Here is a 72,089-nt window from a genome sequence, read left to right as displayed (position 1 = left end):
TTATTCGTTGGGAGAAAGACCCTGGTTGCGGCTGGTCACATGACCACCCAGAATCTGGGTGGTAAAAAAATCTGTTGGAAGGAAGGGGTGGCAGAGTGTTTTGATTGTTGCTGTGACAAACTTTGTGGATTTCAAAAGCTCGAGCAGTCGCTAAAACATACTCGCTTTATGGGGGTTCGAAGTCGAATTTTGCCGATGAAGAATGCTACATTATTTCTGCCGTCTCCAAGATATAGTAGACTTTCGTTCATAGAAATTCGGCAGCCGAATGGAGCACAAACTTTTCGACGGTCTAAGCACAAGTAAACTGTCACGTCACGTGCCGAATCGAAGTGAAACCAGTGGATCTCCAGTCTCTTGAATTTTTTAATTCGGAGGCTATTTTTTTCTTGTTTATGCGGTATTTTAGATGTTAAAAAGTATTTCTGTCACACGGCCGATTAGTCGAGTATTCTGACTTGCACCTGATTTACAGTTTTGTTGACATAAGCCCACACTCATATTTCATCTGCATCAGGTTTCTGTAAGTTTGTATTTAGGCAGATGTTTAAACACGGTTCCTGGCATAGCCAAGAATTATATTTTGTTGCGTTCGTAGAACGCAGTCCTAATGCAGACTTGAGTCGAGTTTCATGGAACGGTGGACCTTCGTCCGAAGTTGCGACACCGATTTGGCCGCCCCGCAGCAGGGGCGAAACGAATGACATCATCGCCAAACCATCTGCTGTACATTTCTTTCGAGCGCGGGTCTTCGTTTCGTTCAAGTGCGGGTTTTTGTGGACATTTACACTGTAATTTGGAAACTGTAAGTAGTCAATTTTCTTTTGAAGTCTTTCTGACTGGATATCATGAGACTAAAAGATATCACTGTTAACATTTATCGATGCCTTAAGGAGGTATGTATGACTTCTGGTGCGAAAGTAGAGTTTGGCCCTGTTAGACGAAATCGCCCGTCGTCAGCAACAAACAACTGCGATGACGAAGCTCAGCTTCAGCTGTGTTACTTCGCTCAACTGCTTGAGCTTTGTAGTCAGAAATCTAACTTGCTGAGTCGTGTGGCTCGGAAAGCGGCCGTGATTTGTTTTCAGAAATTTAACTCACCGAGTGGTGTAGTTCGAAAATTGGCCATAATTTGTGGTCAGAAATCTAACTTGCCGAGTTGTGTAGCTCGGAAAGCGGCCATCATTTGTGGTCAGAAATTTAACTCACCAAGTGGTGTTGTTCCAAAACTGGCCATGATTTGTGGTCAGAAATTTAATTCACCGAGTGGTGTTGTTCCAAAACTGGCCATGATTTGTGGTCAGAAATTTAACTCACCGAGTGGTTTAGTTCGAAAATTGGCCATGATTTCTGGTCGCAAATCTAACCATCTGAGTTATGTAGCTCGGCATTTAGCTATGATTTCTGGTCGCAAATCTAACCATGCGAGTTATGTAGCTCGGAATTTAGCAACGATTTTTCGTCATGTGTCCGGAAAATTTGTTACTGCAAGTCATACACGACTTCCCGTTAAGGCCTCGGTGAATAGTTTTCTTTGCCTTGAATATGAAAGGAATTAACATTTTGTGGATGTAGTGCTAACTATAATGTTGAAGAAGGCCAAGAAATAGAAATAATTGAAAAGAGTAATTGTTTATCTGTAATTGCAGGGGATTTTACACAATGTAAGAAAATCCGGTCTGTTACAAGAGAAAATCAGAGGAGAACAAGGGATAGAGAACCTTCCCGGATTCCTGTTCGCAGGGTTCTTAAAGTTTTGACGAGAAAATTAGTCAGATAAAAAAATCGAATTATTCTGAAAAATAGTGTTCCACACAATTCATTCATTAGATTTCTGTGTTGCAATTACAAGTATTTGTGCAAGTGGCATGAACGTGAAACTTTCTTCAGTAAATATATTTTTTCTTTAAGAATTTGAAAAGATGTCGCGTACATGTCACTTCGTACAACTCTGACAAACACCGAGAAGAGTATGTCTCACTGCCAGCATTAAAATCACAGCTACATGTCAATTCGACAATTACGTCTACTTTAAAAGGTGTTTTTCCCGATGAGAATGTTAGAGGCAACTTGCCCTGGGATCATCTTTCTGATAAACTTAAACACATCAGTTTAATGCTACATGATGTTTGTGGCAGTGGTGATTGTTTTTTCAAATCAGTTTCCTATCAGCTTTATGGAACTGCTGATTTACACTTTCAAATTCGTTTGTCAGGAATAGGCAGGAATAGCACGCTGATGGTACAATTATTTATCCTGCATCAACTACATATCGTGAGAAAAAGCAAACAGTGATATTCATTGGATATATAAATGGGTTTCACTATGAGTCAACTGTGCCCCTCAGTAACTGTGACAGTGGTAGTTCACCAAAGTACTTGTTGCAAAGAAAGGAGACAAAGTTTGGAAGATTTTGTACTTTAATTTCAAGACCTATAATATCATTCCCACTAATTATAGTAGAGTAACTGACAATAACACTTTTCTATATCACAAAAGGTTTCTCTGCTACCTTTTTAACTAAACCTGACTTGTCAACAAGTCAATTTCCACCATACAAAATGAACATAATACATATTGTTTTGTTGAAGTTGTTGAGTTATAGTTCAATGTAAACTATACAAATACTCTTGGAATTCACCCTCTGTGATAACTACTCTACTGTTCATTATTTTGTTCAAGTTGTTCAGTTCAAGTGGAAATTCACAATTAAAAATACTCGTTAACTTCACTTTTAGACTGTGATAATTGTCTTAACTGCTCTTCTACAATTATCATTAATAACCAATTCTGTCCTTATAACAATCTTTCAGGTATGTACAACAATTTACCATATACCCTGACAAACTTACCACAAAACAAACTACACGTGGTACCGCATGAATGACGAACCAGAGCTGAGCTAATCAAACAGTACCCTTTTCTAAAGTAAACACTACGAGATTCATGAGGATCTGAAATCATGGACCCCTGCCGATGTTCTACGGTTGAACCGTAGAACATCGGCAGGGGTCCTAGTTTATTCGACATGTAGCTTAACAGTGGGAATGAAATTCCTTGACGCCTCTTCGAAAGAGACGTGCTAAGAAATCAATTTAATCAGACCGCGATCTGACAACAGAAACACGAACCCGTCAAGTTGATCGAATGAATACAGGGTCAGAAACAAGGGCACAAACAGACATTTTCATTTTTCTTATTTATCTGCAAAGACAAAACACAGAGATTATTCAGCGGATAAATTGAAAAACCTGCCGCTTCAGATGCCGGTAAATGTATTTGCTATTAGAGGACGCTTCTTCGCCGTAAACAAAACAACACGGTGTCCTTGGGCATCGCAGGAATTAAATTCGGTGTTCAATTAATGTTTGATTGGTCAGGAGTGAGTTTTTTTGCAATCGCTTCTTTCCATTCAAAACAACTCGCAAAATATGGCACACGAACCGCTCGAAATAAAGTAAGAACAAGAATTTCAACAGGTATTTTGACTAAGTATAACGGCGTACTATTCCATTCACAAATCTAAACAATAGCCTTTAAATCTGGCCGGAACTCTGGATAGACTGATCACTTAATGGACATTACAAACCTTTCTAAAGCGGTAAATACTGCTCCTACGGCTCAGTCCCCTTTTACCAGTTAAGATCTCTGGTGCGAAGATTTGTAGGGAGTTTCTTAGTTTCGACAGCAAGAGATTTTCGTTTGGAGAAGTGACGAAATCATAAGTTTGGCTCTACTTGTTCTTAGATCTACGTGACATGTCCCCTTTGTTAAAAGGAATCTAAAATAAGGAAGTCATTAGAGAAACATTTCGACACAAAGCAACCTGGAAATGATACACCAAGCAGAACTGAGTTTTCGTTACCAAATAAAACAGCTCCGAAAGTTCATCCTCGCCTTCTAAAAGAGCGTGATCTGCAGTATTTGGAACGGCTGACAGAAATAGCGGAGGGAATCGGCTTTACGCACAATGCCAATGCTCCCGGTAAGTACTTTTAAGTACTTAAATTGTGCCGCAAATTTTTAGAAAATTGCCGCACAATGAGTTGACACCATCACGTTCTAATTACCAGGGCCGAGAAATGTAGAACTTTTAAATTATCCTGGCAAAGAGACAGTCAACATGGTCAAGCGTGAGGTGAGCACAAAGCGCGACTTGCGTGTGATGATATAAGAAAAAAGAGAAACTGTCAGGCCTCGTATCCCCTTTAAGTCGCTTGCACTCGAACGAGAAAAGGGTCGTCTCCTCAACTGTGCGGTCGTGCTGCCCTGGAAGCTACAAAGAAAAAGAAAACTACAAAGCAAGCCTCTCTTCACTCTCTGAAATAATAATTGGTGAGAAGGGCAAGGTAGAGAAACTTGGGAGTGTTGCGAACTAATAAATTATGGTGTCCCGTGTTGGACACTTTCACTTATGGATACTAACTGTGGGACTCTATGTTGGAAAAGTACATCGTCAGACAGCATAAAAGATATTTAAGGGACTAATGGTACACTAATCTCTCAATTCCCTGGATTTTTCTTCTGCTCAGCTCAGATAAATCACATTTAATAATGATAACTGTATTTCATTATTCCAGGCAAACAATTAATATTAAATCCTCAAAATTATGCATGAAAGGATAATTTAATGAGCTTGACTGTTAGTTCCCAATGAAACACCCGGAGAATAAATTCTCACAGAACCACAGCCTAAAGAGGCTAAGCTGCTCTGCTGCTTCAGGGATTAAGCCAAACAATGTCATTTGGATGTCAATACAATTAAGATTTAAAACCTCAAAATTATGCATGAAAATATATTTAAATAAGCTTGCCTGTTAGTTCCCAAAGAAACACCTGGAGAATGAATTCTCACAGAACCACAGCCTGAAGAGGCTAAGCTGCTCTGCTGCTTCAGGGATTGAGCCAAACAATATCATTTGGGTGTCAATAAAATAATTTAAGATTTAAATCCTCAAAAGCATTAAAATATATTAAAATGAGCTTGACTGTTAGTTCCCAATGAAACACCCGGAGAATAAATTCTCACAGAACCACAGCCTAAAGAGGCTAAGCTGCTCTGCTGCTTCAGGGATTGAGCCAAACAATATCATTTGGGTGTCAGTACAATTACTGTAAGATTTAAATCCTCAACTTTATGCATGAAAGTATATTTAAATGAGCTTGACTCTTAGTTCCCAATGAAACACCCGGAGAATAAATTCTCACAGAACCACAGCCTAAAGAGGCTAAGCTGCTCTGCTGCTTCAGGAATTAAGGTTACAGTATACCTTCAGGGGTGTCTCGCGCGCAAGCGATGTAGCGCGTGCAGTTTAAGCTGTAGATAACTAAACCCCTATATCAAATTAAAGCTTATGGAGCTGGCTATCAAACTATACCAACAATTTTGAAAGAAAATGAATTGTCGAATTTTTCACGACCACTAAATGCGAGCGCCCGAATCACCTTTCGAAAGCTACAAGTCAAAGCGAATTTCGTTTTTCGCCAATTTAATTTTTTCCTCGGTTTCAGGGCCCAAAGCGCTTAAAAAACGTGTCTGCGTTTTGGCATATTCGATTGCAGTAAAAAGTTACAGAACATTTTCGAAATAGGATTAAAAAAATGTGGAGTGATCGTACAAAAATCGCTCTCGAAGAAAAAGTATTTCGAAATTAACAATTCCCAGACACGCTTTTGTAGTTTATATGTTAAACTAGCCACTGTCCAAATTTAAGAGCAATTGAACAAATTTCCTTTGAGTTATAACTCTTTAAAGTGTCTGCTTCAAGTGAAAAAATTTATTCGAGAAAACAGCGCTAAGAAAAATTTTCTGCTTTGCGAACAAACTCCGCCCACAAACGCCTTCAACTGGGTTCTCAGGTAACTAAGCCAATCAGTGCAGGGAAAGTTTACTACCGTTAACCTCCTGGTGAAATTTACGCACGAATCTCTAAAAAACTCTTGTGTTTCGCAATGCGCTCAAGGAACCGAAGGCAGAGAGATAATTTTTCTGTAGCTCGGTATTTCTTGAAGCTGGTCTGGCAAAATGGGGAAGACTAAAAAGGATACGAACGCTAGTGTGGCTGAGCGAAGGAAACAAACAAAAGACAGCGCGGAGAGCTACTGTGTGTGAGCAACTGTGCATGGATAATATTTCAAATGGTCTCAATGAGTCCGACGATTCGTCGATATCGGACTCATCAGAAGAGTCTCTGTCAGCATCCCTGTTATTGCTGTCAAGTTCCGAAATTTTTACAGAACCTTTCTTTTCTCTCACCACGAATATTTGCCCGCCTTATACGATAACTATAGCTTCATCCGCGTGGCGAACTTTCGCTTCTTCACTCATTGATGTATTTTCATTCGTTCTTCGCTGTTTTCGCTTTTTCGAACCGGTCCATGGTTTAAACGTGGTCTATGTTTACTTATAACTTAATAGAGACACGCCTAATATCAAAAATGCTGGGTAGTCAGAACAACAATGCTGATCAACTGAGTAGTCAATTCGTGACATCCATATAGGTAATTCCCGCGAAAATCGTCTCGGTTGATTGCATACGCGCCATAGGGCTGTCAATCAAGAGGTAAACTTTTACTTCCGGTGAAAACGTAAAACCGCCATTTCTCCGCCAATATTTAGCCTTTTTCAAAAAATTTTTTCAGAAATTAGAGATTATTCTTCGACCTCTATTTTGACCCAAAAATCCAAATTTGAAGAAAATTGCCGACCCGAAGGTATACTGTAACCTTAAGCTAAACAATATTGTTTTGGTATCGAAACAATTAAAATTTAAATCATTGATCAAAAATTATGTATTAATGTTTAATTTCAGTAAGCCTGACATTTTCTTCCCAATGAAACACCCGGAGAATGAATTCTCACAGAACCACAGCCTAAAGAGGCTAAGCTGCTCTGCTGCTTCAGGGATTAAGCCAAAACAATATCATTTAGGTGTCAACACAATTAAAATTTAAATCCTCAAAATTATGCATGAAAGTATATTTAAATAAGCTTGACGGTTAGTTCCATATGAAACACCCGGAGAATAAATTCTCACAGAACCACAGCCTAGAGAGGCTAAGCTGCTCTCTTGCTTCAGGGATGAGGCTTAACAATATTTGGTGCCAAATCAAAATTAAATTCTCAAGTTTAGTAATATTTTAATAATAAATTAGTAATCAATTAGTAATAAAATGAACATTTAAAATATTTTTAAGTGTATCTAGTGGTCAAAATTCAATAGATGTGCAACCTTGAATAGGCAGGGCAAAAAAAAAAGCTTAATGTAGCCATTACGTAGTGTTTGAAACTACACGCACTGTAACACTTGTGTTTTAGTGACAATGACAACAATAGACTTACTCGCTGTGATGCAATGAGGACTTACACTCACTTCATTTTTAGCCGAGGATCGTTCCTAGGACCATTTAGCATTTTTCGAACTCTTTCAAGGCTTCCAACGGTAGTTTAACCAGACTTGCTTCGACATTGCAGAGCTTGAACACGCTTTATATTTTCTGGTGAAGGTGGCGGCGTCTCGAGCAAGTAGGCGGAAAACTCACCAGTTCCCGCCATTTCATCGATTGGAAGGGAATTTATCAAAGTGTGATTGTTTTGAACTCTACTGAAACGATCATTCATCACCTTGTAGATTTTTACCGTCGAATTGGGTTAGCAAGAATGCCAGAACTAGTGGAAACCGACCGTACACCTTTTCCTTTCCGAGCCAAACCATCGAGGTCCATCGACCTTGGCGCCAAATGTGATCGATTTCGTAAGGTCGGTGCAAACTTCAACAATACCATGGATAAACTGTTCTTGCTACGGTAGTTATAGGATTCGGTCTGTAAGACAATTCACTCGAAATTACGTCCTGTTTGCGTAGTATTCGAACACTCGTGAATACGGATAATAGTTCACATACGACCATTCTCTCCAGCGCTCAATCGTAAATATTATTATCGCTGTCATAATAATTAACCATTCGCAATGCATGACTATTTCTTGTCTGGTCTTCTTCTTTTACTCTTGCGGTGAGATGCGTGACAGGTCGATTACCGCAAACTACACAGCGATGACAGAATTTTCGATCTCGCAACACAACCCACCGGAAATTAGAACCCATACCCTGCTGCGAATTTCAGAATCGCATGAATCTCGTCATGTATGCAAATGTGCTACACAACATATTTGTTCCTATGGCCTACCCAAATTCATTAGCTTTGCATGTACCTCTACATCTCTCCAATAGACCAGAATGTCAACCTTGCCTAAACACCTTTACACGAACGCACTCATAATCTATGATTACTTCTAGTAAAATAGTAAATAAAACACCGCTTTATATGACGAATAATGTGCCGTGAAACAGTTTTACTTCTTAGTAATTCGACCGGCTGGAATTGACATCAGAGTGATACTTCAATACGCTGGCATATATAAATATATTTTGTTTGACCTTTGTGAAGCTTAAAATAGGACTGGAGACTGAATGTCAAAGGTGTATTTGCCCGTGTGTGGTTTCCGGTAATTTAGCGATGACTAGCGATCACCTTTCTTTCGCTTCAGTTGAGATCGACAAAAATTATTCGTTGACTCTACCCTGGTGGAAACGTTTGTGTCACAGGTGGTCACGTGACCAGCCGCAACCAGGGTCTTTCTCCCAACGAACAAGGGAGGCAGAGGAGAGAGAACCTGGGAACGAGGTTGGGATCACACGATAAAGCAAGCCGTCGCATTCTCGTCCCCAGCTCCCACTCTCTACGCATGGAACGCCTGGGACCATGACCCCCGTTTTGTTGACCAAACGGCTTGCATTTCATGACTCGGATTTTTCTACGGAAGCCCGAGTAATAACTGTCGCTCAAGTTTACCAAGGCTCAACTGAAAGGAAATTATGGCCACGAATTCAAGTGAAAAATCAACCACGAGCGATCGAGACAGGCGACCTACATGAAAGGTGACCCGGACTACGAAGGAACTCGACAAGAAAATTCCCTTGAATTTTGCACAGCGAAGGCAACCACTACCAAGTAGATCAAAGAAGTTACGGAATACATTTCTTTTTCTCGAAAAAAAGAATTCTATGAGATAAATTTGCATGACACTTGTGTCATGTTTTGACGTTAACTCAGCATCAATTCAAAATGTAAACAAAAGAACAAGCTTAAATTTTGACCTGTAAGCAATTTTAAAGCTCCCACTCGATTTGTGTTCGTAAAAATCTTCTCGCTCGCCCAAAGGGAAATTCGCTTTGGTTTGCAAAATTTCATAATTCAGGCTCTGCGTCAATGCTAAGTTCTGTTCGTTATTTTTAATTTACTGTCAATGAACTCAGACCACAGGACACCCGAACAACATAATCATTGACATCCACATAAAATAAATAAAGAGTTATTCACTAGGCCGTTTAACTAGCTGAACATTCTTTCTAGGTGTTTTTGTTTACAGACCAACATTCTCTAGTTAAATGTGATTTCTGTTTTCATTTATTTAACCCGCTAACCAGGCGATTCAAATTCCAAAACCGAGCAACTTTCAGAAATCGCTGAGACTGAGGAAGCGCTTTCAATGACTTCGCTAACCAATTCTGGTTTGAAACCCTTTTGCACGGAAATTTCGTTCAAAAATGGAGGAAAGAGAACTTAAGGCTATCTAGGCGTACCTTCTAATATATTTACCGAGTGGCTAGCCGGATTTGGTTTACTTTTTTGCCATGAAAACAAGAAAACGCGACCAAATAAGATTGACGCAATCTTGACACCACGGGGTACGAGATACCATGCGACGGCAAGTGGACTTGCTATATCTGTCATCTCGACCTTGGTTACCGACCTAAACCATGCTTGATCACAGGGTAAATCGAACTTTTACCTTGGTTCACTTTCTTTCTTGCGGCGTTAACAATTTTCCTCGAAATGAACACATCACAACGTTTTACATTGCCTGTAAATCAGCTAAAAAACCCATGCAGTCAATGATAAATTCGGTCCAGCTTCGGGTGCATCGTTGCAGAGGTAAAGTTACTTGTCAAGTTATATATCAATAAAAAAAGCTTCGGATTGGCAGTTGAAGCATCCTGAAGTTTAACTAGACAGGGTTGACCTGTATTTTGTTGAAAACAGTGCTAAGTGCTTGTCATAAATTGGATGCTAAATTTAGGTTTGAGAAAGGTCAAACAAGAAACCACAGCACCTCAGATAACTTTATTTCACCGAACTCCGTAGCGTAAAAAACACAAAAATCGAGCACCGAAGGGTTTGAGATCACTGCAACACCGCAAGTTGGAATTTTATTCACCGCATCACCGCTTAATAAAAAAGAAGAACAAGCTTAAATTTTGGCCTGTAGGCAGGATTAAAGCTCCCATTCGATCTCCGTTCATGAAAATCTTCTCGCTCGCCCAAAGCACAGGGTACCCGAACACTTCTAACATAATCATTTACAAAATAAAAGGAACTGTTATTTACCTGTGTTCCTGGGTCTATTTGAGCCGTTTAGAAGAGATTTGACTAGAAGTAAAGGCGGTTTACATTTCAAATGTCATCCTGTTTGCCGCTTCGAAAATGCGACAATCCGATTTCGTCTCGACTATCTTCATTAACTATTAACTCTCATCGTGCGAGTTTTCACTATTTTCATTAACTACTCTTATCGGGGGAGAGATTCTCAGGTTTCAAAAATCCTCAAACCTTCAACAGGACCCAGTGACTATATGGGATTATGCGATAATATTGCATAATCTCACAGAAATCCTAAAATCCAAATTTTCCAGAATTCCTGGCGTTTTTGAGCTTACTTTGGATAAATTTCCAAAATTTATCACAAAAGGACTCATCTTTTGAAAAATTTGGTCGCGTGATTAACTCGCTGACTTCTAGAGCTTTTTGCCAAAGACGCATTTTTCGGACATTTTAAAACTCTTTAGCCTGAATATGGGCCTAATTAGCTCTAATCTACTCAAAAAGACATTTCCAACATGACAGGATGCCTTACATCGCGTTTTACGACAGTTTTGCCGGGGCATGCGCAGAAATCAAAATTAGAACGAGAAAGTGACCTACGTCTTTAGGCTTTTCGGTATTTTTTTTTCGCCTTTCTTTTTTCTCCTTTTCTTACCTTTTTGCTGCAATGATTGCCCTTCTACTGGGCTTGCTTCCAGTTCAAAAATTTTTGATAAAGCATCATCAAGACGGGCAATTTTTACCATGGAGCAGGAGTGCAGTGTAGTCGCAGGAAATTTTGCTGCGAGTTTTTCACTCAAATTCCTAAGCGTTTTCGTGCGTATTTCGGTCTCCATAGCATTGAGCCAATAACTCAGGTACAACCTAGGATGATTTACTTTATTTCGGTTGGCCAAACCAGCTATTTTCTGGTACAATGAAAATTTTACTTTGGGAGTAGTGTTTTTGTAGTATATTTGAGTCATACCGGAAAAGAACCGTTTCAGGAAATTCCGCAAATTAGCACAATGAATAAATGAACGCTGTATACATTTTGTCTTCAATAGCAGTGACAGTAATTTTAAAAACTTATGACATGAAAATATTTTAGAGAAAAACAGCCTCTTCCAGGCATTTATTTACTTGGGGCGCAGCCCGAAAAAAATAGGCGGAGCAAAAAAAGGAGAGAGGCTTGGTGCGAGGAACGATAGAACGCGTGTAATCGTAACTCTACCATTGCTTTATAGGGAAAAACGTGCTGCATGCTACGCAGCTTTCTGTGCATCCCTAACCCTACTTAAAGGCTCATACAATAATGTAAGCTGCAATGGCGGAGAGAACGTCGGACTGCAGTAAGTTACACAGGGATGTTGCCTGGTTGATTTATTTCTACTTGGACAAGCATGAATTTTTTTTCGGCATTTCACTGTTAAGAAAACAAGGCTTCTCGTGCCTGATGCGAGGCTCTTTTATTTATATATTAAGTGGTGTGCTTATATGGATGCAATGTTTAAAGAGGGGTTTTGGACAAAAAAAACGCGTCTTCGCACCGAAATTTCATGTACACCGCAGGTAAATAAAGGGTTCGGAAACCTTCTTAATGTTAATTTTGCCCGGAAAAAAATTCCCACGAGAACATTACACCAGTTTTCCATTAGTGACGAGAAAATGTTGCTTCTCACGGTAATGTAATTAAGTAAGTTACTAAGTAATGCAGTAATGTGTAGTAAACGATGTTTCTGTAAAGTAGAGTGAAGTAGTTTGTAATGTAGTCAAGTTACTAAGTAATGTTAATAGTGTGTAGTGGTTTAGTATACAACATAGTTAAAAAGCAGAGTCAAGCTGTATGTAATGCAAGAATGTAAATTTATGTATGTAAAGGTTTCTCCTTTTAAATGAAATAAAATGAGTGTAATGTAATGACTGGGACTGGAAAACTTCCCCTTCAATGATACATTCGGGAAAACTTCAACTGAAATTCTTTTCTTTTTCCTCCAACGGGAAATTTCCAAAAATAATTTTGGGGGTAAATGATAAACAACCACAGACTTTGCAGCTTCCCGTCCTAATTTATCACCTCGTGAAAGCGACCTCTCTACCAAAATATCGTAATTTTCCCTCTCAAATTCCTACAGTGTGACACTCGCTGCGCGATTTACCGCACTCGACGTATAAGCCACAGCGGAGTTTCAAGAATTAGTGCATTGGGCACGCGTTTTTATCCCTAATATATGTAAATTAGGGTTAAAAACGCGTGCCCAATGCACTAATTCTTGAAACTCCGATTGGTTCATTGCTGTTATTTTCTTGCGACCATCAGGGACATCATGTGTTCTTTGGAAACTGAAAGACATTTATCTCTTTCATGAATGTTTTGCATTGTCCCTTCCTTACTGCCTAGACGTATTATATGTTACGTCATCCATATGTCTACTCATTCTTCAATTGACTCGATTTCTGCAACTACAAGCCAAACGACCATTGCTCTCAAGCGAAGTTGAAGGATTCCAACGCATGTGTCTTTGAAATTTTATTTGAAATTCTACTCCCTTGGTTAGAACTGGAACTAGGGCTGTTTGCTAATGGAAATAATCCAAGGTTAGGGTTTTAAACACAGAACAGTTCTGATGAACTCGTTATAAAGCGTTCATGCATCATTCGGACGACTCACTGATGACCCTTACTGTGCCAACCAGAGTGCGTGACCATGAAAGCCCCTCTAAAGAAAACTGACTCAGACCATGTAGGGTTTTTGGGTTAGGGTTAGGGTAAGGACTAAAATGCATGCGTACCTTAAAGATGACGCACTTTCCTCATTCACTTAAAGACGCCTCAAAACCAATCGTACCTGTGCAGTACTCTGTTCCATTCTCATCTCATTCTTGTTCTCAGATTGACACGATCCTTTTGGCTGAGAACACTGGGCGAAATGGTATGTGAGCCAGCATCAACCACTCTAATCTCTCTAAACATATTCAGAAATCATTATCGAACTTCGACTCATGCGCCCACATGCGCACGATCAAAATTGGGTCCGATTGGATTTCGTAGGGTGTTCGGTCATCCGCTGGTGGTAAACGCGCGGGTTTTGCGAAGGCAGATTTCTCTCATCACTTAAGGTCATTCCACCGAAATAGAACCTGCACTGAGATTTTTGTCAAACTTTGCCTATTGACTGTTTATATTGTAGGAACTTAAATTTGGAAATAAAAATGAGGGGTCCCCATGTTCGTTTAGGAGCAATAGCACCTTGTTTATACCATATAAATCCTTACAATAGCAGCATGATTATAGTCACGATTGCTTGCTAAATTCACGTTTCCGACGATTGTTTCTTGCTCAACACTGAGAATTGGCCCATATTTATTTTACATAGAGAAATTTATTACTCAATTCAACACAACAGAAAAAAATGATAGGTCACCATACTCGTTTCCGAGAAAATGACGATTTACCTCTATGGCGAGGTCCAGCCGCAAAGAAAAAGCCGCCATTTTTAATGCGCGCGCGCTAATCACGCGTGAAATTATGCGCAGTAGGGATGCGCAATGCAATACTGGGGAATGACCTTAAGGCGCATACGCAGTTAGGAAGTGCTCAACGTCCTTTAAAACTGCTACCACAAAATTGCTGCCACACGGGACAGCTACACAGGACACGATAAGACGATAAGTGCATCAATTCAAAACCAACCTCTTAACCTTCAAAGCCGTTGTTTGCTCTGTGAACGCGATTCAGTCACAATTAAAAGTACATCACAGTTGACCGAAGCAAACGTTTTCTCAAACAAAAGCCGATTACAGCACCTACAGATCTCAATCGATTTTTATAAAGTGGATTTACGTCGGAAGCAAACTTATGACTGGAAGTGGCATTCGTGTTTCGTTATGGAGGAGTTCACTTAACCTTCCGTAAGGTCTGTAGGAATTGCGGTCAAACAATTTTAGGTAGAGATTCCAGGAATTTGTTTGAAATCATTTCGTGCATACATGAAATCAAGCAATTCAAGAATCATCTTTTCTATTTTTATATTGCACACAGTGTCTTGATTGCGCAAATATAAAAAAATCTTACTTCCCAACTCAGCAATGCTTCATTTCTCTTTTTAGTTTACTGTAATTCTAAAGCAAGCAAATTGTGAAGTAACCTTAAGCTGTTGGACGAATACATGTGCTCACTAAGGAATTGTTCAAGACTCCTTTGTTGTAACTTTTGGGTTTTTGGTACAACAAAAACCCGCGTATAAGAACCTGAATTTTTCCAAGTTAGCCTGAACAGGTTCTTATATAAATGTATGACGGGTTCTTAAGTAAAAGGGGATCTAAATAGGAAATCATAAAATAACAAGTTGTTAAAATCCAGCAGGGGCGTAGCCAGCCTTTTTGCATAGAGGGGTTCCTAATGTATATTGCTTGCCCGATTGACAATCGAACGCTGGAGGCGCTCTTTGCTAGGGGCGTCGGGGGGCATGTTCCCCCGAAAATTTTTGAATTTTGGGTGTTCAGAAATGGTGTTTCCTTGATTCTGAGCACAAATTTCAAATAATTTCAGCGCCAAACGTAGCTAGCATTTCTAAGTGGGGATTGTAAATCTCACTTCCTGAAGAGATGGACCATAATAATATTAAAAATGGATAATATAATAGTTGTTTAACATATTACATACTTCATCAAATGCTGTAGACTTGTGATTTACCGTTCACTCAGCTAGAATATCAGAAAGAAGGAGGCGCCGTAGATGCTTCCGTGCAAAAATGCCCATTGTTGCACCAATGTCAATTTGCCTATTATAATGGATGTACATTAGCGCAAGTCCAGACTCTCGCTCACTGGTCATGGTCGCCCCCAGATAAGTTTTCAGTCGCCGCAATGTGCTAAACGATCGCTCACGTTCTGCAGACTAATTTGCAACGTACATAAGATACGCAGCAACTTATATACGTTTGGAAAGAATTCATGGTTGCATTCTTCTGATGCCTGAACTGCACTGCTGGGTAGGTCTTGATCCACGTTTAGCGACTTGCCCCGCCAACGGAAAAGTTCCACATGAAAAACCTGGGGTAATGGTAGGCCATCTGCATAGTACTGCAAAGCGGCTTGTACAGGGTTTCCTAAGCGAGAAACTAGCTAGGCTGGAAGTAGGCGTGGGGGGCTCGTATGATCCGTCCAATTTAAGTACCCTTATAATATTGTAACCTGCGATATAGCATGTCATGCCTTTTTAAATTGATTTTCTTTTGTCCTTCTTCAAAAACGAAAATCTCGTCTCGCGGAATTTCGAAAGGGGGGTTCCGATACTTTTTTCTCTTGAAATAATATCCATTTTCATAACCCAAAAGGGGGGTTCCAGAACCCCTGGAACCCTCCCCTGGCTACGCCCCTGTGCAGTTCTCTACGCGTACCCTCGAACTACGTTTTTGTACGCGAAATCATGACACTAATAATTATAATTTAATTTATGAACGTAAGCAGGATTACTATGGGAAATCATATTTTATTACGACTGCTGAACTGTGGAACTCGTTGCCATCCAATACTAAAGGAATTAATTTTTTCACTACGTCTAAGACCAGCTTGATCTATATTTATTTATCAATGCAAGGAACTTATAGTCCTCCAGCCTAGAAGCTAATAGGGTTAGTTACTTATGCAATAACTTACATATTAATCACATTTCTTTAAGTATATCTTTGGTGTATATATTAAGTGTATGTTGAGTGTAGTAGGGGGTTAGATGGCAATTGGGACGCCAGTTCTGTTTCTTTCCCCCGTCAGGTACATCCCGTACTATTTTGAATTTATTTGCCTATTTGAAGTTACTTGTTTGTCTTTTTTAGTTTATTTGTTCTTGTATTTTGGTAACGAACTCCTTAAACTAAACTAAACTTAACTATCACTGCATAAAAACACTAAGATTAACAAAAGCTGGATTATTATAGTAAAGGGAAAATAAGGTCTCAGCTACGGTATCTCTCGTCCAGTGACTTATGTCTAAAAATGGATACATGTTATATAGCTATCATCTAAAGATATCATGCATCTAAGGCAGATGTTTCATAAAAAGCCTTTGTGATGAGTTCTTTAATTATCCAATGGGTGAAATGTACAATGGGAAGAGAATAACAATAATGTACAAAAAGCAATTTTAATGATCCCATCTCACGAAGGTTGTAGCAAATTAAGTATTTCAAAAACGCGGTTGTTCATTACATATAACAACTAGTTTTATTTGCATGACCATAAATACATACAGTGTTGCAAAACGTTGTTTGATCTTAGCGTTAGTTACTGAGTACGTCAGATCTAAAAAAGGCAGATTGTAAAATTCAGACACACTTATTACTTAGAATCGAAACTATTTTTACCAGCGTGATGAAGATCTTCTGACATGGAAAAGATTTGTTTGACAATAGAACCATTGTCCTTCTAGGGAGTGATTGATTATTTTCTGATTGATTACTATAATAAGAGGAAACCTACCAAGTTCAGCTCTGCTTGCTACATGCATTGGATGCCTTATTGCTTACATCTGAATAACTTTTACAGAATTGTAGATGTGTTTTTTCGATCTGGGAACTGTCCCAAGACTTAAGATCAGATTTTAAATATACACCCCAGACTTCACTGTTATATGTCAAAAAGGGAGAGATAATTGCATCGAAAATTTTATTCCCTAGGAATGGGGGTAATTTGCTGAGATTTGTGTGTTTCCTAAGACTGAAAAGGGCGTAAACGGCCTTTTCTTTCAACTTGCTCGTTTTGTTTGTCCAAGTCATTCGGTTTGGAGAAATGCTTGTGGGTGAATTTATTAAAGGTCTAATATTGTTTCGAGTAAATGATTAATACTTTAGGGAATATCAAAATAACACAATACAAACATAACGTAAGCTACTTTTATTTAAATTATTTTCTACAAGTAGCATTTAGAGCAATTTTCGAAGCATTCTTCATACATTGCCTAATAAACGGCTTAAATCTTAACGCAATCGCCAAAAGCATAATGTGGCGTTGTTGATCTAGTTTCAAAAAAATTATGTCCACGGGGTCAGAGCCACCTCACATTTTTGGGCAGAAAGCCTCGGGTCATGTAAGAATTTTAATATATTGAACTTGAGCTATTTGAGACATTATGTAATTTTCTGTTATTCGCTACTGTGCGAGGCATCTCGTTGAAGGCGCAGTTTTTAACTGCAATTCTTAACTAAGGTAAGCACGAAATATAACTGTAGAACTTGCATAAAACTCTCTACGTGGGATTTGTCGATAAAAACGAACAGTAAAACAACCAAACTCAATGAAACAATGCAAGCTGTAACGTTTCTCGTTGGTCCTCTGATGGTGTCATGTGAGTTTTTTTGGTCATAAAAAAATTCTGATTTTGAGGCCGGAGCCACCTTACATTTTTGGGCAGAAAGCCTTGGGGTCATGTAAGAATTTTGATATATTGAACTTGGGCTGTTTGAGACGTTATATAATTTTCTGTTATTCGCAATTGTGCGAGGTATCTCGTTAAAGGCGCAGATCATTTTCAACTGCAATTCTCAACTACATTAAGCACGAAATATAACAGTAGAACTTGTATAAAACTCTACGTACGATTTGCCGATAAAAACGAACAGTAAAACAACCTAATTCAATGAAACAACGTAAGCTGCAACGTTTCTCGTCGGTCCTCTGATGTTGTCATGTATTTTTTCTGTGATTTTGGGGTCGGCTATTTTGCCAATTGAAACAATTATCTATTGTACCTCAGTACAGGTGATAACTGCTTAATATTCACCTCCACTTCGATAAATAATTGTTAATTACCGAGGCAAATCTGCTGCTAAAATATGACGTCAAACTCTCATTGTTGCTCGGGTCCTCAACAGCTTATTAACGGTCTTCACTCCTATATAACGAGGTCGTCAACATTTGAGTACAAACTGGTATCGTATTCTTTCATGTTGACATACGTGTGCTGAAAAAGACAAGTGAAAATTAAGTTAATCAGTACTTATGAAAAACAACTCCTTCACACTTTTTCCGAATTAAGCTGAACGTTAAGCTAAAAGGAAAGATAATATGAAGTAATGGATGAAACATACATTACTATTTTGCGTCAGTTTAGTGACGGTGTCTTTAAGCATGGAGAATGTCGGTCGGTCGTCTGGATTCTCTTGCAAGCACTGCAGCATAATCTGGTAACTAAACAGAATTGGCCAACATCAACAGCGTTATGTTTCGGAATTATTTCACTATATGATGTCAGGAGTCCGTTACAGGTAATGGACCCTGATGGCATAAATATAACTTGGATAACGTTTTGCGGATGGCATCGTTCTGAGGGTATCTTCGGGAACAAAGTTGAGACAGCAAAGAATCAAGATAAGATGGTAAAAATCCTTGAACATTAACTATACCTCGACTCTATGTCTGGAATAGAAGTTAGGTTAAAATTGCGCTGACGAACCAGAAATATTGAGTCTGTGGCACAAAAGGTATTGGCACCATAACTGAAACTGGTAAAATCCGATACCGCTAATTTGTCAACTGATGCGATTGAAATTGCGATAAGCATGCGACCAGCAAGTTTTGAACAAACACAAGGGCCCCTCAGTTGTGGATGATTGTTTCAGAGATATGAAAAAAGGAAAGTTTGACGTTTGAGGTAGATACCAGCAACAACACTCACAGCTGATGATCAACGTGTTGAGGTTTTGGCATCCGGTACCCCTGCTGGAGCTTGTTTGCAATTTCCCGACCGTTAATCCCCGGATACGGAGAGCCACCTATGAACAAAGTAAATAAACAGGAAATTGTTCGTGACTATGTAGATAAGGGGCCTAATTGATAAAAGTATTCTATTTTAATGGCAGAAAAATCATACCCACGGTAAATATTTCGTACAGAACTACACCGAAACTCCACCTGAAAATTGACAGAAACGATTAATGAATCGTTCATAGCGTTCGGATTAGGTTAACATAAAAGTAGTTTAATGGCAAAAACCTTTGCAGTCTTACAAATGCTGCGGTTGCCTTAATGAACAAATTCGTTCATAAAAATAAAAACAACAACAACCTGATCGCTAAGAAGTGGTTGGGTTTCTGTGACATTCATGCGCTTTCACTTATACAATAGGCAACTCCTAGAAGCACGCTATACTCACATTGCTGGCAAATCCTGGCGCATGGGAAAGGAGGGAGCATGGAGGCTTACAAACAGTCAAACGCATGGAATCTTTCCACATGCGTAGCTTACAATGCCGCTGGCCGCTGTGTTGTAAACTCCATTAAATTGCACTTAAGTACATTATATCTTATGCTGTAATTAAAACGACAAGTTAAAAACAGTTTTTGCAAGATACTTTTACTAAGATGATGCAGATTAAATCTGTATCCTTACGCGAAGAGTTTGTACCATGGTTGGTACTGCATAATAAAAGTAACTTACACGTCACTTTGTGTGCTGTATGTCCCGTAAAGTAAACCTTCATAAGCAGTCCACTTCACTGGCAGACGACCCTGTTTTACACAAACATACGAGTTACTACGAGTTACGAGTTTCTTGTGGCAAGAAAATGGAACAAATGCCAAAATTGAAAATCATGTTGTCATAAAAGTAAGGACGGAACGAAAGCTCGAGAAAGAACTACCCAAACTCCTGATTTTGTGTCTTTTAGGCCTCACAAAACGAGATAAGCAACCCACACAGGAGAAACTGAAATATGAAGAAAAGAAATAATAGCGGGGCCTGCGCCGAGGGCGCGCGAGCGGAATCCCATACCTTAGAAAATTTGTTAACTCATCGATCTAAAAAAAGTTTTGGTTGTCCGTCCGTGCGTCCGCACACTAAACCATACCTTTGAAAATAAGAGACTAGCAACATTACCATAGGTACATCTTTGATATTGGACATCCATGTAATAGTTGATTGACAGCAGTCAAAAAAGGTATCTATTGAGCAGTATGTCGTGACCATACTTCAGGCTCAAATTTCGAGCTCATCGAGGTCGCGTGTTTTTTTGAAGTTGACTGCTGTCCAGGTACTAGTCACGTCAGGTTACTGCCCTGGGGGAGAAGTAGGGAGTACGTTCTAGGGAAAAATTTTGGTGCGAACTAACCCCTGGCGCGTTGTTTACTTTTCTTGCGACATATTCCTTGCACAGTCGTCTCTTGGAAATTCCCTGATATATTGGGGACGTAATTTCTACAATCTTGGAAAAATTGAGTACCCTTATTGGGTATTGTTTGCCCAAATTAACTGGATAAAATAATAGTGAAACCACACGCCGAACAATTACGTGCTCACAAGTGATCATCTTTGAGTTTCTAATGGAAGAAAAACAATCTTTTTTTTTTTTTAAGGTTAACTTATTGGAATCAAGAGTTCCGCTTTTTGGCTTGGCTAAATCTATATATTGTGGTTCTTTGTCTCTCTCAAGATCAGTATGTACTGAACTGTTGAATAAAACTGAATCAAAATATCTTTGGCAAAAGGTTTAACTTCTCACTCGACTTTGTCTGGTGTAAATGTCATCTCGGTGAACATTCCTCGCCATCCCAAAATCTGTCACCTTACATTTCTGTCCTTCACCAACAAGAACATTTCTGGCCGCCAAGTCACGATGGATTATCTGAAGGAAACAATTGTACGATGCTGGTGTATATCTGGTATCCTACTACGTTGAATATATATTGTCTCACTTTACTCCGCTATAGACCCTTTGCATAAATGGCGGCGATATTCAAATAACAATACTTATACATCCTAAGCCTCACAATCATGTGAAAAATCCTTTGTCTGGAAACATAAAAACGAGGATGTATAAAGTATTGTTATTCAAATTTGGGCGCCATTTATGCAAAGGGTCCATTGACTAAAACAAGTTAAATCAAAAAAGCAAACCTTAGAAAGGATAAAGGGTAAGATAGTTAATGTTCCATATAATCGTTATTTCCAAGGTAACGCCTCTCAAGTTATTGTTAGGGAAGTCAGACAAGTCCTGATGGTTCCATGGATTTCTTCATCGGACTACTACAAGGCAAATATGTAAACCAGTTTATACAAAACATACGTTTTCTATACTATACCGATAATCTTCCGCCGGGTTTACAAATATAGTTTGTTCGTTTGTTCTTTCACTCGATTTCAATGTATGTTTTGGCGTTCAAAACACTTTAAAAAAGAGAAATGAAACTTTCCTCTCTCACCTTAATGGAACTAAGGTAACTCATTCCATCAGCGATCTGCCAAGCAAATTGCATCAGCTGCTGTGACGTCAAATTTGTCCAGGGTTTAACATCCGGGTCCTTAAAGTAGGTGTCATTAAGACCACGGCTCTTTCTCAAGTAACCCAGCAGATCACCATAAGGTATGTACTCGATAAGAACAAGTAACGGTTCTGCAAAGAGGAATGCGATTATTGCAGGTTATCCCTTGCATTTTTTTTTCTCAATAGAAGAAGCTATAAAAGCAACAATTATTCAATTTTACCAGTCTCAGTAATGCATCCCATTAGCTTGATGACATGCGGATGCGGCTTCAGTTTCTTCATCAAATCTAGCTCCGAAAGCAAATCCTTTCTATCAGAGTTTGGTGCATTTTCTATCAGAAATAGAGAAAAGATGACTTCTAAGTGGATTTTAATTTTTCCTTTCTGAGTACGAATGTCAAATTAAAACTAAAATACTAATTTCACTTTTACGAGGATAGATAATAGTTCTATGCCACTCTCGTGGCTCTTACCCAAGTGATTTGAAATGTCGAAGGCCAGCGGCCAAATTCAGACTATAACAGAAAACGCCAGTCAGGAGGGGAATAGATTTCTAGCTAATGTTTGTTATATGGAGACTTCTGCTATTAACCATGTCAATCAATAAAGTTCAGCTATTTTGCTTTAGTTATAGCGAACCTAATCCTTCAATGGAGCAACTTTGTTTTTGGTGGAAGCCGTTCTTAAAGTGATGAGAGGAGTGGAATATGTCCAGGTGAACCGAAAATTCCCTAAAGCACAAAAAATTTAAAAGATCTGATCGAAAAGATTGCGGTTTTAGTATAAGCACATGAATGCCTTCCAACAAGCAAGAAATGAACGAAATCTATTTTTCAAGCCAGATCGACCGCTCCGCTCTTACATAGACTGCCTCTTAAATTTGGCTCTCGGTGAGCTATCTCACAAACCTTTAAATTACGACAATGGTCGCCTTGAAACTCTTCTATTTCACCCTGTTGAGGACCTCGAGTTATGTAATCCGCTCTCTAGTTATCGTGATCCCGACTCCAGCTTTGTTATTCGGCTGCCCACTGGTAAATACGTTGTTAAGAAAGAAGTCAATTATCAATTTGATCTAAACAACAAAGTCAGTTTTTCTACAATGCAAGTAAATGCACGAAGCTTGCTCATGAATTTTGATAAATTTAAGATAATGTGGAGAAATATGCAAAAATTATTTTCTGTAATCGGTGTGTCGAAACCCTGGGTTAGGGTAAATATCACTGGATACAATTTGGTCCAACTATCGTACGTCAAAAGTCTGCGGCGGAGTTGGAATCTATTTACAAAATGAAGATGATGGTAGTGATGATGACTTTGACACAAGATCTCGCCAATTTGAATTGAAATTGCAAGTCGCAGCGCACAAGTTGCAAAGGTTGAAGAAAATTAATCGTTCACTATAGAGACCTCCCTGGGCTATACATGCCCTTGTTCTACACACCCACTGATGTAATGCACATACCTTTGAGCATTTTAACAGCCACAGTTGTCAGTCCCTTTATTCCATTGATATTCCAAGCCAATCCTTTAGCAACCTGAGAGAAAGTCCCTGTTCCAATCACTTTAGAGATCTGAACATATTCCCGGCTGATTTCCCAGTTCCGTAACTTGGTTGCCGGATTAAGTGGCATATATTCCTGGTCCGAGTTAACTTGATTCGACTGATTTTCTCCACTAGACAAGTCTTCTGGTCGGCGCGACTGTAAAGTGGCAGACGCTTCATCTCTTATTATCAAATTGGGCGATGTGTTTGTGTATGCTGCAGTAACGTGATCCTGTAAAAAGGTACAGCAGTAGCGGTTATGACAAAAAATTTCGCTGTTAATATATTATGACATTCTCTGTACAGAGACAGTACGTAGTTAGTAATATATGTACAGTGTACAAAAAAACGGTCAAACCAGGACTATCCACGCTAAAATTCTGGTCTGTTTCCTTTTTATAGGAGTTGCTGTCTTGAAATATATCTTGCAGCATTCCATTTATCGAATGTTAGATTTCTTAACAATTTAACTCTAAAACACTGCAACAATATGGAAAAACTTAAAACCATTTTGGTTTAAAAACAACGACGACGTTTCCACGTTCGCTTAACGTCATTATCAAGTCAACTGAATGTTTATTTAAAAATGACTGACTGTTTATTTTAAAATTTGTACCCATAAAAAGGGTACAAATTTTAAAATAAACTAAGAATTCCTAAGAGACACTGATGCAAAGAAATCAATGGTAAACAATTGATAAAAAATTCTCAAAAGTGCTAAATATAACCAATATAAAATATTTGCACGCAAAGAGTCACGTAAAATGTTTGGCACGAATTGAGTCTTTCTGTGTATTTAACACAGGGCTCAATTCCTTAATGAAGAGCATTTAAAAACTAAACAATCAAACAAATGACGTAAAGCGAACGTGGAAACGTCGTCGTTTTTAAACCAAAATGCTTTTAAATTTTTCTATATCGTTGCAGTGTTTTATAGTTAAATTGTTACGTTTCTAGTATAAAAAAAATATTCGGCACGAGTACGCTACATAATCTTAACATTAATTTTGTATTCTGAGCATTTTTACCAGGCTTTCAGTTCAACGAAATAATTAAGCGATAAATCAGACATTTAGTTAACTGTTATCTCTTATTTTCAAAGTTGCATCATTGATTAACCGTTGTAAGTTATTGAAGCAAGTTTAAAAAAGTGCGCAAAACGTTCAGTCTTGTGCAAATTCATATGATAAGATTGCCGCTATCAAAATCACTCACACACGTAGTGGTAACATCACAACGCATGGTTAGCAGTTGGTGAAGCGTTGGTAATACGAGGTAAAGCCTTTGCAAAGCATACTTACTGCAACGTGAACTTGGGTTGGAATGTAAATTGGTCACAACCTAGAGCGCATTTTTAAGGATATAGACTGTAATGATCAACTGATGTGCATTGCATAAGTCATTTTCAGGTGATATAACTTAAAAATATAACATAGAAAATATAGGCCAATCAGGTACAAAACCTTTTTTATCATCATGATTTGACAAACCAGCTGGAAATAATCGTGAAAAGCGAAATGCTATCAAAACTGAACTGAGAACTATGCGACAGTCTTAGCACAACGTACACAAATATGAGTGAAAACCTACTTTACTTCAAATTTGTAAATTAAAGACAATCGTGATGCTGCAAGGATGGAGTGAATCACTACTATACAACTGGTGCATGTTAGTAAGCACTTACGGTTATTTGACTATTCTGGTTGTATTTCCTTTGGTAACCAAACCTGTAAGAGAAGAACACAAAATAAACAATGTATAAACTCGTCATGTCAAATGTGCATGAAGGATGGCAGACATCCAGCAGAAGGACAGCCAGTGTTACAAACAACTCAAGACAGGAAAATGAAATGACTTCTGCTTTACCATCAAGACTACCAATTTGGCCGTTTTCAAGTAGTGTGCAGAGAATGTCGACTCACTGTTAGCAATCACTGATAATTCCTTAAATCACTCTCAATCGTTAAGTGTGTTTAGGAAAACTTAAATCAAAACCCTCGTAAAACTCAGTTGAAATATGCAGCTTGAAATTATGGCCACCTGTTAAATACTACTACTAAAACCTCGTCAACAGCCATTTCCCCTCTCAAGGTTTCATTGCTACAAAATCTGGCCGTTGTTTTCAGATGGAATAACAGTTGAAACATAGCCTACTACATTCGCTTTCAAAATGATACAAGAAACAGAGATTTTGTTGTATAATCCAGCCGTTGTATACCTGGTGTACACAAGCAAACGAAATGCGTCCAGAAAAAGAACTTTCTGCCCAGATATTCCTAAAAAGACGTATAGTTTTTTAAAAATTTTCACGTCATGTCTTAGAAATGCTGCTGATGCTGGCTCCAGGTTAGTTTCGACCAGTGAGTGTCTGTTTTATTACGTAAGGATAGCAGATACACGTCGTATGCACGTTGTTCTACCCCATGTGAGAAAAACCGATTGATTTTTCCATTTTACTCATATATTGCTAAGCTTAGCTACAGACATGATTCGCAGTCATTACAATCAGAAGTTTACAATGCTAGAAGTCTACATTTTCAGTTTTAAAGAACACGCGCGATCACACTCGTGAGTAGGCTATTTATAGAGTTGATTTGGAGCTCATTCCATAAAACACTTTTTTTTTTCAACGCTAATAAAATCCTGGCACCGAAGTTTCAGCCTCTAAAGTGCAGCTTTTCCTTATAAAATTCCTCTTCAAAGAAGCACAAAATTCGACATCGTTGCCGCCATTTTGACCAGTACTAAGCAGCCAGGCCTCGATTTGTGACGTCATTCCGTCTAAGGGTTTTTGTCCATGGCTTCCGAAAAGCCTTTTAACTACCACTCTAGGTTATGGCTGCCATATTATTTTGAGCCAAACGGGCTCCAAACCACGAAAATGATAGCGGTGAAGATATTGAAGTGGATAGTTACTTGGAAAAGATACATTGTGCTGACACTGTGAAAGATGCCATATCAACTGCAGGTTTTTCTGCTTCCCACCAATTTTGAGTTGGACGAAATGACATCACATAAAAACGGCCTCGCTACCAAGTACAGTTTCAAAATGGCCACGTCCAAAGTCGAATTTTCGGCTTCATTCAAGACGAATTTCTTCAGGATAGCAGGTACTTTAGAGGCTGAAACTGCGGTCAGTGGAAAAACCCAATGTTTACTTGTCATGGGTGGAAACAAAAAAGTAACCTTTTTGGAGTGACCTTGTCCTTTAAACTTCGTGGGAAATAATATTTTCTGCTGTTTTCATTGGTCAAAGGGAGGACACGCGTGCCAGAGAAAGATCACTCTCACAAATAACGAAGAGACAACAAGTCCAGTGTTAGTGAGATTGACCAACTGGTCTTGATAAATGATCAAAGTGGCTATGAGCCACTCAACTTGGAAAATGGATCGTCTGTAAACAGTGACAGTTTTGATGCCACTGACTTGAGGTTTTAAAAAGTAGGTTAAGTTAAAGTTAAAGTCCAATGGCATTGTTAAGAAATAGTGCAAAACTCAACGGTAAGAGAATACACGAGGAGATGTATCACTGTTGAAAACATTCATGAAGTTATCGGTCCGAGAGACCGAGACAGTTAGAAAGAAAGTACCGCTCCTTGTCCGATCACCAAAGCAATAATAATTCTCATTTTCATTCCTTTCATTTTTTTGGTCTTTATTTTCCCAGCCAGTATCAGTGATTTTTTCTCTCTTTGTTACCTTTTCTCATCTTAGAAATTTAAAAAAAAATGCCTTCAGTGTAGAGTCACTATACCACAAGGGTAGCACCACGTCTCGTCCGCTCAACAAAGTTAAGCCCTGTTCGGCGGGGTTCGTACTTGGATGGGTGACCAAATACGAATACCCCGTGTTGTAATAACTTTTTCTTCTTTTTTCCTTCCCTTTCCAAGGCGATATTTAAGACTGCAGAACTCACAGCCTTGTGTAATGTCGTTTCTTCTATTTATCAACTTTTTGTTCCTTATTTCGTCATGTCCGTATTTATGTGTATCTATTTAATATATGGTATAAATAAAAACAGCGGAACACTTCGTTCGAATTCTGCTCAATTCTCTTGACTGTTGATCGTCCAACACATTTAATCACGGCTTGAATCATTCGAAAATTCATACAGCTTGTCAATTTTGTGACTTTCCATGTCTTCTTTTTCGACAATCGAGTATGGCTAAACCTGTATGAGCGGGCACCTTCGGGAAATAAGCTATTTATATAATTACTGGTAGCTTCTATTTACAAAAACGTTCGAGCGAAAGTTTATTCAATGCAGAGCATTTCTGCGGTAAGATATTGAGCACTTACGTCAGAAATTCAAATAATAACTAACTTGACACGGTGCAAGCGACTGTGAAACGACCTTAAAATGGAGGATGTTCGAAACTAGAGGGGGAACTCCTATACGAAAAGGTCGGGCACGGGTACAAATCAAGGATTCTGGTCTCACTTAGGGTGTTGACAACGAAACGTCAACATTTTTAGCTATCAAAGTATCCTTTAGGGTGCACTCGAAGAAATAATAATTAAAAGAAACACTCTCATTTAATTTCTGTTTTAAGGCTTGATTTGCGCTGATCTCTCGAGTACGCGAGTCGGGTCTACAAGTGCGCGCGGGATCCTTTCTTAAACAGTGGCTAGTAATCGAACCTATCCCGTTTTAAGTGGTATCTTTAAGGGGTTTAATGAAGCTCAAGAACTCCCATATTAGTCTCCTTTAGGAGTTAAATTCAAATTTTCCGACGTTCATCCCTGACCTTTTCATATGGGAGTTCCCCCGGGTTTCCAAATGTCTAACAGGAAGTGAAGGAGTGAAGGAGTGAAGGAGTGAAGGAGTGAAGGAGTGAAGGAGTGAAGGAGTGAAGGAGTGAAGGAGTGAAGGAGTGAAGGAGTGAAGGAGTGAAGGAGTGAAGGAGTGAAGGAGTGAAGGAGTGAAGGAGTGAAGGAGTGAAGGAGCGAAGGATTGAAGGAGCGAAGGACTGAAGCAGTGAAGCAGTGAAGGGGCGAAAGGGCGAAGGGGCGAAGGGGCGAAGGGGCGAAGGGGCGAAGGGGCGAAGGGGCGAAGGGGCGAAGGGGCGAAGGGGCGAAGGGGCGAAGGGGCGAAGGGGCGAAGGGGCGAAGGGGCGAAGGGGCGAAGGGGCGAAGGGGCGAAGGGGCGAAGGGGCGAAGGGGCGAAGGGGCGAAGGGGCGAAGGGGCGAAGGGGCGAAGGGGCGAAGGGGCGAAGGGGCGAAGGGGCGAAGGGGCGAAGGGGCGAAGGGGCGAAGGGGCGAAGGGGCGAAGGAGCGAAGGAGTGATGGAGTGCCACCACTACAACTTGGAAAATAATATTTTCCAAATTAAAAATGACAACGACATATGTTACCTACCCTGTGGTACTACCAGGCCCTATAAACAGAAAAGAGTATGGTTAACTGCAGCATAGAATAAACCTCTCACAAGGCCCGTTATGTATTAGTGGGAGTACACCGATGAAAGCCACCCGCAACGAACAAACTGGGAGCATTTATAACGTTTCATAACATGTGACACACGAGTAATTAGGTATAGGAAGAGCAATTACCAGAAAGAAATGTAACTCGCTTAAGGACGGTCTTTTGTTAGTGTGCACACATTCTGTCCATCATGCAAGGTTTGGTTTGAGTGCACCACGCGGACGTTACCAAGTACACGACTAAAATGAAAGCAAAATTTTCCTACTGTGACCAAATCAAGTTTAATGAACTTGTACTTAAACCAGGAACACCAGAATAGCAGCATATCGCTAACCACTAACTGTTAACGTACTAGCTATTATCTGTCGAAAATTATACTGAAATCCAATGTAAACATGTGCCTGCAGACGGCGTAGTGCGCACGCAAAACAAGTGCGAGATACGCAAGTGTCTTACTTACCGGGGAGGTGACAGGAAAAAATGTAACGGGCGCCGTAAAAGTATTCAAAAAAGATCAATAACTTTAAAAAACGCGTGGTCACTCCTACATTTTATGTTATGAAATGGAAGTGGCAAGCGTATTCAACATGTGATTAGTTTCTGGTTGTGAGCAAAAGGTATTTAGACTGTATTTTAGCTTGAACCAGAGGAAGGCTGTCAGAGACGCTAAAAGCGCTGTTGCAAAGATTTTGTCATTAAAAACAAACCAAAAATGGTTTTCATGTTACCTTTTACCATGCAGTTTTAAGATCTTTATCAATGTGTTTGCTTTTCTGTACGTAAGGGCAAATTGTAAGGAAATCTGAGACGAAATAACCTTTCCTCCTTTTTTCAGAAAAATGCTGATGTCAGCATGTTTGTTGAGATTCAAGGCTTATTATCTCTTGTGGATTCTAATAGCCCTTCCAAGGATCTACTATTTCCGCATGATCCTAATTTGGCGCAAAAACCTTTGTATTTAGTAGGCACCATCCTTAAACGAGAAAGATGTTCATCACTCAGTGTGGCACAAGATACTTGATCGATACTGGAGAAGAAATCTGAATCCTCCTAACAGGCCGATCAAACCTGTTACGTTTCAAGAAAGTCATAGATAACATTCCAGCTTGGAGTAGTTGTATTCACTGACTACTGAAAAATATCTTTCTAAAAAGTTATAATTATTTGAACTCCTGCAGTGAAACTCCTTCGTGAGAAAGCTATGGAGGCCCAATCTTGGTACATGTATTTCTATTTCGAATTGAACGCGTTTACTACACATTCAGCTGTAGCTAATTTATATCACTTTTTCAAGACGTTGTCTCCGGCCTTCATCATTGTGACTGTTGCTTTATTATCACGCGATAATCCCCAGTTCAAAGAAACGACTGAAGTCTTTGTGTTCTGACTACAACGCCAGGCTACAACGAGAATTCAAAAGTTTTCGTCGCATGATTGAGTTACAGCAGTCAGGAGTAGAGTTTGACCGTGTTTTTCTGTCTGATAGAGATATACATAAGATGTTGACTTTAGAACGGTACTTCATATCGGTTTTAGTGCTTCAAACTCTGATCAGTACAAATTTTGCAAGCCTTAAATTAAACTGATATCTTTTTTTGACTTGCATTCTTTTTATTTTCTTTCATTAATTCTAAACAACTAACATTTTGAGGGAGTCTTGAAACTTTATGTATTTTTGTTCGGCTTTAGAGTTCCAAACTCAGTACGAAATTTTGCAAGCGTTTGACTATAATAATTTTATTTATCATACTTTCTTTATATTTTGTGTCATGAAATTCAATAACATGTGATAAACATTTTGGAAGAGTTTAAAAACGTTGAGATCATAGGCAATACTAAGGAAGCCAGTTCAAAGCCACTTAAAAGTCTCAACGTATGTCGCGTTGATTGCGTTGGGCACTGTATTTTCTATGGCATGGTATAAAATTCGAGTATGTATACAAGTGGGATATTTCATGGTATACTACGAGAAAGCGTGCATAACTAGCATGTATTTATTTTTACCTTCGTTTTATTTGTATTCGTGTACTGTAGAAATTCTCAGTTTATATTTATATTCTTGTACATACAATACAAGACCCCATAGCAAGAATCCCAGTTACTCTGATCTAATCCTACACCAGGTATGATTCCAAGCAAAACCTACAGAGACTAGTTTCCTGAACAAATTATGGCTTAACAAGATCTCAGGTACTGGCCTCAATCAAAAATTTAGGAAGTGATTCCAGCTAACATCAAATGCATGCCCTTCAATCAATTCAGTAGCCAGATATGAATAACAAAAATATTTTCATTAGTTTCTGTTATATTACACTATAGACCCTTTTCATAAATGGCTGCCAATTATAAATTCTTTTGTAAGTATTAAAATCAGCCTGACTAACCTCGTTTTTGAGTTGCTAATTCAAAAGAATTTTTACTCCCAAACGAGTTTAGTGAGGCTAATTTAAATGCATACAAAAGAATTTTAAATTGGCAGCCATTTATGAAAAGGGTCTATATCTGTACTCTTTTTTAAGTTAAGTTAAGGTAAGTTTAGTTAATATATTATACTGGCAAGTCCTCAATAATTTTACTGCGGTAGTAGCTAACTCGAAATTGAATTGAGCTGAATTGAATTCGTTCTCATGTCTAATCAATTTAAGTTGATAATGGCGTTAGGCAACGTTGAAATGTCGTCCTTCCTTTTGAACAAAAAGGTTTATATTCTTTCGCAATGTTTCATAGTGTAATCGATGAAAGACCTTAGAATACCACCTTTGTTATAGCGTCCTCTCCACAGCAGAATAACCAGACCAATGACAACCACCACAAGGAGACAAATGACAGTTGAATAAATGGCGTGAAGAATTTGTCTTTGTTTCCTCCAGTTGGCATCTTAAAAACAGAAAAAGCGTTAGGCTACGTATTTGAACTTAACCTTTGAGTTTGAAGAATCAGTCAACCGGAATTATACCCAAAGTAATTGCCTCTGCAGGGTTTTGGGTCAAAACCAGAGTCCAAAAGCCGATGAGGCGTTCGTACTATACTCCCCACGTACAAAGAACTGATGAAATATTGATAGTACATGGGTAGAATGCGAATCGATCCCGATTTGAACAAACTAGGGGTGTACGGTGGTCTCGGTTAATTTTCCAGTGAGATCACAAGGAGATTTTGAGCTACGATACTTCAATATGGTCTACATAACAATTTTTGCACGTTCAAGACTCATACACCGAATGCAAATATGGCGGACCACTCGGTCGGCGCCCGGGACGAGTAGCATGAAGACGACACTAGTAAGGCTCTGATGTTTTGTTTTGACAATGCTTCCCCAGAAAAGTCTTGCTTTGAGACAGAGGATGTCTTTCAAGAGAAGGTTTTCTTTACCTTGGGGAAGGCACTGGCCACGCAAATCGTGTTGGAACTCCATCAGACACCACATAAGCTCGTCATTTAAACGATTTTTCTAAGACCTTCTATCCTGAAATGTACCGAACAATCTTTAGTTCCCGCGGCGATCATGAACTCCGTTTCTTCGTCTCAACGAATTCCATTGATCCACTATTATCCCTTGGAGGTGAACAGTGGAATATTTCTATCCCTTCTCATGGCATTCAGAAACACAGCAACTCCTACGCACAGCGAAATAAAACAGACCAGATTGACGACGAGGCAAGACTTTTCTAGGAAAGCATTGTCACAACAAAAGTTCAAAGCCTGGGCGCCGACCAAGTGGTCCGCCATATTTGCATTCGGTGTATAGGTTGCCTCGTTTTTGCCAAAACCCTGTCAAGGAATAAACCGCTTTGGAAGACAGCGACCTCCAGGTTAAAATTAAATCTGAAAGCAGAAATGATTGAGCAGGAAAGATGGTGTCCAAATGCCATGACATCTGAATTTTGTGTTCGCGTTGACCTTTGCATCCGGTTGATGAGAGTACAAAAAAATGTCGCCTGGCCCAAATGGAGCCCTGGTTTTAAATAAGCGTCCCCCTCCTCCCTCTCCCTTCCCCCCTCTGCATTGAAAAACTCTACATCGGTACTTGCCTGATTGCGGTCGTGTTCCTGCTGCTGTTAGAGAATACACTGTAAAAAGAAATCATACGAAACAGATTAACCCTAACCCTAAGAGACATCAATCTTGAAACATTCTGGAGAGAAGGACAAGTTGGAAAGAAAAGTAACCGATTTGATAAAATGTGATCAGACTACATCAAACAGGGAACAGTTGGTATTGATTTTACATCATCTGATAAGTATGCAGTACACCTCCAACATAGATTCAGAGGACTTCTCCTCCAAAGTTTCTCTTTGTAATGCAGGGAATACACGGACATCCTGCCCTATTAACTACTCCTTTAGTTGGTTTGACCAGTCAGCGAGTTTATAACACATTTTTAGACACACTTTAAACGAAAAATAAACTTGGAATATGTACCTCTGGTTTTCCAGTTTCAACTACTTGCAAATTTTATATGAGAAAGGTGCCTATGCAAGAATAAATTTTTGAAAATTTAAGGTGGCTCTGAACCCCATGTACAGAATCTTTTTAAACTTTGCCAAAAGTTGTCTTATCATACGTATCAAAAGTTGATAATATAAAAAAAATTTCATCGTGCCGTTTTTGAATTATAAGCCCCTAAAGCTGTAATTAAGGGTGTTTTTAGGAGGTCATACTGTTGCTATGGTAACCTATTGTGTCACGAAAATGATACCAACATGTTCACCAATAATTGGGCAGTTTTTTGATGCCATGATTGTATCATAAAGTGATAAAGAGTCGTTATAACGACCCATCCAAATCTAAGTGTTGGAAACTGTTTTGAGCCACTTCAAGTGCAGGTAGGCATTTTTGCATCAGAACTAGTCAATGGAAATCATGCTATCTTGAAAACGTTTGTTTATCACACGTTCTTGACATGAATATTCTTTTGGTCATTTGCAGGGTAACAGGGATCAATATAATATATTATTTTTGTGTGAAACTTTTGTTCGATGGTTGAACTTTAAGAAAAGTCCGGCGGACCCAGGCGGGCCCCACCCATTTAACGGTCAAAATCCGACTTAAAGTTGGGGCTTTTTCCTTTATTTGTCAGATGTTCGCGGCATTTCGCGGGAGTTGATGGTGTGATTTCTACCCTTGTTTTATCAAGATAAGTGCATAATTTTGTGGTTCGGCTGTTTCCCCTTATATCTCAATGTTTTCTTGTTAATTTGTTTTTGTAGTGCGAATGTCATCCAGTTGTTTGGTCGATGTTCAAGATTTTTGGATCCCGCTTTGGATGCTAGTCCATTAAAGATATCATCTCATTTACAGTGATTTTCATTATCATGAGCACTGCCTGTCTGTTCAATTGTTATCTCAGCTAAAAATGAAATTTGCTACTCTTGGATGTTATCGTGCAGTCATCTATGATTGATCATCTTTGATCTCCCACTTCTTTATACTTGTTTTCCTCTGAATGTTGGCAGTAGTGGTAGACTGTACGCAAGTTTAATCAATAGATAATAAGTGTTTTATGTGTATTTACACATAACTGTCAACCCACCTGGAGGCAGACAAAGGGAAACTTTGTATTGTCATGCATGCAAAGGTAAATTATACCAGAACCAGCCAATATGTTTGAAGCAAATGCAAAATTACCCATTGGTATTTTGAAAGACTATGGGCTTAGAGTCACCTTCGCTAATTTCCGAAGAACTAACTTTATCAACCTACAGTGTAGTTATCAAACAAGGAAAGCTACAGCATGCTGCTGTTTACGATATCATATTTAGAATGGAATAGACCAAAACAGAATACTTATGATGCAACTGACCACTTATAAAGCTGCATGGCAATCCCAAATTTTGAGAGCTACCGCAAGTGTTCAATAGAGTGCATCTGCTTTTATTTCAAAATTGTGTCATAATTTAGTTATCTCAGTCAAAACATTCCAGTATAAATGATCTGGGATATAACTATTGTTCTGAATTCAGTTGGTTACAGTCATAACGAGTCGACACGAGGACGTTTCGCGGAGACTGTTTTTGGCAAAATATAGGAAATCTTAAAATCATTACATGATCACTGTGTTGTTGACTACAAGACTTGCAGTCAGTAATAAATGTTAAACTGACAGATAATTCATAGCACTGTTCTGGGTAAAGAGCTCCCTCGTTTACATAAGTTACATTGAGCTTCAGCAGAGACGTAATATGAGGACATGCAGTGAAGGCATGAGCTATTCATTGATTGCTAATTCATATATCATAGCCATTCTTCCAGTTTAAGAAATATAAATCACAACTATTAAAATATAATTTAAAAGTGAACTTTATGCGGGCCACTGCCTCCTGAATGTTTTTTTGTGCTGTTATGCTGTGTGTTTTTTTGTACATGTGCTTGTCAGTACTTTGCAAATATTCAGTTTTAAAAACTTTATTTTCTAGTAGATGTAAGTTAGTTTTTTTTTCACATCTATCTGCAATTTTTAAGTTGCAACCACTATAAATAGTATGAGGTATGTTATTTGTCCAAAACATTCATGTCATGTAACTCAACCAGGCCTTCTTTCCATTGCGCCCGATTTCCCTTTTACATGGCCTCACATTTACTTGGAACCCAGCAATAGACAGTCAGAGCAAATACAAGTTATATCCAACATCTAAGCACAAGGTGAAGAGAAATCTCTAACTCTCGTCAGTTTAAACATAATTTGATATTGCCAGTGGCAATGTCTGAGGCAAATTCATTAGTGACATTAGTGGGCTTTTTACTTAAAACACATTCAAGGAAATTGAGCATGACCAAAATCGTGTTTATCACTTTCTCTACAAAATTAGATCCATACAGTACACTAATCCTGGATTTGTAAGTTGAAAAAGAATTTGCTAAAAGTGTGACCTGGCACAGAGGACCAATACAACGTTTTTTTCCACTTACACTGATTGCCCTCACCTTAGGGGTTATTGAAGCAAACCATACCCTACTTCAACAATTGTCAATTGCCATTTTTACTTCATTTCGTGCAATTTATTTTCGTTTTGTTGAAAGAGCCATCGCCTATTAGCAAGCTGTTGATGATTCCCTTTGATTAATAAGGCAATACAGCTGGCGAAACTCGATTAATCAAGCTTTACACAAGTTTTCAAGGACAAAACATTGCTTTGTTTTCGAATAATGCAACCCTTTTCTTCGTGGGATTTACTTCTCAGCTCTCTTGGCGTCGAACGAAAAATTGATATCTGTCAAGCAGGTCAAGAACCATTTTGTTTGGCCAGCGATACACCGATGTAATTCATACATAAGTCGAGATATCTAAGAAAGAAAGTACCTAAGTTATGTTCAATTCCAGCAAGTTAGGATCGAATTTGAAGAAGTCAAAAATGGAAATAATTTTCCGTTCAACCGTAGAGATTCAACCTACCGCGAAGCTTCGATTCCTTAAAATCAGATGTTCAGCACTGAAAATGGCGGCTTTGTAAATCGAACAGAAGACATTTACAGCTGTTATCTGGCCTGCGAAAGATTCAATATGGATGTCATTCGAGATTTCTTTCAGCATCAGAAGCGAGCGAACGAACCTCCTAAAAGTCATATTTCCATATCACCTTTGGCGAAGGGAGATGTTTGCCGTTCGGCGATCAGATGAAAATGAACTCCAGAGAAAATTTTTCCTGTCACGCTTCTCCAGTCGTGTCCAACAGCGCCTGACTGTTTTCTATTGATTCGAGATATTACACTTTAAATTTCACCGCGCGGTTTTAAGCTTCCTAATAAGCTTCTTGTTAGTTTTTGGAAGCGGCTCGAGTGTTAAGAACGTGCCTCGATAAGGTTAAAGTTATTACCAAAACATGCAGACGTATAACATCTAAACATTTAGATGAACGAACAGTTGAGCAGCTTTACTCTTCCTCAAAAAAACAGCACATCCTGCCTTAGAGAAGCCAATGTAAAAATGTCGCGAACTGTTAGAGTCGTCCTGACCTGTCACTCCATTTACTCTGACAAAATTATCATCGGTAAAGGTCAATTTTGGAGGAAATTAAAAACAATGAATGAAAACTATAGCTCGTGAAATACCAGTGATTGTTACAGTGGTATGCCACAACTATTGCTCACATCAAGCCTTTAAGTCAAAAGATTTTTTTTGCATATTTAAAAGCTGTAAAAAAATGTTATGGCGTGTGCTTTTTAAAAGAGTTTTCGTTAAATTGCCCAATGGGATGTCATTAGCATATGTTTTTTTGAAGCAAAGACAAACCACCACATGAAATGGCACACTTAAAAAGCTCACACAAGGATTCTAACAGATTTTTTAAGAGACTGTCATCTCTCATATTTGTTCCACACGCCGAAATGCACAACTCTGTATTTCTTACTGCTACTTAAAGTGACATTATCAAGAACGGGTTTGCTGCATTTTTTTTTTTGATAAAACGGCTTTAGATTGTGATGGAGCACCTAGATTCGTACATGAAATATTTTTGGAACAGAAACTGAAGAGAAAACTCGGATCGCTGATTTAAACCGGAATGAGAACTATTCAAGATTCACTAGTTGCCATTCTTATTTAAATCTGCGAACTGTTTTGATCTGGTCCGAGTTTCCTTCCTGCCCTTTTTTGCTGCCATCACACGAGGAAGAAACAATATTCATTTCACAATCATAGTTGACTGTCAGTGATGATTCCAGAAATGTGTAATGAAAGACGACGAGTGGTTTGCAATCAGTTGAATGTTTCCTCGTAGCACCGAGTTAACCTGCACGTGGGTTATACAAGCGGGCTTCCCAACTTCGCGAAGCCCTCTTGCGGAAAGACCGGGGGCTTTGTTGCTTTTAGGAACTCGTCTTGCTAAGCCAGGAAAACAAGCACTACTCGAATATAATTATACTGGATTTGCTATCGCGAGTTTATCCCTTATAAGCTCTTGCGAAATTTGTCTTGCGACCTATGCGTGTTCGCCTCCTGCCAGCATAAATTGAATTTACTTTTGTTTTATTTGGCAGCAGTCGACTCATTCTTATAAAAATCTTCTCATTTCACTAGTCAGATTCAATCTGCACTCAGCTTGTTTGCGTAACATGGCTGAGGTGCAACGTGCTCGTCATTTGGCAAAACCCTGAGGCAAACTTAGGAAATGTTCCACTCAGGTGTAACTTTTCTTTAAATATTATCACAAATATATTAACATTGATCAACGAGCTTGACATACTTACACTTTGTTGTTGTTGATGGTGAGAGTGTAGTAGGTTCAATAGTTGGATTCACATCAAGTTGACGGTCAACCGTATATGAACCAAGTTTTCCATCGTTCATTTCATCCCTCAGTGGCTTCAAAGGGTCATTGACTGATGGTCCAAATGCAAGTTCAACAATAGCATATACACTTCCATCCCTATAATGTAAAAACAATAACCAGGAGCCATAATCGGGGACGGAGACCGTAAGTCTTGGGATCCGCGCGCACCTATGATATGGGACAATTTTTCTATTTTTATAACAAATTGCGCCATCCTGACGTCATATATCCGCGCGTGGATGTTGTCACGTTGCGTGATCAAATGGTGAGAGTTGAGAAATTCTCTTGCGTATTTTTCACAGCGATGGCAGGGAATAAGGCAGGGAATACGAACCAGGGCGCTTATATGTAGTTTTATGCTCTGAGCTAACGGAAAAGGTGGGTTTTTCAGGGTAGAAAACAAGACTTCAATCTCGCGCTGGAAATGAATAATAAGATCTGCTCACGCTAGTTGTAAGCTTACGCGTATGTTTTTGCGTTTGTTCTGACTTAAGAATATAGCAAGAAAACTCTCTTCTCTGGTATCGAGTTAATTTGTGAGTTTCTCAGACAATGGTTAATCATAACCAAAACCTGTTTTGATGGTTTCTTATTGTTTCTGCTTGTTTGGTGAGTTTGCAAAAGTTCAGTGAAAGGAAAGTCTGACGCGTACAATTAGCTCATTTGCATAGTGCAGCTAGTGCACTTTCAAGTCCGAGTCGGTGTTTTCAATTGTCAACAAATCTTGACAGATTTCTTTCGTTATCTTTTGTGCTGAGATGCTGCAACAAATTTCACGAACGCAAAAAAGGCTACTAACATCACGTGTGTTTCTTCAACATAAGCATAGTGAAGTTTTACACTGCAAAAATGAAAATAGACAAGGAGTTTTGATAACTCGATCAACAATATCGAAATCATTATTCCAAGTTGATTAAAGAAAGCGTCATCGTAACTTTGGCGATTATTTCTGCTTTATTCACATATTTTCAGCTAAGCTTAATATGTTCTCAAACATTTATCAATCTTAAACACATTTAAAAACTATAGAACTATTGTTTGAGTTCGATGTACGCTTTCACACGAAAGTGCGGTGGAACTTCGGTGCAATTTGTCATGTTTACTGGCTGCACAAAACACGCATCGGCGGGCGCTCTCAGTTATCGACAACAGAGAATTTACTGGATTTTTGCACGAATAAAACTGAGCAGTATCTACGGACGTAAAGTTATTGGGCCTTGATGAAACATCAAGCGCTGCTTACAATTCAAGCGAAACTCAAATTAGCAATTATTTTGTTTTACTTTTCGGTCGCGATAGACTGACAAATTCCTTGCAAGCGTGTGGCAAGAGGAGCTAGGAAACTATGAAGTCCTGAAGCTCTGTTATATCTAAATATATCCAGCTAGTCTTTTGCTGTGTAATGGAAAAGCTGTTAATCTTCAACATATGTGAAATTTAAAGTGGAGTAATGTACAGCTCATGTAAAAGAAGCATCCGTCGGAACACAATTTGGTCTGCGATATATATATGCTTACAGCGGAACATACCTAAATTCGACACTGTCTTACTTCACTCAAACTGGAGCAGCTTACGACGAAAATACTTAAGCAAAATTCCAACAGACGTAAACGCGTTGAGTTGTGGGCCAAAAACATGAAAAATTTCGGGAATTTCGGACGCCATTTCCCCCGCGCGACATCCGCAAAAATCCTCGCAGCATGTACGCGCGTGTGCCGCAGGTGATGGCGCAATTTGTTCTAAAAATAGAATTATTGTCCCATATCATGGGGACAACCCCAATACTAGAAATGGCGCGCGCTTACGGTCTCCGTCCCCGATTATGGCTCCTGCAATAACTTAATATCAATTAATCACAGGTTCACATATATGTACATACGCTCATGAACCTAAGGAATCATCTGCTGGACATGTACAATAACAGCATGCTTACATGTACATGTATAACTTGGTACAGCTAAGTCGAAATTCTCAATAAACCAATTAGCCCGGACTGGTTGTCACAAAGGTTTTCAGTACAGTGTACGCACCGTTATTACTGGAGGTGGCAACCATCATTTTCTTAAGAACCAGACAAATAGTCAAGTACATGTGGAGTGGTTGCAGGCCAGGATCATGAAGTACAGAGCTAGATGGTGATTTTTGCCAGAAGCTGAAGCTGACTACACTTTAAAGCTCAGAAAAGCTAATAATAAAATGCAATTTTGCATTTTGTTAAAAAGTCGTTTACACACCTTCTTACACAATTTTTCTGTTAGTCAGTGCAATTACCTGAATTCTTCAACATCAACTCTGTGTAGTTGTTTTCCAGGATTGTCAGCATAAGCACCCCAAATCTAAGGACAACAAACACAAGGGAAAACTTTTGACACAATAAAATTCAAGGACAAAATTGATGCTTCCCTTATCAAGGACTTCACGTAGCCTAATTTGCAAAAAAAAAGTCTGCAATCAGATATTCCTTTGTTTAAAGAGACATACACAAGACAAAAAAGACCAAAACAACGTAGAATTGACCCTTGCACCTTGTTTCTATACATGTAAAGACTGCTGATAACTGCCATAGCAGCTCTATAAATTGTAATTATGGAACAAGTTTTCGTAGTGAGATCTTGGCCGTACATGTACACGTATGTACAGAAAAGAAACTCAGCAGATTAGACCTCTTCATTCCACTGAGTCTAACATACAATACTCTTCTCATATGAAAAAGCCTTAGGACTTGTAATTGCCACTAAAAAAATCTTGGTCTTAATGTACTTTTCAGGCTTCCTGTGATTTGTCCTTTGGAAAAAAACAGGTGCAGTAAACATGGATAAACAAATGTTTGTGAATCTTAAGGCTGCCTTTCACTGGGGCATTCATAAGCATATTTAAGCACATGAGGACACCTGAACGTAAGCATAATGACATAGAGCTGTATGCAAGAGCAGAATAAACAGGATTCTCAATACCAGCTGGTTCTCATGAAATAAACTGAAGTTTGCAGAAGTCCAGGTCAAAGAAAGTCACTGAATGCTTGGTTGACCACTGTGTGCTTATGCTAACATTACAGTATACTGTTACTGGTGGCTAGATGTATGCCTTGTATGTAGATTCTATCCTCACAAACACAACTGAAATTCTACAATTTTTTGTACCAGTTACAAATTTACCAATTTTCTGATGTTTCTTTTCACACTTCAAGATTTACACCATTTGCTGCCTCAAAAAAATTTACATTCTTTCCATTTCTTTATGATCTATGTTAAGTCCACCATATGGCTGGCTTGTGGATTTTACAAAATTTGCTATTTTTTGCTAACTTGATGATTTTGCAGCACATCATTTGTATTTTTCACAACTGGGTCCAATCCTGGACATTACTCCAATTACTTATGGCAATGCTAACACTTGTGCTTATGTGCTATTCTCCTGCGTTTAATTTCCAGGTGGCCTGATCAGTATCTTTGGATGATTATAACTCTAATAGATCTCAGAGAAACTAAATATCCCCAGTAACTTCACAACAAAAAGGAATTTGGGGTTTCTTTTTTCTGCCACTGAAAAAGGCCTAACCATGTTATTTACTTTTATCCCTAAATATCTCCATTTTAGTTTAGTTTGACTCACAAATCTAGTCTGTACACCAGAACCTTCAAGGCTTATATATTTGGTCCCAATCATTAAATGCATGTTTAAAATAACTTACTGCTGACAACAATGATGATTCTAAATCCTTGAACTCCTTTGATACTTCATTTGCAAAGGGATCCTTGTAGGTCAAATCTCTTATTCTAATTCCAACTCTCTCAGTTTTGCAATCAGTGCCTTTTACATAGTAAACAAACATACATCAGCATGTCGAATACAAGAAAGTGATGCACATGTGCTGTAAACCAGGGCTGTGATTAGGGATCAGGAATGCATCAACTATAGCTGTATGAGTTTGAACCCTGCGTAATTTGATAAAAAAAAAACCAAAACAAATTGGACTGCGAAAAGTACAATAACAAAAACCAAATATAAAAAACCAAGAAATATATTATTACATTTTAAATACAAATAATTCCAACTTCCATTTAAGGCTGTGGTCAACGCAAAATTACATGGAGCCAAAAGATTCCTACCATGAAATCCTGGGTGCCCAAGACTTAAAAGCTCATATGAAAAAAGTAAGTTTTTCCAGTCGCCCAAAGGCAAAAGTTCAGGTAGTCCAACTTAGGCCTACGCGGCCTTGGACTACCTGAACATTAAACATCAATCCATTAGTCAGAATGATAAGCAACATCTTTGAATCAATGTTTTCTCAGATGAATTAGGTTTTCTGTTTTCAAAGTGAAATCAATTCATGAGATTTATTGCAAAGCTTCTTCCATGTCAGCTACACATAACATTAATTGATTTAAACTAAAACCAACACTCAGTTAACTAGTCAGGAGCTTGCCCTGGTATAACAGCAACTGCACATGGTATGATTACCTCATAAAACAAAGTGATAAATTTATTCACAAACTGAAAAGTACCAACATTGGCTGTGGAGTTACTAGTGAGGGGCAGTCTATGTTTTATATTGACAAATTAAGAATTTGTATAGACTGGCTATTAAAAACAAAGAAGAAATATCAGTTGACAATGTCTGGTAGTTTATGCTGTTCTTCCTACTCTGTCATTATGCTCAGTCTGTTAGTTTTATGTAATAAGAATACTTTCCAACCATGTGAAAAGGATTAACTCAAAACAGTAATCTTTGAAAGTACATGTACATGTAAATGATACTATTTACATGTCTGCCTCAAGCACTGAAACTAATGTTATAATACTTACATCTTATGTTAACAATACCAATGGCAGTAACATTATCACCAAAACCATTACTCGCTGTACATATGTATGATCCTGCATCCTTCTCCTGCACATTAACAAGATGAAGTAGGTAACCAGAGGCATTGAACTGGCTTGCTGGGATGCCAGCTTTTGTCCAGGTGATCTTTGGATGTGGATCACCAGATGCATTACAGCTCAGTGTATGGTTCTGTACAGAGCTTGAACTAAGACTAAGTTGAACCTCACGGGTGGGGGCAGTAGTTATTTTTGGAGGCACTAGGAAATAAACACATACATGTATGCATGTTAGGAAGAAGAAAAGTTATAAATTATAAATTGGAAATTAGAAAACACCTTACCAGAATCTACACACTCAAAGCTGTATTTCTACAACTCTATACTTGCAAACACAGATCATGATTCAGGAAAGCTATGAAAACAAATATCAAGGCTTTGGTTTCCAGAGAATTTCTCTTGTTCCTATAACTACAGATACCATAATAGAAAGAAATGTGAAAATTGTTCACAAAAATAACACCTGTTTTCCAATTATATGACTAAGAAAATTATGTCATATGAAGTGATTGGCTGAAAACAAGGGAAATAGGGACTTTTAATTTCAAGGACTGTGTAATAAATGAACAATCATATGAAAGCTTGTGATACTACTCCTACAGTTACATGTACATATTTGAAAATTCTTTCAGAGTTTTTAAATACGAACCAACTCTGCTTTTGGCTCAGTAATACTCATCGTTGGGAAAAATTCAAGGACTTTTCAAGGATTTACAATTTTGAATAACAATGACCAGAAAGTTATGAAAAGTTAGGGACTGTTCATTTTTTATGAGGGAGGGGGGGCTGGTGGGATTTGGGAAGCACCATTTAAAAATCGCATGACCCCCCCTCAGCTTACCAATTTTTTCACATGGCCCCCCCTTATAGCGGTCATTTTTTGGGATGACCCCCCCCCAAAAAAAAAAATTGAACAAACAATATTTAGATTTCAACTTTTTTAATATTTCTCTATTATCCCCCTACTTCACGTTATTGTGCTCACTATGAAGACAATATTTACAATCTCTATACGACAGAGAGCTGTTGTTTAAAAAACAAATCAAAAGAAAGAGAAGTCAATTTCGGATCTCCTAGTTATGGCTCGCCCTGAGCGTGTGGCATTTGGCCTCTCATTGGCATCTTCCTCATCTGAATTGATGAATGCAAGAATGACGTCACTTGAGTCATCTCCTCCCCCAGAGTCAATGGCATCACTGTCATACTCATCATTGTCACTTTCATCCGTTTCACTGCTGTCAGCACTTGCCCTGTTGTCATTTTGTGTCAATGTCCTGGCATTTCTCAGTGTTGGTTGGCCAGCTCTGAGAGGACTCTTCTGCTGCAAGCATGAATGTCTTACAATTGCCTTTACTTTCTCACTCTTGCTGCTTTTCAAATGCTGCTTCAGCCCGTGGTGGTTTGAGTACTTGTTTAGTTCTGGAACACGTAGCTTTTTAAGCTTGGTTAGACCTTCGCACAACTCAGTCCAAGGATAATCCCCCTCCCTACTTAACTTTGCCTTTTCTTCTGCTCTCTTTTTCCTTTTAAATTCCAGCACTTCAAGGTGCTGAAGATAATCCACCACAAACTTCGATTTGAGAATAAACTTATCTGCAAATAGAGCAACGCTCTCTGGGTCAGATAAAACCAGCCTGCCACTTCCATGTTCTTTCTTCTTTATATTGTTAATCCAATCGGGGAAAGAGCGCATTACTACATGAGCATCATGAAAGAGGCTCATTCCAAAATGCGCAATAATGGCGAAAGCGACGAGTCGTTTAAGAAAAGGTTTACAGCTGAACGATCCAGGCAGTTTGACATCTTACAAGCAAAAGAAGCAATTTTTCTAGGTGCGGATGGCTGTTCAGAAAGGGCGAGTGAGTTTTCCATGCAAGGGTACCAGTTGAAGTCCAGTGATGGAAGAAAACTGAACTTCTCCATCAAAGAGCACAGAGCAATGGTGGAAAAGCTGAATGTCATATTGAAAGATGTAAAGGAACACGATTCCACACTCTTTCAGTCCAATGGGCTTGCTTTAAAGCAGGGCGAAGAATTTGCCCACAGTTTTAATGTAAAACAGATCAAATGTACAGAAGCTAAGTTGATGAACGTCACGCAGGACATGGAAGCACTAGAATATAAGAAGAGCAATTATAACAGCATATTCAAAGACATACTCAAACAGCACATCAACAAAAGGAGAAGGAAAAAAGAAAACCGCAGAAAGTCAAATGAAAGAAAGAGGAAGCGGACTGAAAACAACGTCCAACGAGTTTATGGAATCTGTGTTGGAAACCCGCTAGGAAATGATCTTCCACAATGCCTTGTGTGCCCTCCTAGAACGGCCATCCCGGAAGAGTGTCTTAAAGTTGAGGATGTTGCCACGTCGATATTTAGAAGAGATGGGCCATACATCGCCCAGCTCTTGGAAGGGAATTATTTCACCAATGCTGCAAGAAGCAGAATCACCACCAACCTTGAGCGGGAAGTCAGAGATTATGTTTACACCTTCATGTACCCTGAAGAGTACACTCTGACGGAAAGCATTGCTGCTTCTTGCAGCATTGGTGAAAGAGACTCCCATAGCAGCAAAAGCGGCGACGAAGAACTCGACGAGAGCGGAGATGAAGATGAGTGCCGGTGAAAGTTGCATTCGAAAATAACAGTGTTAAATACTTCTTTTCAGTAGCTACAAATGCTTCTTGTCACCAAACGTTTTTTTAAAGCAGAAGGAAAGTTTGTAATAAATTTGTATCCTGCCTTCTATGTTTATTCTATAGCAATTTTTTTTGATATTCAAACATTATGCCATTTTAAAGTTTTACTAAAATATTTCACGTGACCCTCCCCCCCTTTTCCCCTTATTTTTTTGGGATGGCCCCGCCTCGAAAGCCATTTTTTTCGCATGGCCCCCCCCCCCCAAATCCCACCAGCCCCCCCTACCTTATAAAAAATGAACGGTCCCTTAAGCAAAGGCTTGTTCTACATTGTTTTGACAGGGAAGTGGCTGGTAGTAACACTAAACACTCAAAAATTTATAGGTTTTTTTTGTCTTCTCTGGAATCACCTCGACTAGTAAATTATCTAAATCCTCTTCATATACTCTTCGAATATGCAAAGAAGCGGCAGACATTTCTTAACAACTGCTAGGCTACTCACTATCTTCAGCAGAATAGGTAGTCATTATAGTGTAGCCAATAAGAGAACAGCCTTCGTGGCAGAACAGTAGTAGATTCATACTAGATAGAAATGTAAAAAATGTTCAAAAAAAATGTTATTTATTTTCTTATTAGCATATGACTGAGAAAATTACTTAATAAAGATTGGCTGAGAGCAGTTCAATTGATCGTCAATTTTTAATTTGCACTATGGTGCTACCATAACTTTTAAAAGACAGATGAACTGTTTATTTTCTCAGTCTTATAGTAATTAAACGTTCATATGAAAGCTTGCAATCCTACCCCTAATATTTTTTTTTTAATTCTTACACAATGTACCCATCCAGAGCTCTGGCAGTATCGAGTTAGTCTTAGAGAATTCTCAAACATCACTCAAGGAATATATCCTTATTTTGTACTCACATTCATATGATTACCTGCGTGAACAGGTGCAGATATATTTTTAAGGTGTCTATCTTCACATTCTGAACAATGTTGTGTTGATGTTTTGGATATTTTTGCATATTCTAAGCTAAATTTTCATTCAGTTGTTTTTGTTAGAAGCTTTTTTAGTTCAATGTTTCATACCAAACTCTGTGAATTAACTGAAAAATGTTTTGCGGCCTGTCGATTACTCATTCACGTCACTGATTATTCACGTCATTGATTACTCATCGACTAACTATTGATTACCAATCGGTTACTCATTGATTGCATATATATACATAATTATTCTACATATCTATTATTATATCCTGCCATTTTTCTTTATTTCAACTGATTTTCCTGTTATAAATTTTACGTGACCGTCGCATTCAAATCTATATATGCCCTTGTACCTAAATATCTTTGTGATCTAGTGCATGTCAAGGAAAAATCCGGTTACAACACGCAATCAAACAACTGTATGAAAAGAAAAAGTCTAGGAGATTGGGCATTTGTGGTACCAGCGCCGAGGACATGGAATAGACTGGAATTAAAAGTTAGGAATGAGGCAAATGAAGATCATTTTAAGCAGCTGTTAAAGACATATTATTCAGAGTTCGCTTTCTATTAATGTTAGATAGCTTTTTATTGAATTTCATTTATAAATTATTTTACCATAATTTTAAATTCTCAGTAGTCATTGAAAATTTATGACTGTTAGGATTAGTTTTATGATTTATTTCATGGTGTAAAGCACACTTGATCATTTTATGCAAGGTTGCGCTATATAATTTTTTAATATTAATAGTATAATAATATTATTAAAGTGAACAGTTCACGACAATAATAACAGGCAAAAGGAAATCGTATGTGCGAGGTAAGACGGAGAAAATTACTTAATTTAATAGGATACCAAGACTTGTCTCTCTGCTATTACAGTGTATTGGCCATCTATGAGAACAGCGAAATTGCGAAAAAGAATTACTTGTTTATATTTCTAGATTTTTGATTTGGAATGGTTTGGGTAACCATGAGATTATGTTGATGACTAACCAATGTTCTCAATGACTAAATACATAAAATAATATAAATAATGCTCGTGGAATCAACTGTTTGAGTGACGAACCGAGCACGTTCCATGTGGTGCAATCTTCTGTTCTGCAATTTGCCTTGCGGGAGGACACGGCACCGCGATTTACAAAATGGTGAAATCGGAAACTGCCATGCGTAACCATTGCATATATAGCAGTCGATCATTACACAAAAAACTTTTCCCTTCGTTGGCAGAGGAAGCTGTCTTGAATCAGCAGTCTAAACAGGCTTTGGGAAGAACTCCAGCAAGAAAACGACCTTCTGGATGACTGCCTCAGGACATATGACGCGAGAGGAGGCAAATGAGCCGTTCGACCTTGTTGTTTTGCCGCATCAATAACAGTGCGCATAACAGGGAAGTATCTTCCAAGTATATTCCGTCCAGGGTTTTCTTCAGAATTTTCTTCACTTTTGAACAAAGCCTACCGAGTACAGCACGCCACCGACAGAAAGTGCTTTTACACTGAATAATGGTGCTTTTGTAGCCAGACATGACTATGGGTGTAACCAATAGAAAGCTGTCATGATGCAGATCATATTGTGATCAGACTAGACAATCTTTCATAACACTTGACACAATAAAGCATTCAAGGATCTCACTCGATCTCTGTGGGCGCCAAACATAATTTGACAGCGTTCTAACATAGTTAAATACCGTAATTAACTGTTTCCGAGGTTTGCACGTCTCGCTCCATTAACTGCGTTTTACTGCTTGCGCCGTAAAGCTTTCATAATGCAATTAATGACTAATCGATGACTGAACATTCTTTTTCCTATCGACGACAGATTATCAAGGTGAGTGCCTTGACAATCTCTTGCAATAGATTATTCATTGAATACTAATTGATCATCGGCAATAATCAATAACTAATCAACTGATTACCCATCATGGATTAGTTACTTCTGATATAGCATATGAACACGGAACACAATTAATGTACATCAATAATAAATTAACCAAAAGGAAAAGTGAAAAGCTCATGGTAATGTTGATACAAATGAGGTCACAACTAAGGATAAAGTCAAGGGATATCGATCTGTCAATACGTACCGCAATGGAAATACAAGGCCGAGGACGATCGGTACGGATCAAGCTTAGTGACCTTAATTAAAACTATTTTATATACATCCTCCGTAAGTCATTGGTTGACTGGCCGCTGTGGAGAGGTTATTATAGCAAATGAGAGGCACAGTTACAGGCACAGTTAGAGTTCGGCTGCATGCGAGTGAATTGGAACCCACACGGGAAGATGTGGAAGATGAGAGTCCGATAAGCTATGCAGCAAAACTTAAGATTACGACAGACGACGATAAGAGAAAAGAAAAGTAATTTAAGTTAGTATTCATGTTCATCATAAATTTCACCTGGAAGCTAGATGGACAGTTAGGAAAAGTCTTTGTATAGGAAATCGATCTGTTCGAGAAACAATAAGGCATTGATTGTACGCGTGAACAGATCGGACTTTTTGATAATTTCCATGAGTCGCTGCCGCAGCCACAAGTGGAAATTAGAAAAAAGCCGATCTGTTCACAAGTACAATTAATTCTTTATTGTTTCGAGAAAAAAGATCGATTTCCTTTTAATAATACGGCAACCGTAAATACAAGCTTCTATCTGACATCTTTTCGTTATAGAGGGTTGCTAAAATGAAGCCACGTTGTGATTGAATATTTTAATTTTGTAACTTTGTTTTCTCAACACTTTTCACCAAAGTTATCCGTAAAATAATTTCTTTCTTTCACAAACAAGCCACAAAGACGAACATGTCCCAAGTTTGCAACATGAAGTTGAATTTTATTGGCTTGAGAGCTGTCAAAACTCTGAACGCGTGAGCGACTTTTTGGTAAATGACCTACAGGAAAGGAAGCGTCGAAACGGTAAAAGCGTTATTTCACTGACAAAACTCGCATGAAAACAAAATTTTGGTGTTTTTGCTTACTGCTGCTTCTTCATAAGAAGCTTTTCGTTTGTCTGAGACGGAAAATGTGGAAGTTTTGTTCGATCTATTGCTCAAATGTGACCAATACAATTAAAATTTAATTGTTCAGCTATCGATACAATATGGGATAAATTGGTCTGCTTCCAACCAATCAGAAGCGAGTATTTATGGTAGCAGTAATATTAATAGTGTTACAAGCATCCCCAATACTTGCAAAGTAAACAAAACTTTCAAACATTTCCCCGTAGCTACGTACTTAATTATGTCTACGACTTCTTTAATTATTGTTTGCAGGTGAGAAACAGTCATCAACAGAGCAAGACTCACAAGTTTGTATGCATAATTAAATTTCGGTTTATACGCAATATAAGTAGTTATTTAGTTTTAAATACTGCCATGCACAGGTGTGCCAGAAACTGAATTCAGCTGCTGAGAACTCGTTACCAACCTTTCACGTCAACAGTTACTTGGAAAGATTCCTCGAGAAATACACCGCCACTGGTCCTGTAATGTATCGTGAGAGTGTAAACGTATTCATCATTTCTTTGGACGTTGAAAATCTTCAGCTCTTGAAGAGGACGGGCGTCATACTTTTTCTTATCTTTGAAGGGCGCGCTCATAGTAAAGCCTCCTTCAGTGGCACCACGTGATGCTATTTGGTCTACTTGAAGACTGCCAGGCCTCTGTCTCTTGAAAGCAAAGATGATGATAGTTTCGCCGGAATTAGCGTCGCAATTTTCCCATTTAAGAGACACTGCATTGCTGTTGACTCCTAGCACCACGATTTTAGGATCGTCAGGTTTGACTTGACACACGATCGCTGATTCTGAAATCACGTCACAAAGAAAACAGCATCCTCATTGGAAGTTAGGCGCCTATTTCAACTGTATCTAGTACTGAATTGTCTGAAAAAACGAACATTTGAACCTTCAGCTTAATGATTTTCAGTTTGAACGCCATTGGCATAAGCTTACCAGATTGCTGCAGTGCTCCAAAAACCCAAAACATGGCAAACATCCATCGAGTAACACTAACAAGAAAAGCATTCATTTTTGTTAAAGAAGCTCAAAATTGAACTAGGACTTCCTTTAGATGAAAAATTCAAGCTAGGGACTATTCAACAAGAAGGACTGTTCGACGCCAAGCGAACAGGAAACGTTCATATGGTTCCCAGTCTTTTAGTGTGCAGTGCTCCTTATGCCTGGAATCCAAAGAAAAAATTCGGACTAAAAGTCCGATGGAACCCTGGAACGGGCAATATAAAAACAGGCCGATATAATCTAGGATGATTTTTTTTAAGATGTACTTTATTTCGACTGGCAAAATCAGTCTTCTTCAGGTACAATGAGAATTTTACATCGGAAGGAGTGTTTTCGTAGTGTATATGAGTCATACCAGAAAGGAACAGTTTCAGGAATTTCGGCAAATTAGCACGATCAATCATTGAACGCTGCACACATTGTGTTTTCAATGACAGTAATACTTATGTCCGCCCCTTCAGACCCATTTTGACAGGTACTCTTCAAATCACGTCATCAATCAAGAACTCCATCCCGTTTTGACAAATTGGTATCTGGATGGTTTCCTTGATTGACAAGTATGTAGGTTACGCCAATACCAGAAAAGGGTGTCATGGTAGGGAAAAAAATCACGCAAATTCATTTTAACAACTGTATATTCCCCAAAATTCCTGGTTTTACAATTTGGGTCGTAAAGTGAAGTCTGAGTGAACTAAGTTGGCCCTAAGTAAAATGATTTTGCTGAAAAACGTTTGACTTAAACGTAAACAAAGTAACAGTGGGATAAAGTATCCACAACAGCAGCAATACTACATATTGTTGCTGAGGACGCTTTTACAGTCAAACACGCTTTCACGGACTAACAGTCGAGCAAGACTGAAAATCGACGATAATGATAAGTACATCACTCTCTTTAGCAAATTGTGTTAGGTTGCACTTACTCGTGTAGAGTTTGCAATAAAGAGTCTGGTGCACACCCAGTCATGCATTTAAAGGCCATTATTGCGTGACGATAGTACAGCTGCTGTCTTACAGGTAGCTACCTTAAATCTTTAAGGATAAGGGAAATATGGTCATATTTCTTTGAACGGCTAACGATACAGGCCATAAAATTTTGTACAGCCTATATCCTGCACAGGTTGTGCTCTGAGGTGTTGCTCCAGACATTACAGTAGTAATATAGCTTGTTAAAGACTAGGGCATTAATTACAATGGTTAAGGTGGTTGTATCGTAGGAATGTTTAACTCTATTTATCTGGCCAAGGTGCGCTACGCAGCTGGATACTTTTAAAGCAATGCATATGTGATCGTTATACGTCAGACAGGATTCTAGAATGATTCCCGGGTCCTTAGCAAAAGCAGTTGGTGTAGTTTTCTTTTCCAATAAAGTCATACGAAAATCCTCTACTTTACTGACCCTCGTTCTCCTGCCAAAAATAATTAACGTAGTTTTGTTAGGGTTTACAAGGAGGTCCAATTACTAATTCTGCATAAGTCTTCATTTAATTTAGCAATCGCGTTTGCCTGATCTTATAAATTGAATTTACTGTGATCTACATAGCACTGAGAAGAGCCTTGTAGTGTGGAATACTCGGGAGCGCATTAGTGTAAATACTAAAGAGCAACGGTCCCAGAATGCTTCCTTATGGCACTCCACAAGTCATAGAAAGTTGGTCTGAAATAGCATTGTGGATTTTAACAACTCAGTAACGCGACTGAAAATAGCCACCACTGAAACCATTCGGTTGCGGTAGGGGACAATCCAATATACTGAAGCTTGGACATAAGGGTTTCGTGATCGACGCTATCGAAAGCTTTGCTCATGTCAAGCAGCACAGTGGCAGTTAGTTGTTTCTTTTCTATGGCGTCAAGGATAGTATCGGTAGTTTGCAAGATGGATGTCTCAGTAGAGTTCCACTTCTTATTACCGCACTGCTTAAGTGACAAGCGTTGGTTTGCTGTTAAATAGGAAGTTAGCTGGTCGTGGGAAACTCTCTCACAAATCTTTGATGGCACGGGTAACAGTGAACTACAGAGGCTTATAGTTGTTAGGAATTTCCTGATCGCCATCCTTCAAGATAGGTGTTACTTCCGCAATTTTCCAAGCGTTGAGAAATTGAGCAGAACAAAAGGTGACATTAATTATCGATGTAATTGAAAGCTGGATGGCAGGTAGACAATTTTAAATAACGCGAAGTGGGACTTTATCTATTCCAGGGGACTTGTTTGGTGCCATAAACTTGATAATCTTTTGTACTTGATTGATGTTCACATTAGCATCGAAAAAGAACTGTTCAGAAACACGATATTCCCAAGGGACAAACGAAAAATCGTGTACTTCACACCGGAATTGCTCGGCCAAGGTGAGTAACTCACATACTGACCAGCTCCCAGTTGGCTTGATAAATCAATTGGTAGAGTACTGCACCGGTACTGCAGAGGTCATGGGTTCGAATCCCGTTCAGGCCTGAATTGTTTCCATGCTTTAATTTCACAACTGCTTAAGTTGTGTGCATAACTGTGATGATCAATCATGTCTTCATATTTCGTGTTGTGTTGACAGAAAAAAACTGATCTATTCAAATTGTATTCCAACACGTTTGAACAAGTCTGAACGATGAATGACTGGTCGTTCTTTTGGTTGTCATCATACGCGTGATACGATTAGTGTGCCATATCAGCGGTCGTTCTTTCCGTTGTTTGATTTTCATGTAAGAACAATGCGTGTAATGCAATTAGTGTGCTTTGTTAACGGTCGTTCTTGTAGTTGTGTAATCTTCAAAGACGGCGTGATAATCGCGTGATACGATTAGTGTGCCGTGTTAACGGTCGTTCTTTTCAGAGAAGTACGATAAGTGTACATTGCGATTAGTAGTCGGTGATTACAGTGTGTGGTGCTTTCCATGCGGCAATGAACAGGGCGTCACAGGCTGCCATTTAACCAATTTAAATAAAATACAGAATCTGATATTTTCTAAATAACATGAACATTTATTGAATAAAAACAAGAACATGAATTCCAAAGGGAGAATTAATTGCATTTTTGACGCTTTCTTGGCTTGCATTATTTTCTTTATAATATTTTCAGTCATAATATGTTTGCCTGGCAAGTTCGTGATAGCTTTAATCATTTTTTCGTCGGCTTTCCATTTATCTCTCATATTCTTAACAAAAGATTAATCGATATCGTATTGTTTGGCAATCTTGTCCAGTCTGTTAAGCCTGGGACGTAAAATTCTATAACCGTCTTGCCAATAAGTTTTTGAATATCGATTCCTTGATCGCGTTGACGTCTCACGGCAATATTGTTTTTTTTTTTTTTTTTTTTTTTTTTTTTTTTTTTATGCCAACTTCGGCCCGCTTCTAAATGCCTTATTTCTTCGGCCTCTTCTTCTTCCTGTTCTTCGTCATCCAGCTTAAAGAGGAGGAGGTCGCGGCTGGCGGCCGCCAAGTTGCAAGCCTTGTCTCCCTTTCTTGTCTTACCGGTGCCCGGCCAAAGTAATTTCGTGAAAAGACCGGTTCAGACAGCCCATGAAGGCGAAAAACACCACACATGAGTCGATTAACGTTTCATTTAACATTATTGGGATATTCAGACCGAGATGTAATGTAGATATGCAATTTTCAGAGTTTTATTCATAACGCTGTGGAGGCAGCGTGGCCGAGTGGTTAGGGCGCCGGACTCGAAATCCGGAGGTCGCGGGTTCAAGTCCCGCTCTGACCACTAAGCTGGAGTTGTTTCCTGGCAGACCCTAGTTCAACTCCTCGGTCATGCGTGTAAATAGCCAACTGGTCTGCCTCCCGCCAGTTGGGATCTTTAAGCCTATTATGTTTAGTTGATATATTTGTTTCTTTCAGTTTAAGTGGCATGCCTGTGAACTAGCTAGGTGTAGCTAAGCGCATTGACCACTATAAACAACAACATTTAAACATTTGATTTGAACCCTCATAGATTCTCTTCGTTTCTAAAAACAATTATTAACCACGAACACAAAGGGTGGTCTGCCTGTGCCACAACTAGCAGCACTCCAATTAACGAATTTTTTCGCTCGTTTGTACTTTTTCGCAACGAGCCGATAGTGGTTGACTTCTCGGTCCAAAGTGTTGGCTATCTCGTTGATCTTTTGCAAACGAAAACTTCAGCCGGCAGTATGGGATAGAAGGGCTGCGGTTTAGCTTCAGAACATTCGCGGACGACATTGTATAAAAGAAATTAATTTATTTCTAATTCAAATTCCAGAGGGAAGCCTTTGAAATCAAATCATCTTTGACGCTGACAGTTATGCTATTTACATAGGCATCTGTGGAGCAGTCACGCAAAACCGCTTGAGGAGGCTAGGCGATCTACAGTTGAGTTTTCGCATAAGGACGCCCTTTCAAATCGAACCTGGCAAAAAATTTCTGATCTCTTCCCGTTTAAAAAGTTGTTAGTTTTGTTGATCAGATCACAATCAATGAAATAAGTGCTTGGGCTGTTTAGCTTTTTGGTGTACGTTGAGCCATTTAATGTTCTGCCACTACCGATCAACATTGCCAAAGTGTGACTAATGTAAATTTGTTTTTTCGAGTCTGTTTCCCAGTTTGTTATTTTAAGCACAGAATGGGGTTTATTCGTTTCTATGCTCAATTTAGCCTTGTTCTTATAATATTTAAAACTGGTTGTTAGCTCTTTTGCTAGGCTCTCAACAGTGTAATGCCCCTGAGGTAAAGAGGCAATCAATTCATCAGACTCTTTTAAAGATATTTGCCCGCTCTTTCAATATTATGCCAGCTATTGTACAAACTGCAAGAGAGGAGTTTCATGAAATGTACTTTCGGGATCGGCTCTTCGAAGTAAACAGTTTCTCCGTTCTTTTGAGCGACAATCGTAAGCACAACCATTTTCATATTGTACAAATATAAACCCGTTCAAAATGGACGCCTATAAGGACTTTGCAAAATGGGCGCAAACGCCAGAGACGAGAGCCAAAGAAGTCGCGGCTCAGAAAAGTGCATGGGCAGCATTCACAAAACAGTTCCTGCATGCGGATAAAACCAAATTCGTTGCACAAATCAATATTGATGAAAATCGAAATGTGACAACGGAAATGTTCTTCAAGGAAGGGGAAGGTTCTATTCAAAGCGTGTTTGGTTCAGACAGAAATTATTGGAGCTAGCGAGTAAAAGCTGCGCTCGGTGTGACGGGCGTGGCGGGCTTCCCTTATCAGTTGTCGCCAATGAAAACCAAAACACCACTGCCAATACCAGCTGTAGATTTCACAAAAGCAGCACTAAGCCTTACGAAAATATTCAACCAAACCATAAACATCTTCGTTACTCCTAACACCTTCGTGACAAATTTCAGAGCAATTTTCCAACAAACAAAACTTAGGCACAACACTGCCGCCGAATCAAAGCGGTGGTTAGGCAGCCCAGACATGGCATATTGGCCACAGCAACTCAACTTTGCTGTTTTCTGTGCGACACAAGGTTGTGGAATTTCTCGAGAAATCTTTGACAGCAGCCTGACTCTGCCGTCGCAAATAAGAGCTTTTTATAAATTCCGCGTGTATTTTACGGTCAGGCGAATTTTGCACCAGCTTGGCGATATTCGAAACATTAGTGCTTTGCCAGACGATCCAACATTTAATAAATCCGATAATCATTATGGCGTGGCTTCATACAAAAGGATATGCGACGAGGTTGGAATAAATTCATCGAGTGATTTTCGCTTCACACGCGGGAAAGACCATGGTCTGGGAAGTGAAAATATTCGTGCGTCCGAACACGGCAGAATGAAAACAGGAACTGCTTATCCAGGAGGGTTTAATAAATTCAGTGATGAAGGCGGAGAAGCAACCAAAGGAAGCCTGATTTATTACATAGAGCCTGATGCCGTGGCTTATGGCCAATATGAAGGGTTCGCCCCAAACACAGCCTCTGGTTTGACACAGGCGTGCCTTTCAATCGAAGCATTTGTTTACTGCGTCTTGGGGGCGCAAGTCAACGTACGCAGCAGCATTCTTGGAGAAGGAGGTCGAGCGAAAGAAGCCCAGAGCGAGTTTCTGGTTTTGATGGAAGACGCAATCAGACAACCAGACTTGGCACAGAGCATGCGAAGATATCAGCTGGTGGTGGATCAAGCGAAGGTTAGACTTAACCTTGCTGTATGCCCTGTAGTCTCCTTCGCAGCCGTTATTAGGGTCGTCACGCAACGCTTCTCCCCCACCAACCTTGGTGGGGGCCCTGGTGCGTGGCTGATGCCCGCGAGAATGATTATTAACACAGAAAGCACAGTTGGATACAACAATAATCTCAAACAGGCAGTTCCTGGAACGAAACGCGGGTCAACAATGAGGTGAATCCAGGCACGAAAAAAAATCTGGTCTAAAAACGATGGAAGGCAGCCCATCAAAAATTAACCCCCAAACAGCCATCCCTCTAACCTGATTCACAAAGCCACAACAGGTGAATCAAAAATGCCCAAAGCGAAAAAAATAGAGCCTACGGCTTCAGACAAAACACCCACGGTTACGGACAAAACACCTATTGTTTCGCAACACGAAATAAATAAAACAGCTGTCATTATTGGTGTAGTAGGCCTCGCGGCGTTGCTATTGATGGCATGGCGTTAACGTTGCTTCTTAATGTATTTTTCGAACAAAAAGGCCACCGCGGCAAGAATCAGCAGCCAGGTGTGCTTAGCCAGAAACCCGACGGCTTGGCCCTCAGGTTTGAACAGAAAACTCACAATAGAGCCACTCAGCCCGGGCAGCATAGAACCAAGTTTCACGCCAATATCCTTAAGACCGTTTCCCAAAGCTTTGCCGGTGGCTTTCAAAGCCTTAGTAATTGAGTTGACAACAGTCCCGATTGTGACTCCCGCGGCGAAAAGAACAGCAGTCACTGTCACACCATTTTTTTTTTAAGATATCTTCGACTCTTTTAGCCTTTCTTCCATGGTATTTCTTTCACTTTCTTTTGCCGCGATGCTCGCTCTGAGTCTGTCGACCTTTGCTTGGGCTTTTTCTCTGTTTTTTGCTTGTTTTTCAAGCGCGGCCGCTTCTTTTTTTTTTTTTTGCGCTTTCATAATCGGTTTGTAAATTCTTTTCCAGTTGATTCAGTCTGCGAATTTCTGCTTCATTTTTAATATTGGAGCCTTTTTCTTCTTGAAAGGCATCAAGCCATGCTTGAATTTTATCCCTTCGCTGTCTAATCCCTTACACCTGTTGAGAGGCTGTTTCCCTTTCCGGGGCGAGTTTCTCTGCCTCTTTTTTAAATTGTTTTCGGCCTCTATTAAATTTTGGCGTTCGCTTCTTAAGCTTTCATTTTCTTAATCGATAAGTTCTTATGCCATCGGGCCAAGAGGTTTTGAAAATTTGTCTGTGCAAGTTTTTTTGAAACCCCGAGCCTCCCCGCTTGAAAATTTTGGACTCATCCCCCTTAGGGCCAAATGAAACAATCTCAGTACCATCACCTTTTTTGCTGAAACCAATTGGGCCTAACTTTCCAAAGTCCACTCTTGGGAACCTTTTTCTGATGAAGTCTTTGGCCTTTTCAAGCCGGACTGGTTTGTCTTCTTCATGTATGAAGCCGCCCAACAAGGGGGTTGTTTCTTCATAAGAAGCATCAGGCAGCCCGCTCTGCTCATGTTGCCTCGTTTGCATTGTTATTTCTTCGCCACCATGGTAGGGAGTGGACGCCGCGCCCGGCCGAAATGGCGGGTTCTGTTGACCTCTTGTTTGTCATCATCATCGTCGTCGTCATCGTGGTCAAGCCGATAGCCAAGGTCATCATCATCGTAACCAAAATCGCCGCCTTCTGACATAGCAATATATCTTTCAATTTACGTTTTTAAATTAGAAAAATAATCACCCGTCTGTTATACCGTCTCTTCTTCGAAGAAGAAATGTCCCTGCCAGAGAACCTTCCCCCAACTCACAACATGAAGACGTTACGCGCCATAAAGGCCGCGCGCCCGGTCAAGCGCATCACCTTTGACCGCACTGAAGCCAGCTGCGGCGAGACACTGTATGTTTCAGTGCCCAAGCTGAATGAGAAGGAGGTTCTGGTGACTAGCTCGCTGGCGCTTCGCTTTGACCTCGACCTCTCTAGGGGGCCCGTGAACAACTTCCTTGTTCAGAACGTCATGCGGGCACTTGCTGACAAGCTGGTAGTGAAGTTTGCAGGCAGTATCCTGCAAGACACTGTTGCTTACTACATCTACAAAACATTCGAGGACCTTTTCCTTCTGCAGCAAAAGCGAGACAACATGGTGCCTGAGGAAATAAAGAGTGAAGGCTTATGCAAGATACGCTCAACGCGAGGGACAAGAAAACCTCGGGCGTCGCCGCTGAAAACAAACTGAACAAAATCTACGGAACCAAGTATCGCATCAGGCTCGACCATCAGATGCTATCCGACCATGGCCTTTTCTATCCCAAAGCCCTCTATAATGATCTCGTATTCAAAGTGACTCTCGCCCAAGCTTCGCAAGTGGTCAAAGGCTCTGACCCATCAAAGCTAAAATACAAGCTGATCAACATTCAGCTCGAGTATGAAATGATCCGCAGCCAGACACTCGCAGAAGAGGCGTGCAGCGTTTACTCCAGTGGCAAGGAGTTTGCCTATGACCACGTGAGTCGCCATTAAGAGTACCCGTTTGTGAAAGGCACTGACACGAGGCTGAACATCAAAGTCGACGCCCAAAAAAGGTAAATGAAAGGCATACTCCTTCTGTTCGTATAGCCATATACCGCTGGCACAAGGGATTCAGAAAAATACATCTTCCCAGATCTTCCCAACATGCTGTACAACGACGGCATCGAAAGCAAGGACATGTGGGAAGAGGCCAAACGCTTCTTTGTGAAAGAAAAAAATATAACCGAGCACATGAATCTTCAAAAGTTCTACACTGAAGATAAGTTTGGGCTCCTGATTGATCTGCGCTCCATGGCGGATCAGGCAATGCACGGCAGCGGCACACGCCTTGTGAACATCACAGACTGAGTCCAGCTGGAAATCGAGCGGAATGCCAAAGGCTCGGGCAACGTGAACTGTCATATATTCATTATCTCCGGGTCCCAGTTCAACGTAATGGACAGACAGCTGAAATCTGTGCAGTTTTAAAAATTTAAACTTTGAATAAAATGGACCCCAGTAATACTCCCTTCAACGCGCTCATCGTGGGGGCCTACCAACACAAGAAAAACGCAGTTCCTCGTGAACCAGCTCTGTGGCCCCTTCTGTGGCAGGTTTGATTACGTCGTGCTCATCTGCCTGACATTCGCTTATAACAAGACCCTTGACGGCTTCGCTGAGAGAGACTCGCGATTGTTTGTCATTATCTGTGAGCAGCACGAAGTGGGATCTTGGTTGAGATTGGTGAGTATGTTTTCTGAAGGCGCCAACACCTTCATAGTCCTAGATGAATGTGCGGCCTCAAAAGACGTGAAAGGGCGGACTGGTGAGCTTGCCAAGCGTGGCTATTCTGCTCGCCACACGAACATCGACGTGTGGGTGCTGACTCAGCAGCTCTCCAGCAACGCGAAGCCTTTCCGAGAAAATGTGGCAGCGATCGTGTTTTTTTACACCTCTTCGGCCAAGACCACGAAGGCCATCTTTGAAGAATACGCGGGTGATCTTTCCCAAGATGACCTCAAGCCGCTGATTGCAAGGCTGAAGGAGCGTAAGTTTTCGCACCCTGTGTTCTCTCTTCGCTTCCCTTTCAGGATTGAATTGTTTTCGAATTGAAAGAAAAAAATATGTAAAATACGGTGGCCGCCGTCACTGATGAAACGAAAACGTTGGAAGAAGTAATGCAGCCGCTGGAAACAGAGCCATCAAGCGCATCAGCGCCCGTATTTGTGCAACCTGACCTTCCAGCTCTTCATGAGCAGCTTGGAATTCTTATTTCCACAGGCAAATCAAAAGAAGCCATCGGCATGCAGTTGACGCATGAGCAGGTGAAGCGCTTTCGCGACAAAGAGGTTGAAAAGCACTACAAAAGATACGAGACTTATGTGGGGGCCAAGACGACTGAAACCTTGATTGAAAGCATTCTCCCGTTAGCCACGAAAGTGGTTGGCATGTTTGTGCGGGTAAAAGACGCGTACGCTCGAAAGAATGAGCTCAAAAATGATTACATCATCACCAAAGAGTTGTCTGCTGCGGCTGGCGGCCTTGCGTTGAGATGTGGGCGGTGGCTCGCGGTGGCCAACGGGCTGCTGATCACAACAAAACATATAGATTTTAGTCAAAACCAAAGTGCCGAGCAACCGGGGTAGCAAAATCCTGAGCAATCCTCAGCAACTGCTGTATAATTGGTCAGCATTGGAAAGCAATTTCTCAATTTAATATTTTTGTTCACTAAATATAATGGCGGATTGAGAAGACACACAAACTGCGGCAACGCAACCACAGCCTGTTGAAATGCAACCACCAGCCCAACAGATGACTTCAACAACACCAACCACCAAACCGGCGAAAAACACCAGTGGCTGAAAGCGCGAGCGAGGACACAAACACCACTCAAAATATTCTCAACACCACTCAATAACTTACTGTCATCAGCATCAGCATTTCACTGATCGGGCTTTATTACAAACATGAAGAGATAAAATCTGCTGTTTTTAGCAGAGCCCCGCAGCCTCATGAGGATGCCCTTGTGCCAGCACAGGAGGAACCTCTTCAAAGAAAAGGGTTCCGCTCTATGGATTGAAAAAAATAAATTGAACTTCCCCTCATTTATTACACATCTCTTCTTGGAAGAAGAAACAATGAAACCAAAAGTTGACGTCCAACAAGTTTTTATCAGCGCTGCTGCTATTTTTGGAATAGGGCTGCTTTGGGTTAACTTCAACGAAAAGGTCTTCAAAACAGTTCGCCATCTCATTTCTGCGCCGTTCACTTGGCTAAAGGAAGAAGAAGAAGAAGAAGAGCAAAAGCACGTATGCGAATCATGTTGGGCAGACCACTGACGCGAGTTTTATCTTGGCAATAAAAAAAATGCAACTTATACCTCAGACATGTCTGGCAACAAGTTCGTGAAAACTATCATGGATGCGGCAACTCAAAGGCAAAGCCAAGCAGAACTTCACGAACGCCGATTACGCGTTCAAACTCTATAGCCAGGCCCACCCAGACCAGCAAATAAAACCTCCCAAAGAACCCCAATTCTCTGACTTTTATCAACCCAGTGAGCTGCTGAAACAAGGCGAGTTGCTTTTTGTGGGTGACAGCGCGCTCGCTCCCGGCTATGCGGCTTTTCGTTTTCTTTGAACTTTCCGCGGTGTTAGAATATTTTTTCTTCGAAGAAGAAAAAATGGACACCAAGCTCACCAAAGTCTACTACAGCCCTAAGGGCTACAGGAAAGGCATTTCTGCCATTAAAAAATTAGCAGAAGCCGCGAAAGTCCCTGAAGAAACAGTCAAGGACTGGCTCATCAAACAAGCTCTCTGGCAGATCTATCTCCCCGCGCCTAGCTACATTCCTCGACCAAAATTCGACGTATCGTCGTCTAACACCGTCCACCAAGCTGACCTTCTTTTTCTGCCACACGACAAGCTTCCGCGTGGCCGCAAAGTTTAAAAATATGCGCTGACCGTTATAGACGTCGCCGGACGTTACAGAGAAGCTGAGCCTCTGACCTGGAAAGACTCTGCTGAAGTTGCGAAAGCTTTTCAGTCAATTTACAACCGCAGCCCTTTGACGTGGCCTCAGCTGCTGCAGGTTGACCCTGGGCGTGAGTTCATGGGAAGTGTGACTAAAGAAATGGAAAGCCACAAAACAATCATTCGTCGTGGGTGCCCTGACATTCGCAAAGACCAAACTATCGTTGAACGTTTTAACCGCATGCTCGCCGAGCGCTTGTTTCGCGATCAGTACGCCGTGGAAATGCTGCTGCCTTCGGGCCAGCGGTCGAATGCGTGGGTCAGAAGGCTTCCCGACGTTGTTGCCACTCTGAACAAAGAAATCACTCGCCTTACTGGCAAAAAGCCTGCTGCTGCTGTCCAAAAGACAAGGCTGTTTCAGCAAAACCTTCCACTCCTTACTCAAGGCGTGTTGGTGTGAAGGAAAAAATCTCCCCTCCAACGTAAATGTTCGCTATCTCAAACAGCCCGGTGAACTCGAAGGTGGGACTAAAAGAGCTACGGATCCAATCTGGTCCTTGAAAGTCCACAGGCTTGAAAGAGCTGCAGCTGTGACCAAATCAGATGAACCTGTTTTATATTATTTGCGTGATAGGCCTAAGCGGGGTTTTGTACGCGAAGAGCTCTTAGTTGTCCCGTCAAATACACAGCTTCCGCCTGCTTATGTCGTATGAAACTCGATCGGCTCGGTGTGAATCCCATCTGGCAGTAGCCAGCCTTTGTCATAATGAGCTTTCAACCCCAGCTTTTGCTGATCACAAGTGGCCATCCGCCCGTTGACCATACGAAATCCTCTATTTTCAGCTCCATCGGTGCTGTCGTTCAACGCAGCATTGAAACGCTGCCAAGTGATGTTATTCTGCCTCTTCGACATGCCCTTTGGCTGAACTTCTGTTTTTCGCTGTCTTGTTCATCAACATAGTAGCATTTTGGACATAGCGCAATCATCCTGCTGCCTTCACATTCGAGTTTGAACAGCACCAGCGTACGCCCGCTCCGCTCCACTTGTCTCACGCAAGCCACTCGTTTTTTCTTGACTCGAATTCTGCACGCAGCTTTGGGCGAACGATTTCCTCAAGCCGATCAGCCGAGATGGCGATGTAGTTGCTGTCCGTTTCCGTCTGGATCAGCTCGAACTCGCGGTGATCGAAATAGCGATCCAGGAAATCGTAAAAGAACTCGAGCATTCTCTGCTTTGCCAGCTGATACACAGCAATTCCGATCTGAAACGGTCGTTTGATCGTGATACGTGACTTCCTGCTTTCCAGCTCATATGCTTGCCCGAGATCGTCCAGATCGCTGAAGTACGTGCTTTGCAACGCTCTATCTACAACCCTCTCATCCTTTGTGTAGATCACGTTTGTTTCCCGCTCCAACACGTCAATGAGTTTCCCATAACCATTGTTGCCTAGCAGTTTGAACACCTCGGCAAGAGCGCTTTGCTCTTGTCCACATCTCCGGCGCGGCGAGCTTCTGTCATCTGCTCCACAAACCAGGTGAAGATCTTCGTCGCCTGATCGTCGATCGTGCGATAAACGGCTTTAATGACTGCGCCATGTTCCACATACCAACGTAACAGTGGGGCATACAGCAACAGCTTTTGCGCTGACAACGCCCCTACCAGCTTTTTCCCGTCACCTCTTTGTCTGCCGGTGCGCTGTAAGTAATCCTTCATGTGTCGAGGTACAGCTTCGTCTGGAATCTGTTTTGTAAAGAAGAACGGCGGCATTTCTTCAAAATTCCGCAAATCCAAACCAAGTTCCAGCTTTTATGCGTTCTGTAAGCATTGGCCCAGCGGCTACCAGATATGAGCTGTATGAGCTGTTCTTTACCGCAAGGCATTTCTCTCACCATCGTTGACAGGTAGAGAGCATTCGCGTCGTAGCCGATAATTCGCTTACAAGCTCTTGGTTGTTTGAACAGGTGCTGTCTTACACGCGTCACACCAGCTTCGGGGTACCGCGTGAACACAAGACTTTGCCTACCCACAACAGCTTCTTTCAACATTCCATAAGCATCTTTGCAAGGGCTGTAAAGTTCAGCCCCTCGCTCTACCGACCCTCGTAAGAGATAATGCAAACCCACCCCTGGGAGGCTAACCGCCTCTTTCAAGATGTCGATGCCCTTATCGCTGTAGAAAGCTCTCATCTTTTCCAAGGCTTCCAACCCTGGCGCAAAGTCAATATCGTTGTAGTAGCGCAACCAGTCTGCGAACGTTTGCATCCCCTTTTTTCTGAAGATTTTCTGGCACTCTTGGTATTCTGAAAGACTGAGGACATATGCACCCTTCAAACGTGAATGGGTAATCTGGAAGCCCAGGATAATTTAGCTTTTCAGGACAATCGAACCACTCGAAAGGAAGCCACGATTTCTGGACAGAACAACCGTAGGCTTTGACCCACTTTTCGTAGCTGGTTCCTGGGCCGAGATAGCTGATAATTTCTGGAAACCGAAAGCCATTTGTCTTCATAAACATCGTCTTATTCGCGTTTTTACCGACTTTGACTGAAGTCGTTGTGTCGGCTAACAGCTCCGCCAAATGCTCTTTGATCAAGTTCAGATCGTAACGTCCGCAGTTGAAACCAGGGACAGGCACTTGGTCGCCATTCGATTAGAACCTTATTCGACTTTCCTGGAATCAGATATATGTCAATCGGCATGTACTCCGCTCTCACCACTTTCCGAATATTTTCCCCGCACCTCTCCAACTCTTCCATAAACTTCTTGATTAGCTCTTTTTTGTTTGCGTGGCAAATATGTGTGGGTCGCGTTCTAGCGTGTCGCCGATGTTCACAGAAATCGGCACATGAGTTGAATTGCTTCGTATGTGAGTGTCGCTGTCACTTCATTTCGCTGTTTCTTATCGTGCCACGATTCGAAATCGTAGAAGATTGCGTGCGGAGAGCTTTTCGTTTCTTTGTTTGGGAGTTCGTTGTTCGTTTTTTGATCATCACTCTCCCATCGCTCAATGACAGTGTACCCCGCCGCTCGGAGCGCTCTGGTGCGTTTGACTGTCGCCTGATATCGACCTTCGCGCGTTTGGTTGCGGCTCACGATTTTTCCTTGGTTGTAAGTGCAACATCGTGAGCACCCGTGCCAGTGGCAACCGTGGTATTGAAACATAACCATCCACAGGAGCTCGCACAATCAGCCTCTCGCCACCATTCCCACATGTCGCGTGATGGATATGTTTTCCAAGCCGCCTACTCTCTCTCATAAGCCATACAATAGCTGATGGTGACGTATATAATTCTTTGCATAGAATGCTCTCTCGTGAGAGGTGTGCGGGCGTTTGACCTGCTCGTTTGGACAATCGATAATTGTTCTCCCTTGCGCACATGTTTTGCCGTGTCTTTGAAAGTGACAAGCTTTTGTAAAAAGCGCTTGGCAATCGGCGCATGCATAAATTTTTGCAAGCTTCTCGATATCTGTGATAAGAAAGGCGTGGCCATCATAAATTCCAATTGTCATTATGTTCTTCAGCTTGTCCGAAGGATTCTTTCTGAGATGCCATAGAATTTCACCGTTTTCCTGGCGCTCAGGCTCATAGACGCTGATGCCAAGCAAATATGGTAACTGTTTCCCCTAATTGATGTGCCTCTCGACCTTATCTAATTCATCAAGCGAAGTTTTTGGGATGTTGCTTGGTGTTGTTCTGAGTTTTAAGAAACTCGTTGCTAACTCTCTCGCAGCCTGTGTACTCCGATCAGGGCGCGCCCCTTGATAAACAGCAATGCAGCGCCAGAGACACAAGTTGTGGTCAAAATTATCTAGCGAAACTATCTTCGAAACACGCACCCGTCCAAGATTGCGCAGCCAGTCTGGCAACGGCCCTGTGCCTAACATCGATTGGTTGTCAAGCACAGCCTTTACTGCAATATTGGAGAATTTTACAAACATCCACTTAATGTTACGGCGCTGGATGTTATCAAGATTCAATCATTCAGCCATCTTTCTGCTTCAGCAAAACCGTTTATCCAAGGCGAACCCATTTGCTGTTTAGAATCAACCATTCTAAGCCTAGTTTCATTGTTCACGAGTACGTATGCAGAGCTATAACGGATATAGAAAGCTGTGTTTACGTGTCCTCTAAACTTTGCCATGATAGAAGATGTGTGATTCTCTCCCAACCGCCTATCAAAAGACCATCTGATAAACCGCCGCCCTCTCCTCCTTTCCACGCCCTCTTCCACACCCTCGCCTGCAACATCCATCTCAACGATCTCGTTATGAAAGTCAATTAGCGGCGACTGCCTTCTAGGCTGACCAGTCTTACTAAATTTTTTCCTATTTACCAGTAGTAGACAGAGGGTCTAATAGATACTGGCAAAATTCTTGTCTGCTCTCCCTTGACCCCGGCTCTCCGGCGAGGCTTCCGAGCCGGTGAGACTGTCTCACAGAGTAAAAGTATTTTGCCGGTATCTATTCGACTCTCTAACTACTACTTTTTCGGTAATGGGGATTCCTGTGTGTTCACAATAAAACTGAGGCGTTGTTTGTGCCTTTCCCATGACGACTGCTTGGTACTTTGCTGCCTGTCATGTAAATATGCAAACAAACTGATGTGTTTGATGACATGGACGAGATCGTTCACGAGTATTTTGAATATCAAAGGACCTAGGACGCTTCCTGAAATTTCTTGCCAGTTTGAGAACTGGTCTAATAATCTAACTGTTTGACGTCGATTTGTAAGGTAATCCTTGATGATATGAGCTCGGAGGTATTGTCGTCTGCTCCATAACCCCTGAACTTTTCCGCTATTAAGTCATGTGGCAGGGTATCAAAGGCCTTAGATAGGTCCATTGATACAAGGCCGATAATATTGTGATTTCTAACTCCTTTTTCCACTGCTCCGTGGGGCTGAGGAGGGCGGTGTCAGTTCCATGGGATTTCCGATATGCGAGCACATATTCGTGAAAAATGTTAGCAAAATAAGGGCTGATTCTCGAGTGGTCTTAAGTTTCAAATACTTTAGAAAGGGACGGTAAAATAGTTTAGGGTCCGTAATTTGTTTTGTTGAGGCGACAGTCTCTTGAAAACAGGAAAAATCTCCCCGAGTTTCCATTTCTGAGGCATTCTTGAACAATCTAGAATAAAATTGAACAGTTTACTGAACGGGTGACATAGGATCTCTGCGGATTCTTTGATTGCTCTCGGCGGGATACGATCACAACCTGTTGCTTCTTTATTTGTTAAATGATCATATTCTTTAGTTTCGCAAAACCCCTGTGAGGCTATTGTTGAATATCATAATTTGAAAAACGACTTTCGACCAGGAGCATTAGGAAGTACTAAACAATATCCGCCATTGGGGTGCCAAAAGAATTTGCGTTGACATTTTACCAGTCAGAAAACAAAAAGATCAGCAAATGTGGAAGTTGAAAACTGAAAGAAGCTGTAATTTTACTGAAAGGCATTATTTTTAAACGCTGACAAAAATGATTATATAACGTACGCACAAAGTTTATTTTGCCCGCTTCACTTCCTCAAGGAATATTCTGCTCGCATTTTCAGCGTAATTTACATAACTAGGCAAGTAAACACTGTTATTTTCTTCTGGGAACCCATTTTGTTTTGAGAGTGAAATATAGAGCAAAAAAAGCGCCTATAATCAAGCAAATCACTCAATTAACATTAACATGTTGTCCCGGCAATGCGACGGACCGTATGGCGAGGCGGAAATTGTATTGGCCAAGTTAAAAGAAATGTTTGCTGTGTCAAAAAAGGAACGTGTTATACTTATATTATGTTAATTGAAGTTTTATGAAGAGAAAATATTAGATATAACCAATTCATCCCCATGCCTTGCTTTGAAGAGAAGAATGTAACCATAAGAAAAATCCATTTACGCCCAAACTTCCACTAACAGTGCACGGCAGACTGGCCGTTGAACAGAAGTTAAATTTTTCTCCTCATACTACCGCCGTACACCATCAGACAGAAAATTACTGCGCGGTTGTTGACGTGTTGGCCGTAAGGCTTGACATGAACCGGTCTGGAGAAAGCCACTGTATAGTTACTGTAATATGGATACAGCACATGACAAATTTCCACTAAAACGAGCGGCGTGTTCAGCTCTCACGTTGCAAGTGCCCTCGAGTTTATCAACAAAAATCGCAATAGCTAACGACTCAGTCAATACATTGACTATGAGGTCGGCCAGAGCTAAATCAACTTGCAGGTTTAGTGTAAACAGGAAGGTGAGACATACAAAGATGTTCCCTGAACTTCCAATCACACCTATCAAGCAGTTCACAGCAATAAAGAGTCCTCCATCGCGATAAGTTAAAGTACATATGACTGTTATTAAAATTGTCAAATATTGATGTTTAACTTGTCAGCTTGCATGGAGAACAAGTGTTGTCTGATGTTATTGCGTATTGTGCTCTTTTATTCACAAGAGTACTTATTCGTGTGTGCTAAACTGTGTACAGTGAGAACTCGATTAAGAACTTCTATAACGAAGTCCTCGTTATAACGAACGATATTCTTCGCCCCAGTAATAGCAAAATATATGGAAAGAAATTCCGATACAGTATAACGAAACATCGGTATAGGGAACATATTTTGGCCCTTTGTTATATCGAGGTACCACGGTAATTTTTTTGTCTCGATCAGGAAGATATCCGAAGAGGTTGCAGGAAAACGGGCGTATACTACTTTACTATAACAATTATTTAAATTCCATGACAACAGTTTCTATATTTATCTACACGGTTCCATAAAACTAGGTAATGTCGCGTATACATTATGTCATGTCTGATCCTGTAAAGAAAGCTTGGTGTCCTTTTCACGATACATAATTAATAGGAACGAATTTGCTAGTCGAAGACTTAAAGGAATTAGGACTGCTGATCATTAAGGTTTGCATACAACGCAAGCAGAAATATTACGAGAGATACTGCAAACAGCATATCAATAATAGGGAACTCAAGCAATGACGATAGCGACGGCGAGGACGACGCCAAGTTAAAACTGAATTTACATTTTACCAGCGAAATTCGCAATTGTCTAGATCTGTTCAATACGCCGATGGCTCTAAAATCGTGCTCAGGCTAAATATGCAATGACAGCGTTCAATTCCAAATGGAAATAAGAAAAATTAGCCGCCGTCGTTCACGTTCCTCAGGCTACGCAGAACTTGATCATTTCACGTTGTTGTTTTGCAGAGGACGGCAACGAAATGTACAAATATTTATAACGCACGTGCACAGCTATTGTTCTCCTCTTTAAACCTTTTGTTTAGAGACGTTCTCGTTGCCGTCGTCGTCGCGGCTTGTTTAAGCTCCCTAATAAGTGCAAGTGGTGAACTTTGTATTATTGTAAACTAGCTTTATTATCTTGCAAAAAAAAAAAACAAAAGTAGTGAACGCAAAAAAGTATTAACCAAAAAGAACACATAACGACTGACAGATTTAAAATTTCAGCAAAATAGCAATTTTGAGCTCAGGAACATAGCCCAGGCTTACATCCCTGTATGCTCAAAGTACGAAAAACACATCTATTTATTCTGCCTGCTGAAAAGAGCCATTGCCAGAGAAAACCGGGCAGACCTCACGGAACGAGGTCGGCCGATTCCTTCCATATTTTGGCTGTTTAGTACATTCCATCAATGATGTTGAAAGGCAATATTCTTAGATTTCAAGAGCTTTCCCTTTTCGAGATCAGACCACCCCCCTCCCCGCCCCTAAATACCCACCCTTAGCTTGAAAAAATGGAGTTAATTTAGACACTTAGCATCGAAAACGCGTAACAATTGCAATCGCTTCACGAAAGCTGCCATCTTTAAGATTCTATTACCTGGCCCCATAAAGACTTATGATAAACCATTACTGACCTGTTTGAAACATTTTTTTAGCTTACCATACAGAAAACAAGTCGTGGTATGCAAAATTCTCAATTTTCCAACGCTTTTTTAACCACAACTTTTCTCGAATCGGTGACGGTTTATTCAGGAAGAAATGGGTGCTAAAACCTGCTAATCAATCCTTCTTTCCAAATCAAGAAGCAGAATTCTGGGATCTTTAAATTCAGAGGCGATTTCAACGAGAATTCCAGTTGTATTTTTTAGGTAAAAACTAACAATTTGTCACGTCATCCTTCAAGGTCACGCACCCTCGGTTGACACAAATGTTGAACAAATGTTCCAAAAGTCTCACTGATTACCTGGAAAAGAAAGCTAGAGCAAATGTAAATGCAATTCTTTTCAAGTGCCTTTAACAGTTCCATGAATTGGCGGATGTAGTGAGGTTCTTTTCTCTGTTGCTTGTTCGACAAATTTGCACAAAATCAATATTGGCCGCGGTCGCACTAGAGAGTTATCCGGGTTATTTCTAACTAATCAATTACGGTTAACCGGGTTATCGAAAAATCGTAATGCGGTCGCTAATTTCGGCTGTTCATGGAACTTAAACTGGGTTTACGGTTACCATAGAAATTAATTGATGAACAATAGATTTTTTTAACCGGGTTAGGTTAATTTTAAACTACCTTTTTCCGTGCTTTAACCCAGGTTAGTGGTCTCTTATCAGCAGTCTGATCAGCGCCGTGCATTGGTTTTTTCGCAAAATGTGTCAATCATCACAGTCTGTGAGTGAAATGTCCGGCGCCTGTTTCTTTTTGCCATAAATGGCGACAGAATACGACAAAGGGCTTGAAAGGAGTCGAAGCTCATTCGAAAGTGCTCCCTAAAAAAGCCATGCATGGCAGGATTCCTATGGATTTCCCCAAACCATCGCTGGTCTCTCGGATATACCCAGACTCGAGGACGACTTATTCGACGGCGATGGAGAACACTCTGACGTCTACGCGAAATTAACAACATGTTCGAAAGAACTGCCTTAGAAATTTGCGTAGTGCGCATAAGAAGGAAGAGGGACTGCCTTAGCCGTCAGTGGAGAGAAAGGAAACGAAAACAAAGAAAAAGAATCGAGAATATAAAGACATGGTCCTCGAAGTCTGCCATTTTGTTGGTTTATCTCATGACGTCAATTGAGTTAACCCACTTCATAACCCATTTCAGTGCGGCCGCTCATAAAATATAACCCCGTTATTTTATTATAACCAACCTTTAACCGAGTTAGGTTGCTTAGAATTTTTAACCGGGTTTCTAAAAAATAAACCCAGTTAACTCTCTTAATGCGGCCGCAGCCATTGACAACGTAGTGCTGAACGTATCGGATTTCACGAAGCAAATAATATTGTATTTCGGCTTGTTTTGGGTTTGAATGTACCCACCCATGCGTATTACTATTTATATTACTCAATCAGGCAGTGTGAGAAGGTGAAAAAATACAAACTACCAGTGTTATTGCTTATTCGTATGCTTAATTGTAGTGAATTTCTAAGAATGCGAGCGGCTCAGAAAACAATACCTTTGAAATGCTGTTTTGCTCTACGTAATGTAATCATAAAGTTCAATGCGTTATCTGGATCTGCAATATCAAATACGTTAAACCTTACACTTCTTCAATACTTCCTAAACGAATTGGTAAAAAGGGCACTAATTTATAGATAGAGAGAATTAAGATTTAGAGCCAAAGTGAGAGCGAGGGTACTGGATCGAAGAGGGAACTTTTTATTTTTTGCCACTAAACGTTGTGCGCGAGATTTCTTTTACCATTTGCAAGTATTTCCGACTGTACTATATTAAAAGCTTATTAGTAGTAGTATTATTATTATTTTTTATCATGGGACGGGGTATTTGCCACCATCTCTTACTTCAAAAGTGTAATATAACGGTCAGTTCCAAAAGAGAGTGGTTGCAGAAGACTGGAGTGGATGTTTCGAGTTGAGACTATACTTTAGTCATTTCTTTCTTTCACTAAATTTAGTGGCCCACTCTCGGGCGAGTCCTCTACATTCACCGCGAATAAAACCTCGCTCTGACGAATGGCTCAGCATTTGAATTTCTTTACAATAGCTCTTTTTACTATATCGAACCAATTGATACGGTAAACATTGCCGCACTTTTTGAACGTCCGAGTTGCTCTGTTTGAATCTAAGTTTTCTTACGGGTTACGTCAGTTGTCATGTCAGTGTAT

At 40.1% G+C, this 72,089-nt stretch overlaps 1 protein-coding gene and 1 non-coding gene across 2 annotated transcripts; one reads left to right on the top strand and one right to left on the bottom strand.

Moving 5' to 3' along the window:
- Positions 1–18,123: 18,123 nt before the first annotated feature.
- LOC110068321 (fibroblast growth factor receptor-like) lies at positions 18,124–50,446 on the bottom strand. The gene is made up of 19 exons (XM_089294305.1): positions 50,371–50,446; positions 49,845–50,222; positions 42,724–42,999; positions 41,609–41,727; positions 40,189–40,253; positions 37,835–38,013; positions 32,680–32,703; positions 31,406–31,525; positions 28,583–28,601; positions 24,909–24,951; positions 23,144–23,456; positions 21,900–22,010; positions 21,617–21,807; positions 20,917–21,039; positions 19,857–19,927; positions 19,291–19,331; positions 19,096–19,192; positions 18,509–18,608; positions 18,124–18,381 (listed from the first exon to the last, which is right to left on the bottom strand). Exons 1-19 carry the CDS (start codon positions 50,444–50,446, stop codon positions 18,313–18,315), a joined length of 2,415 nt encoding a protein of 804 aa, XP_089150431.1. The 3' UTR covers positions 18,124–18,312.
- Positions 50,447–54,066: 3,620 nt separating this feature from the next.
- Positions 54,067–54,139, top strand: Trnas-cga (transfer RNA serine (anticodon CGA)). The gene has a single exon. It is a non-coding gene; the product is annotated as a tRNA-Ser (tRNA).
- Positions 54,140–72,089: the final 17,950 nt, after the last annotated feature.

Source organism: Orbicella faveolata, unplaced genomic scaffold (assembly GCF_042242905.1).
Source record: "Orbicella faveolata isolate gen_17 unplaced genomic scaffold, um_ofav_v1 contig_25, whole genome shotgun sequence".
Lineage (NCBI taxonomy): Eukaryota > Metazoa > Cnidaria > Anthozoa > Scleractinia > Merulinidae > Orbicella > Orbicella faveolata.
This window is presented reverse-complemented; position numbering and strand designations above follow the sequence as displayed.

Bases quoted from the DNA above. Each gene is read 5' to 3' on its own strand.
- LOC110068321 (XM_089294305.1), bottom strand. From the start codon at position 50,446: ATGAATGCTTTTCTTGTTAGTGTTACTCGATGGATGTTTGCCATGTTT. The intron at 43,000-49,844 runs GTTGGTAACGAG...TTTATTTCCTAG, and splicing joins AGTAACTGTTGACGTGAAAG to TGCCTCCAAAAATAACTACT. The intron at 31,526-32,679 runs GCAAGTACCGAT...TCTGTTTTTAAG, and splicing joins AGGAACACGACCGCAATCAG to ATGCCAACTGGAGGAAACAA.